This window comes from Meriones unguiculatus (genome assembly GCF_030254825.1).
Source record: "Meriones unguiculatus strain TT.TT164.6M chromosome 13 unlocalized genomic scaffold, Bangor_MerUng_6.1 Chr13_unordered_Scaffold_28, whole genome shotgun sequence".
NCBI classification, from domain to species: Eukaryota; Metazoa; Chordata; class Mammalia; order Rodentia; family Muridae; genus Meriones; species Meriones unguiculatus.
Genome location: NW_026843644.1, coordinates 16,521,362 through 16,593,450, shown reverse-complemented (window position 1 = coordinate 16,593,450; position 72,089 = coordinate 16,521,362). Strand labels below are relative to the sequence as shown.

Below are 72,089 nucleotides of genomic sequence, written 5' to 3'. Positions count from 1 at the left end.
CTGATGAATTCTCAGTGAAGTCGCAAAACCAATTAACAGTAACCATTTATCACATTCAGAAAATTTACTCACAGTGGGGACTACTACCAAATCAATTGTTCTTGGAGAAAGACAGGGACACTGCTTCTTTCAATAACCCTATGCTCATGTGTCTTAGAATCATTTTGACATATGATATACTAGTTTAATTTACAAAAATAATAAAGATTACCACATTGAATTAACACAGTTTGTTTTTGTTCATCATAAACATGTCATATAGGGATTAAGGTTTCTCCACAACAATATTCTTGATTCTCATAAGCTGCTCCTTTCACTAAACTTTACAATGTTACTGCACAAAAATTAGTAACACTGGTTCTACTATGTAATTTTTGCTTATTAGAAGGTTTTGGACCCATACTGATCACCAATTCAGTGTGTATACCTCTTACAATATCTGAGTAGATAGAATGAGACTAAACAGATTGGCAGTTCAAGTCAGTAGCTGTAATGTCCATATGATTCAAATGGTATTTTTGTTACAATATTATTTTATTTTCTTCTATCTTAGGGGAGTGCCTTGTAAACACAAATCAGATACCTGACATTGAAGTACATGGAATTATGAGATTTTAATTATCATCAGTACACTTAAAGCAGTGCTCTTTTTACACTGTTGCTTTTCTTTAAAACTTCCAGGACACAGCCATGTGTGCTAGTACATGCCTTCAATTCCAGCACTTGTGGAGGCAGAAGCAGACAGATCTGTGTGATTTTGAGGTCAGGCTGGTCTAACAAGCAAGTCTAAGAAAGTCACAGATACCCAGAAAAAAATCTATTTGAAAAACAGAAAATAAAAAGCAGCCAATAAACAAACAAACAAACAAACAAACAAAAAACACCAGACTTCCAGGACACATCAACATGCACATAAAGTTACCTTTTATTAGTTGTAGAACTTTGAAAATGTTCTTCAATATTATGGTCATCCCAATTGTAGCCTAAAATATAGTACGAGAAAATATATATTATTGGAAACATCATGTTATTATTAAGGCAAAACTTAAATCACTATCTTCTGTGACCCTTAGAACCATGCCTGATTTATTTACCTCATTCCTCCTCATTCTCAATTGGAATTACAGAAGAGGATCAATAACAAAGTAAAAGTTGTCTCTTTATTCTAAAAGTGAAAGAAAAATTGCAGTCTTACCTATAGCAGTGAGGTTTTCACAGGTCTCTAGCATCACATCTTTGTAGAGTTGCTTCTGGGAAGGTTCCAGCAAGGCCCACTCTTCTTGGCTGAATTTCACATGCACATCATTGAAGGTCACCAAATTCTAAAATATGCCATACATTTGTACAACAGAAACAGTGGCAACAATATAATTTATATGTCTTTGTCAATATAATCATATAAATCTACTGCTTCTTCAATTTATTTTCTGACACAGAAGTGCGAATGTTATACAGTTGGGTGCTGTGTGTGATGTGAAGTAGGGGAGATGAAAAAGCCTAAAGGTTAGATTGAAAAAAAAAAACAAAGGCGTGCTTCAAAAACTTGTGTTTCATCAGATTGTAAGACATGAATATAAAGTAGCCATTAGTTGGGTTCTTGAGCAATCTATGAATCATCTTCAGTTACTTGGGTGAGTAGGTCAGCACCCTGTCATGAGACAGGTGGAAGGACAAAACACAGTCATGATATTTTATATAGCAACAAATGAGATGTGTTGATCAGGGGACACTGAACAGATGGGTAACATCAGTCAAAAGACAACATGGTACTGAATATTATGTTTTGACCAGGGCTTAGGGATATGGCATATCAGTATGTGAAGAGGGGGGGCTCATATATTTGTGGAAGGGAAAGTGGACTACAGTGAATACATGGATAAAAATAATGTGAGTAGCAAGCAACAACAATCATAGCCAATAACATCATATTTCTGAGTGACCAGACAAAAGAAAAGGAATATAACACATGATTATTCTCTGATCATTGTTTTGTATATCCTCCTCACTAAATAATGTAGTCTATAGATTAAAAATAAAGATTAAAACTTTTCTATTAAAAAAGAAATGTTAATGTTATCACTAAGTCATTTTAGAAGAAAACGGAATAACAAGTTTTAACTGTATCATATCTGAATTTTTTGAAGATGATATCGCTTTGGAATAGACATGGAAATTAATGTGGACAAAGACAAACAGAGAGAAGAGTGTGAAATAGAGAGACAGAGACATAGAGACAGAGACACACACAGAGAGAAATTAACAGATGAACAATACTAAGTACAAATCAGAGAAATTTATTAAAAGTTACTAACTACAAAAAATGGTGGACAAGCTGGGTGTATTCTGTCATGCCTTCAATTCCATCACTCAGGAGGAAGATGCAGGTGTATCTTATTGAACTGGATGTCAGCATTATGTATTCAAAGAGTTCTAGGACAGCCAGACGTATATAGTAAGACAGAGCCTCCCCTAGAAGTCAATCAAACAAACACAAAATATTGAAAAAACTCAGAGGTCTTTACTGAAGCTTCTACAAGGAATTATACATTCACTCCTGTTGTATATTTATTTTCCAGAAATCTGCACTGCCCCAGCTTAAATTGTAACTTCAATGATATCTTACTAAAAGGGAATGCATGTTTAAACAGGTAAAAATAGAAGACAAAAATATTAGCAGTGTAAATGCTGATCATAAAGCAACATAAGATAGGAGAGATGGCTCAGCAGTGAGGAGCTCTTACTGCTCTTGCAAATAATTGGGCTCAATTGTTAGTGTTTACCTGGGACCTGCTACTTTCAATTGCTATATGTTCATCAGTTCTGAAGACATCTTCAGACTACTGTGAGGATTAGGCACACAAGAGGTGCATATTCATGCATACAATCAAAATTCAGTAAAAACTAAAAATAGATCCCAGATGGCTGGGCTGATTGTACACTGTGTCTGATAAGCTGGGTAGCAGAGACTGCAAAGTGACCAATAGTTGGATCAGTGGGCCCCCAAACACCACTGACTGTGTTTCCAAGGTAAGAAGAAAACCAATGTGTAGGGAAACAATTGGGTCCAACCTCAGAGCACCCTGCTAATCTCTGGGAAAATTCCTTGGATGTTGCAACAGGAATAAGGTTTTCAAGCAAATGGATCCAGGAAACAAGCAGGAGTAGCTATTCTAATATCTAATAAAACAGACTTTCAACCAAAATTAATTGAAAGGGATGAGGAAGAGGGAATCCAAGATGGCATTGCCAGGAGGACCAGGACAGGAACAGGACAGCAATGTTGGTACAGCAACTAAAAGACTGAACTCTGGGCCCTAAAACAACAGCAATCGTGTTTCCCAGGTGAGAGGAAACTCCGTGGTGTGGGGATCACTCAGTTCCACTCTCAGGTTACTCAGTGAGAACCTGGAAAATATCCCAGGTGCAGGATACACCTGTGTGTCCTGATCACCTTTCCAGGCCAAACCGTGTGCTCTAGGGCACAAGAGACTGGGATCTCCAGTCTCAAAAACAAACAAAAAAAAAACAGGGAATAAGAAAGTGGGACTGACCTCAGGTCACCCAGTCTATCCCTGGAAAAGGTCCTGCAGACCTCCAGTCGCTAGACCTGCATGCCCTACTCTCCATCACAGACAGAACTGTGTGCCCCAGGACACTAGAGGCTGGGTTTCCTTGTCTGGAGAAAACCCCACAGGCAGGAAAAGGGCAGGTCCCAGCTTAGAACACTCAGCCAACTCCACACACACACACTACCACCAGCACACATGGGAACATTCTTGGAAATGCTCTCAGGTTCTTTCCCAGTCACCAGCTTGGTAGCCATCTGGCAAGTGCCTACCCATTCTACACACCATGTCAAACACCACAGACTAGGTCTTCATGTTGGGAGAAAACCCAAAGGTGGGGAAAACATCTGGCCCTACCTCAGAACACCTAACTCTGGAAAAGTTTCTGGTTATTCACAGGCTCCAGACTCTAGCCTCCTGCTGCACATGTGAGAGCAGTGCTCAGCTGCCACGATTACTGCTTGGGTACTGGGGCACAGAGCTCTAACCTCAGACCTATAGAAGCCTGGGATTCCCGAGATCAACCCCTAGAAACTGCTCCAAGGGAGAACAAGTTATCCCTAACTAAACTGACCAAATCATGGGGTACCCAGGTTACATCTGCAACTTACTAAATTTACAGCAAGAAAGCCAGAAGCAGGACAACTGTCTCCAGGACTTCTCTGGGTGAGAGGAGAGCCCCATTGACTAACAAACACCACAGTTACCGCTCAAGTCTCTATGCCTGTGGTGATTTTTGACAATTCCTGAAAAATACCTGCTATTCAGTGACTGTACCCCAAAAGCTTAGGAGGCCTCCTTCAGGAAAAATCATCTTCCTGTCGAGGGGATTATCCCCACCATAGGATTCCAGGAAGCACCAGAAACTAACACCCAACAACTAAGATAGCCAAATGGGTAGAGGCAAGTGTAAAAGCTCAAAAAGACAGAGCAATATGGCATCTCCAGAACCCAGTTATCCAGGAGCAAGCAGCCCTGTACACACCAGGATAAATGAAATTCAAGAAGATGACCTTACATCTGTGCTTATGAACAGGATAATAGAGGAAAAAAATAAACTGCATAAAGACCTAGATGAAGATAAAGTCAAACAGATTATTGCCATTTGCAAATAAATGGAGGAAGATAAAGTCAAACAGATTATGGCCATCCTTAAAGAAATACAGGAAGTTGCAGCCAAACAATTTTTGGCCTTTAGAGAGGAAATACTTAAATCACTGAAAGATATTAAAGAAACAGAGGATTGTTCAAACAAACACCTGAAGGAATTGAAGGAAAATACAGTCAGAGAAGTGAAGAAAAGCAATAAAATGGCTCAAGATCTGATAAGAGAATTGGAAAAAATTAAAGAAAACACAAGTGGAGGAAACTGTGGAAAGAAAGAACTTAGGGAGGAAAAGAGGAACTACAGAGGTAAGCATAAGCAATAGAGTACGAGAGATGGAAGAAAGAATCTTAGGTGTGGAAGACACAATGGAAGAAATAGTTGTAGCTATCAAAGAAAATGTTGAATCTAAAAAATTCCTGACACAGACCATCCAAGAAATCCAAGACAACATGAAAAGCAAAACCTAAAAATAATAGGAATAGAGGAAAAAGAAGATTCCCTCCTCCAAGGCCCAGAAATTATTTTCAACAAAATCATAGAAGAAAATTTCCCCAACTTAAAAGAGTGGTCTATAAGAATACAAGAGGCCTACAAAACACCCAATAAATTAGACCAGAATAGAAAATCCTCCCACCACATAATAAACAGTAAGTATACAGAACAAAGAAAAAATACTAAAAGCTTCAAGGGAAAAAAGGCCTAGTAAGACATAATGTCAAACCAATCAGAATCACACCTGACTTCTCAACAGAGACTATGAAAGCCAGAAGTATCTGAACAGTTATCATGCAGACCCTAAGAGAACACAGATGTCCGCCCAGGCTACTATACCCAGCAAAAGTCTCAGTCATCGTAATGGAGCAAACAAGATATTTAATAACAAAAACAAATTTAAACAATACCTACCCACAGAGGTACAGAAGCTCCTAGAAAGAAAACTATAACCCAGGAAAGCTAACTACATTCAGGAAAAGACAGGGAATAAATAATGTCATTACAGGAAAACTAAAAGTAACCAAGCACACAAACACAGTACCACAACCAATATCAAAATAAAAGGAACTAACAGCCACTGCTCGTTAATTTCCCTCAACATCAAATCACTTAACTCTCCAATAAAGACACAGACTATCAGAATGGATACGTAAACAAGACCCAACAATCTGTTGGATACAAGAAACACATCTAAGTCACAAAGGTAGATACTACATAAGAGTAAAGAGCTGGAAGGGTCCAAGAAAATGGACCTAAGAAACAAGCAGGAGTAGCCATTCTAATATCAAATAAAATATATTTTCAACCAAAATTAATCAAAAGACATGAGGAAGGTCATTTCATACTCATCAAAGGAAAATTCTGCCAAGAAGAAATCACAGTTCTGAACATCTATGCCTCAAATACAAAGGTACCCACGATTGTAAAAGAAACATTAGTAAAACCTATACCACACATAGATCCCCATACATTACTAGTGGGAGGCTTCAACACCCCACTCTCAACAAAGTACAGGTCAACAAAACAGAAATTAAAAAATATATATATCTCTAACAGAGGTTATGAATCAAATGGACCTAACAGATATCTACAAAACCTTACACCCAAACACAAAAGAATTTACTTCTCAGCACCTCATGGAACCTTCTCCAAAATAGACCATATTGTTGGTCACAAAGTGAGCCTCAGCAGATACAAGAAGATTGAAATGATCCCTTGTATCCTATCTAATTACCATGGACTAAAGCTGGACCTCAACAACAACAGAAATAGTAAAAAGCCTACACACACATGGAAACTGAACAACTCACTACTAAACGACAGCTGGGTAAGGGAAGAAATAAAGAAAAATCAAAGTCTTTCTAGAATTCAATGAAAATGAAGACACAACATACACAAACATATGGGACATGATGAAAACAGTACTAAGAGGAAAGTTCATAGCACGAAGTGTCTTCAAGAAGAAATTTGTAACATCTCATATAATCAACTTAATGGCTCACCTAAAAGCCCTAGAAAAAAAGAAGCAGACACAGCAAAAATGAATAGACACCTGGAAATAATCAAACTCAGGAGTGAAATCAGTAAATTAGAAACAAATAAAACATTTCAAAGAATCAATATAGCCAAGAGCTGGTTCTTTGAGAAAATCAAGAAAATAGACAAACCCTTAGCCAAACTAACGAAATGGCAGAGAGACACTATCCAAATTAACAAAATCAGAAATGAAAACAGGGACAAAACAAAAGACACTGAGGAAATCCAAACAATCGTTAGGATTTACTTCAAAAGTCTTTATGCCACACAATTTGAAAATCTATGAAATGGACAATTTTCTTGGTTGATTCAACTTACCAAGGCTGAATCAAGACCAGGTAAATCAATAAAATATTTCTGTAGCCACTAAGGAAATAGAAACATTCATCCAATGTTTCCAATCCACAAAAAGGTCAGGGCCAGATGGTTTCAGTGAAGAATTCTACCAGACCTTCAAATAAGAGGTAACTCCAGCTCTTTTCAATATATTCCACAAAATAGAAACAAAAGGAACACTACCAAACTCATTCACTGAAGCCACAGTCACCTTGTAACCTAAACCTCACAAAGACACAACCATGAAAGATGATTTCAGGCCAATCTCCCTTATAAACTTTGATGCAAAAATACTCAACAAAATACTTTGAAAACCCAATACAAGAACACATCAAATATATCATCCACTATGACCATATAGGCTTCATGCCAGGTATGCCGGGGTGGTTCACTATACAAAAATCCAACAATGTAATCTACCATATTAAAAAATTGAAAGAAAAAAAAACACATGATAATCTCCTTAGATGCTGAAAAAGCATTTGAAAAAATCCAGCATCCATTCATGTTTAAAGTCTTGGAGAGATCAGGGATACAAGGCACATACCTAAACATAGTAAAGGCAATATACAGCAAGCCTATAGCCAATATCAAGCTAAATGGAGAGAAACTTAAATCAATCCCACTGAAATCAGGGACAAGACAAGGCTGCCCACTCTCTCCATATCTCTTCAACATAGTTCTGGAAGTCCTTGCTAGAGCAATAAGACAGTTGAAGGAGATCAAGGGGATACGAATTGGAAAGGAAGAAGTAAAATTATCACTATTTGCAGATGCTATGATAGTATACCCAAGTAATTCCAAAAATTCTACCAGAGAACTCCTACCGGTGATAAACACCTTTGGCAAAGGGGCTGGATAAAAAATTAACTCAAAAAAAATCAGTAGCCCTCCTGTATACAAAAGACAAAAGAGCTGAGAAAGAATTTAGGGAACCAACACCCTTCACAATAGCCCCAAAGGACATAAAGTATCTTGGTGTGGCCATAACCAAGCAAGTCAAAGACTTGTATGAAAAAAATTCAAGTCTCTGAAGAAAGAATTAGAAGATTTCAGAAGATGGAACTATCTTCCATGTTCATAGTTTGGCAGGATTAACATAGTAAAATTGGACATCTTACCAAAAGCAATCAACAGATTCAATGCAATTTCCATCAAAATACCAACAGAATACTTTGCAGACCTTGATAGAAGATTTCTCAACTTCATATGGGATGCAATGAAAGCAGTCCTTAGAGGAGTTTTAACAGCACTAAAGGCCTTCATAAGCTATTGGAGACATCCCATACAAGCAACTTAATGGCACACCTAAAAGTCCTAGGAAAAAAGAAGCAGGCACACCCAACAGGAGTAGACCACTAGGAAAAACCAAACTCAGGACTGAAATCAATAAATTAGAAACAAAGATAATAATTCAAAGAATCGAAGAAACCAAGAGGTAGTTCTTTGAGAAAATCAAAAACACAGACAAACTCTTAGCCAAACTAAGTAAATGGCAGAAAGATACTATCCAAATCCACAAAGTCTGAAAGAAAGATCTAACAGACACTGAGAAAACTCAAAGAACCATTAACTCTTATGCCAAAAGCCTATATGACACAAAATTTGAAAATCTACAATTCTCTTTAGATTCCACTTACCAAAGTTGAATCAATTCAGGTAAAGATATTAAATTGTCTTATAGTACTTAAGACAATAGAGGCAGCCACCAAAATACTCCCAACCAAAAAATTCGAAGGGCCAGATCATTTCAGAGCAGAATTCTACAAGACCTTCAAAGAAGACCAAATACTGATATTCTCCAAATTATTCCACAAAATAGAAATGTATGCAACATGAACAAATTCCTTTTGTAAGACCACAGTCACCTTGATGAATCCTCAAAGCTCCCCAAAAAGAAAGAGAATTTCAGACCAATCTCTTTTATGAACAATGATGTAAAAATACTCAATAAAATACTCGCAAATCAAATCCAAGAACATATCAAAGATATCATCCACCATAACCAAGTAATCTTCATCCCAGGCATGCAGGGGTGGTTAAGTCTATGGAATCCATCAATGGAATCCACATATAAACAAATTGAAAAAAAAAACCCACAACAACACAGGACCAGTTTCTTAGATGCTGAAAAAGCATTTGACAACATACAACAGTTATTCTTTTTAACAGTCCTGGAGAGACCAGGGACAAAGGCACATATCTAAAAATAGTAAAGACAGTATACAGAAATCCTATAGCTAACATCAAACTAAATGAAAAGAAGGTTAAATCAATTCTAGTGGACTCAAAGACAAGACAAGGTTACACACTCTCTCCAAATCTCTTCAATATAGTACTCAAAGTCCTATCTAGGGCAATAAGACAACTAACAGAGATCAAGGGGACACAAATTGATAAGGAAGAAGTCAAATATCACTATTCACAGATGATATGACAGTATACAAAAATGACCCCAAAATTCTACTGTAGGAAATGCCTACAGTTGAAAAACACTTCAGCAAAGTAGCTGGATATAAATTTAACTACAAAATAAAAATCAGTATCACTCTTGTATACAAAAGACAAATGGACTGAGAAAGAATTAGGAAAATAACACAGTTTACAATAGCCAGGAAAAAAAAAACAATATAATGTATCTTGATGTTATCCTCACAAGCCAGTGAAAACCTATATGAAAAAAAAAAAAAACTTTAAGTCTCTGAAGAAAGAAATTGAAAAAGATACCAGAAGATAGAAATATCTCTCATGCTCATGGATCAGTAGGATCAACATAGCAAAAATTGCCATGGTACCAAAAAAATATACAGATTCAATGATATTCCCATCAAAATATCAAAACAATTCCTTAAGGAACTCGAGAAAAACAATTCTCAGTTTTATATGGAAAAATAAAAAAGCCAGAATAGCTAAAACAATCCTGTACAATAGCAGGTCTTCAGTAGGTATCACCATTCTTCATCTCAAGCTCTACTATAAATCAATAGTAATAAAAACTGCACAGTACTGGAATAAAGACAGAATGGTGGATCAATGGAATTGAAGTGAAGATCCATAAATAAACCCACACACCATCTTCAACAAATGGTGCTGGTCTAACTGGAAGTCCACATGTGGAAAAATAAAAGTAGATCCGTATTTATCACCCTGCAGTAAACTAAAGTTCAAGTTGATCAAAGACTTTCAACATAAAACCAGATATGCCAAATCTGTTAGAAGAAAAAGTGGGAAAGAGCCTTGATGTCATTGGCATAGAGGATAACTTCCTATACAGAATACCAAGAACACTGGCTCTAAAATCAACAATTAATAAATAGGATCTCATGAAATGAAAAGATTCTATGAAGCAAAGAACTTTGCCAATAGAACAAAATGACAATCTACAGCCTGAGAAAGACATTCTCCAACCCTACAAACAACAGAGAGCCCTCTAAAGAGCTCTATAAATAACAAACAAAATACATAAAGAGCTCTATAAATTAAACTCCAACAAACCAAATAATGCACTTTCAAACTGGGGTATAGAACTAAACAGAGAATTCTCTAGAGAGGAATATCAAATGGTGGAAAACACTTAAATAAATGCTCAATATCCATAGTCATCATGGAAATGCAAATCAAAACTACACTGACATTCCATCTTAAACCCATCATGGCTAAGAAAAAAACCTGAAATGACAGCATGTGCTAGTTAGAATGTGAAGAAAGAGGAACACTCCTCCATTGCTGGTGGGAGTGCAACTTATACAACCAGTTTAGGAATCAATCTGATACTTTCTCAGACAATTGGAAATAGTAATACTTCAAGACCCAGCTATACCATTCCTGGGCATATAACAAAAAGATGCTCCACCATTTAACAAAGACATTTGTTCAACTATGTTCATAGCATCTATATTCATAATAGCCAGAATTGTGAAACAACCTACATGTCTCTCAACTGAACAATGGTGACAGAAATTGTGGTATATTTACATAATGCTCATGTATTTAAAATAGGAAACCATGAAATTTTCAGGCAAGTGGATAGAACTACAAATGATCATCCTAACTGAGGTAACCCTGAAGCAGAAAGACATGCATGGTATATAATCTTTTGTAAGTGGATAATAGCCAGAATACAGGATAAATGTACTACAATCCACAGACGTAAAGGAGCTAAATAAAAAGGAGGACCCTATGAAGGATGCTCAATTCTCATTCAAAAGGGCAAATAGAATACACACCAGAAGTGACTAAAGAGAGAAAACAGAGTGAGAGCTTAACATACATGTCCTCTGAAAGTCTCTACCCAGCAGGGGATCAAAGCAAATGCTAAGACTCACAGCCAAACTTTGAGCAGAGCACAGGGGGGTCATAGGAAAGTCTTGGGGGATAGAAAGACCCATAGCTGACAGGACCTCCATAAGAAGACCAACAAGGACAACAAATCTGGGGCCGTTGGGACTTGCAGAGATTGATGGACCCACCAAAGACCATTCATGAAGAGGAACCAGACCTCTGCTCAGATGTAGCTGATAGGCAGCTTAGTATCCATGTTCAATCCATAGTAAGGGGAGAAGGTGCTGGCTTTGACATGGACTCTGTTGTCTGCTATTTGATCATTTCCCCTTGGTGGAGGGGGCATTGCTATGACACAGAGGAAGAGGATGCAGGAAGTCCTAGTGAGACTTGATAGGCTGGGTTCAGATGGTAGGAGAGGAGGGTTCCCTGTATCTGAGATATAGGAAGTGGGATAAGGAGGGAAGAAGAATGGAGGGTGAGACAAGGAAGAGTCAAGGGAGAAGATTAAAATTGGGATGTTAAGTGGATAAATTATTTTTTAATTTAATTAATTTATTTATTACAATGTGTTCACTTTGTATCCTTGCCATAGCTCCCTCCCTCATCTCCTCCCAGTCCCACCCACCCTCCTTCTTCTGCCCCTATGCCCTTTCTCTAGTCTCCTAATTGGGGAGGAATTCCTCCCCTTCTAACTTATCAGGTCTCATCAAGGATGGCTGCATCATCTTCCTCTGTGGCCTTGCAAAGCTGCATCACCAAGGAGGAGGTGATCAAACACTTGAGTTCATGTCAGAGACTAAATAAAAAAAACAAATTTAAATTAAAAATAAATTAAATGTGAATAAACCAAAGAAATAAAATTAAAAAAACAAATACAACAGGTAAGAAGAGCATCACACACACTTACAATTCAATGACTCAGAAAGCTCAGATAGTGTTAGTGTCATGAACAAATGGCATTCTAAGAAATTAAATATACACTCTGCCAAATTTCAAATGCAAGATGTTGATGAAGATCAACACAAAAACCTATGCTTACATATACAAAACAAAAGAAAATAAATACCTAAAACTCTATATTCCATGCTCAGCACTCAATGATGGTGATGTTGATGACAGGCATGTTGGCCTAGATTTAAACCCAACACTCGACTGGAGTTAGAGCTGTAAGTTCAAAACCAGCCTGGTCTACATACAAACTTTCAGGAAACATCCAGGAACTCTGGGACATTATGACAACACAAAACTTGCTGATAATCAGATTAGAAGAAGAAGGATGAGATCAAAGGTCCAGAAGATATTTTCAACAAAATCATACAAGAAAAATTTCTTAACCTAAAGAAGATGTCTATGAAGGCACAAGAAGCATACAAAATACCAAAGAGACTGGACCAGAAAAGAAAGTCCACTTAGCACAAAATAATCAAAATACAAAACATGCAGAACAAAGAAAGAATATGAAAAGCTGCAACTGAAAACAAAAAACAAAAAAACAAAGCAAACTAACTAACCAATCAGACAAACAAACAAAAAAAAACAAACAAAAAAATAAACAACCAAAAAACAAAAAAGGCAGATCTATTGGAATTAATCCTGTATTCTCAGTAAAAATTCTAGAAGTTGAACGGCTTAGACAGAGTGCTTCTCACTCTAAAAAACTACAGAATCCAACACAATTTACTAACCATGCCCAAAGTTTCAATCAGCAAAAGAAGAAAATAAGATGTTTCATGATAAGGTCAAATTTAAACAATATGTATCTATAAATATAGCCCAACACAGGGTGCTAAAACCACCACCACCACCATCACCACCAAAATACCAGGATTTACAATCACTGTTTGTTGATATCTCTTAATACCATTGGCCCAAATTCACCAATAAAAAGACACAGGCTCACAAAAGTGGATGATACAACAAAATCCACCCTTCTTCTAAATACATCAAACACAGCTTCACATCAAGATAGACATTATCTCAAGGTAAAGGGTTGGAGAAGATATTCCAAATAAATGAATTAGAGTATCAAGCTTGTAAAGCAATGTTAATATCTAACAAAACAGACTTCAAAAACAACTAATGAAAAGATGGCAAAAGACATGACATAAAAAAAAAAACATCCAACAATATAACATTTCAATACTTAACATCTCTGTCCCAAACATAAGAGCACCCAAGTTATAAAAGGAACCCTTCTGCAGGTTACATCACTTCCTGGCCCTCATAAACTGATAGCGGAAGACTTCAATATATTACTCTCAGCAATGGACAGGTCCTCCTGACCAAACTGAACAGAGAAATGCTCCAGTTAACTAACATCAAAAAACTAAATATACCCAAATGATGTTTACAGAACATCCACCCAAGCACAAAAGATTGTTCCCTCTTCTCAGCAACACATATATTGTTCTCCAAAATTGATGATATACTTGAACAGTGGAAGTCTCAAAAGATATAAGAAACTTTCAATAACCTCCTGCATCTTATCAGACCACTAAGGTTTAAAGCAGCACATCACAAATAACAAAAACAATAGAAAGTTACAAACACATAGAAATTGAACAACTCTCTACCGAATAAAATATGGATCAAAACTGAAATAAAGAAATTAAGACTATCTAAAAGTCAATGAAATGAATACACAACATATCAAAAGTCATAGTACACAATGGAATTGTTGACCAGAAGACAGTTCATACCACTAAGTACATTCAGAAAAAAATAATCAGAAAGATCTCTTAGTAGCAACTTAACAGCACTCCTACATACTCTAGAACAAAAAGAAGTAAACAAAACTAAAAAGAGTAGACAGTGAGAAATTACTGAACTGTGTCTTCACTGGTAAAACCGAATGTTTCCACAGGAAAAAAAAGGTGGATCCTATCAAAATTGATAATGATTAAATTTGAATAGTAGAGATCTTCTGAATAAACAGACGTGACAGTTCATCAGACAGTGTGGTCGTTCAGTGCAAACTACCTTAATAAACACTAAAGTTTTCTTCTTAAATAAAAAAGGATACTTTTGTTGTTTCATATTAAAAAACAGTTAAGAGGTTTAAAATGTTTTAAGTAAATTCAAAGGAATAAACTTGTTTGAGTTGGAATAATTTGGACTGAATATAAAATATTTGAACAGCGTGGTGATAGACCATGCATTTAATCCCAGCAGAGACAAGCAGTTCCCTATTAATTAGTTGTTTTCTAAATAAAGGCGTAACACTGACAGGGTGTTGGTTCATAGCCTTAATCCCAGCATTTGGGAGGCACGTGACTTTTACATACCACCTGGGAGGCAGAAGCAGGCACATAGGATATACAGTGATTTTATTTAAAAGCTGCTTGTAATAGGCAGGCTGAAAATCAAAGTGAATGCCCTTTTTTATCTAGAAATAAATACACTTTAAGGTATATTTGTAAACTTTCAAAGATTTTTTTTTAACTTTAATTAAGATAATATACTTTTTCTATTTTCAAAAAATCATTTGCCCTATAAAAGATATAATGTGCCTAAAAAGGTACAACCCTCATCCCCGTATTAGGGATGGGGTAGGGTTTTGATTTAATCTTTTCAGGAGAATAAAATCATCCAACTAAAGAATATGGAGACCACTGGACACATGAAACTTCTGAAGAAAATGACAGATCACCAAAAGAAAATGTCAAAAGTGAAGGAGTAAACTGGCCAACTGGTATCACTCACCTTCATGTTGTCTCTTCTGTCTTCTACAGACATAAGTGCAAATTGTCTTTATGTGATTGCTAAAGAACATTCCAAAATCTCTATCTCATATCAGAAAAGCCACCTGGTAAGAAACAGAGGAAAACAGAAAAATAAGGGATGATTCTATTGTCATGAATCTCATAATCTTCTGGCATGATGTGACTTCTGCACTTACCACAAAGTTCAATAATCAAGAATGTGTACAGTGTTTATGAAAGAATGAGAGGGTAAGAGAAAAAGTCAAAAACATAAGCCTAAAATAGAGACAAGTTTACATGAAAAGACCTAAGGAAACTCTAACATGAAAAATGTGCACAACTGCTACAAGACAAACACAAAGTGACACCTAAACCATTATATTTCTGACCTTCCAGCTACTACTAACCTCCTTTACAGAGAGTCATTTTGCTCTGGAAGTCTCTTAGAAAATGGAGGTGATCATAAGCTGGGCTATGGCTTGCAGTCCCTCATGTCCCCTTGTGGGTTCAGGCACAGCCCAGCCCTTGCCAACAATCATACACAAAAAATGATGGAGAATAATTTAGTTTCTGTTTCCTGCTGCATGATTTATGTCACAATATGTGGTATCTTTCCTATCCACTTATTTAAAACCAGGCACACCTGACAAAATTCTGCATCTCAGAAATTCCTTTTGTACCCTGGAATTGAATTTCCCTAAATCATGCCATTGTGACTGGTGGTAGTTGAAAGGTTAAAAAAAAAAAACATAATCAAATATTGCTGAAAGATGAACACCACCACCTCTTTTCTTCCAGTTTCAATATGAGTTGTAAAATTTGTAATGCAAAGCTCTATGTGAAATACAACATTCATCATTTCTAGAAATGAGACCTTCAGTTTTCCAATCTGTCCACTGCAAAACCAATACCTGTGTGTGCACACTAGATAAGTGATATTATAAGCACCATGACTTTCTACTGCCCAGGATGCAAAGTCCTCACTTCTTTGGGCAATCAACTCTCAGGAAGGGTTGGAGGCCAAGGGTCTCTGCTGAGATTCACATGGAGACCAACAGAAACACAGCCTGATCCATAGTGTGAACAACCATCCATCTCATTCAAAGCAGATCAGGCTGTGATAGCTCAGAAGCCTGCTCTTCCAGGCCTGGGGACAATGGCCCCACACTCAGCATGACATGGCCTCTGGTCTCACTCACAGCTCTTTAGAGCTACATCAGAAGAAAATCCCAGAACAAACCCATAAACTACCTCCCACTGTTGCTCCTGACTTCTAGGCCCGCCCAGAGTCCCTCATTAGCTTGAACAATAGAGCTGAGTCTCAGGACAGTAGTAACTCCTCTACCAGTGCATCAAAGATCAAATGATGCAGATAGCAGAGGCATTCTAACTTTGCCCTAACCCCTATGGGCACACAGAACCCTAGTTTTGTGCTAAAAGAATGAAAATCCCAATTATTCGATTTTGAAACCTGCTAGCGCAGAGAGGCAAAGAAAGCACCCATCTGACCCTGCTACTCACCTCTACTCCAAGAGGAAAAATCCCCAAAAGCTCACCAGTTCAGATAACAGCTCAGGGGGGATAGGCCAAAGGAACCCAAGGCTAAAGCCTTCTAGCTCAAAGTTAAAAAATCCCAAAATTTACCAAGCTAAAACTCCTTCCACTTTTACACTCTGTCTTAAATTCATTTCAGCTGAAACTTCCACTTACTCTTTAATCCCTGTCAGCTGGTTTCTTGCTTTGCCTCTTGACCTAGGGTTAACATTATTTCATCCTGTGCACAGAGAGCTTTTGAATTAAAGGTATGTTCCAGGGCTGACAGAATCATCCCATAATCACCTTTTTAGAATAAACAGAAAATTCTTGGAAATAAGGTTTGTGTTAGGGCCCAATCATACCAAACAAAGCACAGGTTTTTACAGTTCACAATCTAAGGGATCACCCTGGGATCAAATATCCTGCAACACCCTCATCTTGGAAATGATTTAAAATTCAATCTTCCACTCTCCCAGGGCACTTGTTCATTTTCCAAGATACAGGTAATTTATGTTACACACTCAGTGTCCAGTGAATTCATCTCCACCTCATAGTTAGGAAGTCCTTCAGCCAAACTTCGGTCAAAGCCAAACAGTAACAACCATTAAAGAAACAAATGGCCATGAATTTGAAAGCAAGGAGTAGTTAAGCTCATTGAAAATGAGATATAAAACAAAAAGGATGTGGCTGTTCCTAGGTATGTTGGACTAGAAAGTTTATTATAGATAGAAGAGAGAACATAGACACAGGGAAATGTGGGACAGTCTAGAGTTGACATGACCCTGAACTATGTGAGAAGAGAGGACAGAGGGAAGTAGAGAGCCAGAACAAAGGGCCAGGAGGATAAATGATAAATGAAAAATTTATCATTTTAGATTTAAATAAAAATTTAAATTTAATTTAAATTTAAATATCATTTAATTTATTATTTAAATTAAGTGATAAATTTAAATGAAAAATTTATCATAAAGGAAAAATGATAAATGAAAAAGACCAGGTAACCAAAACGGTTAGAATACATAAGGAAGGACAGCTGGGAGGAGGGCAGCTCAACTCCTGGGCTAGAGAACTGTGTTTGACACCCATACCTTGTAACAGGTAAGGAATGAGGGATGCTGGGAGAACCTGACAGTCACGTTTATTTGATTTTTAAGTAGCCACCATAACCATTCATCTGAGCATTTGAGACATAAGTGTAGAGAGGAATGAGAAGTTTGAAACAATATCATTATAATCTCAAAAATTATTTTTAAAACTTGAAAATTGCTTTATGGTCCAATATTCTTCAGGGAATCCAAGCATATATTAGAGACCACAAAGTATTACTCATACCTTTTCTCTCAGGTTGTGCATTTTCAAATGGGGGGAGGGGAAAGCATTCCTGTTAGGCACTACCACACCACTTTGTCCAGATTTTCTGTGTGTTTGAACTAGTGTAAGTGTAGAAATTAGCTTTCCAGAAACAGGTTCAGCAACTAATCAATATTCTTGATTCTCTTTGTGTATGACTCCCAGCTCTAAGTGTACACCTTTCACTTTTACTGACAATCTAAAATTGATTACCTGACTCAGTGCCATCTTCACTCCTCCCCCTCCCTTTCTGTGTTGTGACAACACCAGCTTCAAAGTAGGTCAATGAACTCAATTCTTACACAGGTCCCTCTTTATTTGTAATCACCAACCTCCAAACAAACAAACAAACAAACAAACAAAACCCGGGGAGGTCAGTGGACACTCATTCACTGATCTGTTTTACTTCACACTGACCAGTCAGGGCCCACCTGAAAAGAATTGCAGGATTATGTTTAGGCATTGGGCAGTAGAGTTAGCATTCTGTATTTAAATAAAGTGTAAACTACATAACATGTGAAAGACTGATCTATAGGAGACATTCATTTAAACAAAAACAAAAATCAAAGTACTAGAGAAAAAGGAATGAAATTATTAAAGAATGGGATTATCAGAGAATATTAACTAATAAGAGACTAGAGCAGTGATGCATCAACAAAGTAAAATTTAATAATACCAACAACTGACTTATTTACTATTTGTTTATTTATTTATTATGTATACAGTATTCGGCATGCATGTACACTTGCACACCAGAAGAGAGCACCAGATCTCATTATAGATGTTGTGAGCCACCATGTGGTTGGTGGTAATTGAACTCCTGACCTCTGAAAGAGCATCCAGTGCTCTTAACCTCAGAGTTGAAAAAGAAAACACACAGGCATACTGAATTTGAAAAACACAGGCCATTCTCTTGTAGAGAGAAAGCCATTAATAAGATACTGTTTGATGTTGTCCCTGTGTACAGTATTAGCTGCTGAGACCTGTAACCTGACAGACACAGCTTTAGCCAATAGCCTGTGTCTCATATTTGAACTGACAGAACTGTGTCAATGAGGATTGTACATATGGGCCCAGGACAGTCCCTTAATTCAAAATTCAATATTCACTGGATCAAGCTACCTGACCCAAATTGAACACCCACCAATCTGGTCTTTTTTCATTCACATTCATGAATTAATAAATACATGTTTGAAAATTATAAATTAAAAAATCCTCATCCTGCCACATTTCTAGATAATCCTGGTGAGCAAACATGTGTATCCCCAGATCCTAATCTCTAACAGGCCTGGCTGACAACCATCTATAATGAAATCTGGCACCCTCTTCAGCATGTAGGTATAAATGCAAATACAACATTGTATACATAATAAATATTAAAACAAAACAAAACATTCTGTGCTTTTTTTTTTTTTTTTTTTGCAGACTTCCTAGCATGTCCATGGTGGTTGACAATCTTCTGTAGCTCCTGTTTCGGGAAATTTGATACTATATGACCTCGTGGGATATAATGCACACATGTGGTATCCATATATATATATATATATATATATATATATATATATATGCAAGTAAAATACTCTTATCAGTCATCTATGCAAAAGATTAAAATACCCCCTCAAAAAAAGAAAAGGTGAGTGGGCATAGTGGCACACACTGGATCTCTGTGATTTTCAGGTCATCCAGTCTGCAGAGCTAGTCCAGTCCAGGCAAAGCTACACAGGGAAACCATATCTTGAAAAGCAAAACAAAAACAATAACAAAACAAATACAAACAAACAAACAAACAAACAAAAAAGATCATAAAGCAAGTGTGTTGAAACATGCCTGTAAATGGAGCATTAGGAAAGTCAGGAAGGAAGGTCAACCTGGACTATATTAAACTATGTCTCAAAAATAAAACAGCAGCAACAACAACAAAACTGCACAAGACTCTGAGTGACTGGGATGCTTTGGGACATTGACATTTTTTATCTTAATTCCTGGCTACATAGGAAGCTATTGAGGAGTGTATTTGTTTGAATGAAAATGACACCTATAGTCTCATATGTTTGAAAATATGGTACCCTGTTGTTGGAACTGTTTTGGAAAAAATATGAACTGTGATCTTGTTGAAGAGGTGTGTTACTGTGGGTGGGCTTTGAGGTTTTAAAATCCCATATTATTCTCAGTTAGCCCTTTGCCTCATACTTGTAGATTAGGATATAAGCTCTTAACCACTGTTCTCTCTGGTGCTCTGCCTGCCATACCTGTCTGCCTCCATGGTCCCTTCCATAATGGTCATGGACTTACCCTTTGAAACTCTAGATACCCAAACAACTGTTTCTTCTATAAGCAGCCTTGGTCATGATATCTTAGAACATTGATAGAAAAGTAGCTAAGACAAGGGGTTTGAAAACAGGAGAGAAATGCTTTGAGGTACACTTATCTCAAAGATCCTTTTGTCCTGTCAAATTAATAGTAAGATTTCAGAAATTTCAGGTCTCACAGCGCCCTAACCCAGAAGGCTGAGCCCTCTCGGGTGGGGCTGGGGAAGAGCTTTCGAGAGCCTCCATTGTCAAGTGTGATGGAAGCGCCGGTGCTATGGCTACAGACGCTGAAGGGAAATCGCTGAGCTCGTCCAGGGCCTGTTGGGCAGTGGTGGCTAGGGCGGCGATGGGAACTCTCTTCCTGGGCGCAGTGGCAGCGGTCATGGTTTGGCTACCGGAGTACTTCATAGTGGTAGGTTGAGACCAGGAGAAGCCAGGTAAGGGTGTGGGGCAGTCGCCGCCTGAGCTCTGCCTCCGTCCCCAGGCTCCACCTCCGCCCCTGGGCTCTGCTTCCCCCTGCCCCCTGGCTCTGCCTCCGCCCCGGGCTCCGCCTCCTCCTCAGGCTCCGCCTCTGCCTGTGTTCCTCCTCTGCCCTGGGCTCCTGCCTCTGCCCCAGGGCTCTGCCTCCGCCTGGCTCCGGGTTCTTCTTCCCTGTCCCGGGAGATAATTCAGCCCATCCAGTTGAAATTTCAAACTTTTCTGGAATAACTTCAACCATCACAACAGAAACATCAACCATGGCAGGTGAAATTTCAGCCACCTCAAAGTTCAGTCTTTGTAGGCAAAAATTCAACCATTGGAGATCAAATTTCATTGCAGGTAACATTTCAACCATCGCAAGAGAGACATCAAACATCACAGGTGACATTTCAGTCACCTCCCAGGAAAGTTCAACCATCACAGGAGATAATTCACCCAGCGTAGGTGAAATTGGAAATTTGCTGGAAATACTGCAACCATCTCAATGGAAACGTCAACCATCGTAGGTGAAATTTCAGCCACCTCAAAGGAAACTTCAACTATCAAGTGTGTAAATTTTATCTTTACAAGAAAAACATCAACAATCCTGGGTGAAAATTCAAACATTACAGGGGTTATTTCAGCGATGGCACAGGAAAGTTCAGTCTTTGCAGGTAAAAATTTAACAATCTCAGGTGAAACTTCAATCTTCACAGGAAAACCTCAACCACTGGTAGTGACAAGTGAACCATCACAAGAGAGACTTCAAACATCACAGGTGACATTTCAGTCACATCACAGGAAAATCCAAATATCACAGGCGATAAGCCAGGCAAGCCAGGTGAAATTTCAAATGTTGCAGGAAAGGTATCAACCATCACAAAGGAAACTTCAACCATCACAGGTGAAGTTTCAGCCACCTCTTGGAAACTAACTATCAAGGGTTCAAATTTTATTTTAAGAAAAAAAATGTCAACAATCCTAGGTGAAACTTCAACCATCACAATTGAATTTTCAGCCACCTCAAGGGAAACTTCAACTATCGAAGGTGCAATTTTAAACTTTGCAGGAAAAAATAGTCAACCATCCTAAGTGAAATATCAACCATTACAGGCAAAATTTCAGCGATGGCTCAGGAAAGTTCATGCTTTGCAGGCAAAATTTCAACCATATCAGGCAAAACTTCACCTTTCACAGGTAAGAGGTCAACCACCGCAGGTGACATTTCACCCATCGCAAGAGAGACCTCAAACATCACAGGCGACATTTCAGTCACCTCCCTAGAAAGTTCAACCATCACAGGCGATTATTCACCCTACATAGGTGTACTTTCAAACTTAGAGGAAAAACTTCAAACATCACAATGGAAACTTCTACCATCGCAGGTGAAATTTCAGCCACCTAAAGGTAACTTCAAATATCAAGGGTGCAAAATTTACCTTTACAGGAAATCTTTAACTATCCAAGGTGAAACTTCAGCCATTACAGGGAAAATTTCACCGATGGCACAAGAAAGTTCAGTCTTTGCAGGCGAAAATTCAACAATCTGAGGTCAAAGTTGAATCTTTACATGAAAAAGGTCATCCATTGCAGGTGAAATTTCAACCATCCCAAGAGAGACTTCAAAGATCACAGGCAACATTTCAGTCACATCACAAGAAAATAGAAATAGCACAGGTGGTAAGACAGGCAAGCCACAATTGAATAATTTTGAGCTTCATAGAGAATTATGACATTACAATTGACTTGTGACATCACAACGGTACTATTGGTATATCACAAACACATTGTGACATCACAATGCTACTATTGTGATATCGCAAGGGAATTATGACATCACAATTCTACCAGTAGGACATTACAATCTCATTGTAACACCACACTGGTTTTACTGTGACATCCCTGGAGAATTATAACATTACAATTGAATGGTTACATCACAATAGTAACTATGATATCATAATTGTATTATGATATTTCAGTGTACTATTCTCTATTCACAATGGCATTCTGATATGAGAAAGGTATTATTAGGACCACAATGGAGTGATTGTGACTTTTCAATTGACTTGTGACATGAAAATATTAGTATTCTGACATCACAATAATACTTTGATATCACATTGGTACTATCCCCTAGTCATAATGGAATTATGACATCACAATGGTGCTATTGGGATAACAGAAACACACTGTGACAACACAATGCTAAAATTGTGATATCAAAAGAGTATTATGTCATCACAATGGTACTAGTAGGACATCAGAATGGTTTGACATCACAATAGTTCGAATGTGACTTCACTAGAAAATTATGACTTTACAATTGAATTGCGATATCACAATGGTATGATTGTGACATCACAATTGTACTGTAAAAATCAAAATGGTACTATTCTGTAGTCAGAATGGCATTATGACTTCAAATGGTGCAATTATGTTATCACAAAAATATTGTGACATCACAATGCTACTATTGTGACATCGCAAGGTAATTAGGACATCACAAAGGTACTAGTAGAATTTCAGAATTGTATTGTGAAAATAGTACAAGTAGGACATCACGATCTATCGTGAAAGCATAATTTTGTGTTTGTGACAATACTAGAGCATTTTGACATTACCATTGACTTGAGACATCACCATGGTACTATTATGACATCAAAATGCTACTATTGTAACATCTGAAGGGTGTTATGACATAACAATGGTACCCTTAATACTCTTGTGATATTATGACATAACAATGGTACTAGTAGGACTTCACGTTCCTATTGTGACATCATAATGGTGTGATTGTGACAGCCCTAGAAAATTATGACATTACAATCTTATTGTGCAATCCCAATGGTACTATTGTGACATTAAAATTGTACTATGACATAACAATTATAATATTCTCTAGTCACAATGGTATTATGACATCACAATATTACTATTAGCATAAAACAAAGTCTTTGTGACATCACAATGTTACTATTGTGATATCACAGGAGTATTATGACACAACAATGCTACTAGTAGGATATCATAATCGTATTGTGACATCACAATGGTTCGATATTGACAGCAATAGAGAATAATGATATTACAGTTGACTGGTGACACCACAATGGCAGTATTGTAACATCACAAGTGTACCATGACATCACAATGGTTTGACTGTGACTTCACTAGAAAATTATGACTTTACAATTGAATTGTGATATCACAATGGTATGATTGTGACATCACAATTGTACTATGACATCACAATGGTACTCTTCTATACTCAGAATTGCATTATGACTTCAAGTGGTACAATTAGTTGTGACATCACAATGCTACTATTGTGACATCTCAATGTAATTATGACATCACAAAGGTACTAGTAGAATATCAGAATCGTATTGTGAACTCACCATTGGGCAGTTTTGAGCTTTGCAGAGAATTATGACTTTACAATTGACTTGACTTGTGACATCACAACAGTACAATTGGTATATCACAAACACATTGTGACATCACAATGCTACTATTGTGACATTGCAAGGTAATTATGACATCACAACTCTACCCGAAGGACATCACAATATGATTGTGACATCACACTGGTTTTATTGTGACATCCCTGGAGAATTATAACATTACAATTGAATGGTTACATCACAATAATAACCATGACATCATGATTGTATTATAATATTACAATGTACGATTCTCTATTCACAATGGCATTCTGATAGGAGAAAGATAGTATTGGGACCACAATGGTGTGATTGTGACATTCCTAGGGAATTATGACATTACAGTTGACTTGTGACATGAAAATGGTAGTATTGTGACATCACAAGGTTATTATGTCATAACAATGATACTAGTAGGACATCACATTCGTATTGTGACATCATAATTGGGTGATTGTGAAATCCCTAGAGAATTATGACATTACAATCTTACTGTGACATTCCAATGGTACTATTGTGACTTCAAAATTGTACTATGTCATAACAATTGTACTATTCTCTAGTCATGATGACATTATGACATCACAGTGGTACTATTAGTATAAAACAAAGTCGTAGTGACATCGCAATGTTACTATTGCGATATTGCAAGGGTATTATGACATAGCAATGCGACTAGTAGGACATCACAATTGTATTGTGACATCACAATGGTTCGATTTTGACAATAATGGAGAATTATGACATTACAATTGAATGGTGACATCACCATGGTAGTATTGTGACATCACAAGTGTACTATGACATAACAATGGTACTATTCTCTAGTCACAATTCATTATGACATCACAGTGTTACAATGAGGATATCACAAAGACATTGAATTGTGATATCACAATGATATGATTGTGACATCACAATTGTATTATGACCTCACAATGATACTATTCTGTAGTCAGAATGGCATTATGACTTCACAATGGTACAATTCAGACATCACAAAGACATTGTGACTTCACAAAGCTACTATTGTGACATCTCAATGTTATTATGACATCACAATGGCACTATTAGGACATCACAATCATATTGTGACATCACAATGGTTCGATTATGACGATAGGGATTTATGACATCATAATTGACCTGTGATATCACACTATGACATCACAATGGTAACATTCGCTGGTCATAATGGCATTATGACAAGACAATGCTACTATTGTGATATCCAATGGTGCTGGAAGGACTTCACAATCTCAGTGTGACATCACACTGGTTTTACTGTGACATCGATGGAGAATTATGACATTACAATTGAATGGTTACATCATAGTAGGACTGTTGTGACATCAAAATTGTATTATGATATCACAATGTACAACTGCCTAGTCATAATGGCATTATGATATCATGATGATACTATTAGGATGTTACAACACTATTGTGACATTACAATGCTATTATTGTGAAATCAGAAGGGAATTATGACATCACAATTGTTCCACCAGTATTTCACAATCATTGTGACATCACAATGGTACTAATGTGACATCGATAGAGAATTATGAACAATAGACTTGTGACATTACAATGGTAGACTTGTGACATCACAATTGTACTATGACAACACAATGGTACTATTCTCTAGTCATAATAGCATTATAACATCACAGTGGTACTATTAGGATATCACAAAGACATTGTGACATCACAATGATACTATTGTGACATTACAAGATGTCACATAATGGTACTAGTAGGACCTCACAAACGTATTGTGACATCACAATTGTTCAATTCTTATATCACTCTAGAACTATGACATTACAATTGAATTGTGACATCACAATGGTACTATACTCTAGTCACAATGGCATTATAACATCTTAATGCTAATATTAGGACATCACAAAGACAATGTGACTTCAGAAAGCTACTATTGTGAAATCACTAAGCTATTATGACATACTATCACTAGGAGGATAACACGATCATATTCTGACATCACCATTTAGTGATTTTGACATTACTAGAGAATTATGATATAACAAATGACTTGTGACATCACAATGGTACACTTGTGGCACCAAGAGTGTACAATGACATCACAATGGTATTAGTAGGATATCACAAAGACTTTGTGACTTCATAGAGCTACTATTGTGACATCTCAATTATACTATGACATCACAATTGTATTAGCAGGACATCACAATCATAGATTTATATCATAGTCATAATTTTATATCACTAGAGAATTATGATATTTCAATTGAATGGTGACATCACAATTGTACTGTGACATCACAATGGTACTATTCTGTAGTCACAATGGCATGATGACATCCCAATGGTACTAGTAGGATATCACAAAGACATTGTGACATAACAATTTTACGATTGTGGCATTGCAAATGTATTATTACATGAAAATGGTACTAGTAGGACATCACAATCCTATTGGTATGTCACAACGGCATGATTTTGACATGATTAGAGAATTATGACATTACAATTGACTTGTGATATTAGAATGCTACAATTATGACTTCAAAATTGTACTATGACATCTCAATGGAACTATTGTCTAATCACAGTGGCATTTTGACATCACAATGGTACTATTGTGATATCATAATTGTACTATGACATAACAATGGTAGTAGTAGGACATCACAAGCTAATTATGACATCAACATGGTTCAATTGTGACATCACTAGAAAAATATAACATCACTATTGAATTGTGACATCACTATGGTACAATTTTGACATCATAATTGTACTATGAAATCACAATGTTACTGTGCTCTAGTTACAATGGCAGTATGACTTCACAATGATACAATTAGAACATCAGAAAGACATGTGACATTACAAAGCTAGTATTGTGACATCACAAGTATATTATGATATAACAATGATACTAGTATTACATCAAAATTGTATTGTGATGTCACAATTTTGTGATTGTGAAATTACGAGAATACTATGATATTACCATTGTACTATTGTGATATCACAATTGAGCTATGACCTCACAATGTTACTCTTATCTAGTCAAAGTGGCATTATGCCATCACAATGGTACTATTAGGACATCACAAATTCATTGTGACTACACTAAGCTACTATTGTGACATCACAAGGATATTATGACATCACAATGGTACTAGCAGGACATCACAATCATATTGTGACATCACTAGGAAATTATGACATTTCAATTGAACTGTGACATCACAATGGTACTCTTGTGAAATCATAATTGTAGTATAACATCACAATGGTACAATTCTCTAGTCATAATGCCATTATGACATCTCAATGGTACTAGTAGGATATCTCAAAGATATTGTGACATCATAATGTTACTATCATGGCGTCGCAAGTGCATTATGACATGAAAATGGTACTAGCAGGAGATCAGAATTATATTGTGACATCACAATGTTTCAATTGTGATGTCTCAAGTCAATGGTAATGTCATAATATTCTAGTGCAATGTCACAATAGTAGCTTTGTGATGTCACAATGTCTTTGTGATATCCCACTAGTACCATTCTTATGTCATAATGCCATTGTGACTAGAGAATAGTATCATTGTGATTCATTGGATGTTACAAGAGTACCATTGTGATGTCACAAGTCAATTGTTATATTATAATTCTCTAGTAATGTCAAAATCACTAAATTGTGATGTCACAATAAGATTGTGATGTTCTCCTAGTACCATTGTTATGTAATAATAGCATTGTGGTTTCACAATAGTAGCTTTCTGAAATCACATTGTCTTTGTGATGTCATAATATTACCATTGGGGTGTCATAATACCATTTTGACAAAACAATAGTACCATTGTGATGTCTAAAGTCAATGGTAATGTCATAATTCTCTAGTGATGTCATTATCGAACCATTTAGATGTCCCAGTAAGATTGCAATGTCCCACTAGTACCATTGTTATGTCATGATACCCTAGTGATGTCACAATAGTAGCATTGTGATGTCATAATGCCATTGTAACTAGAGAATAGTTCCTTAGAGAAATCATAGTACAATTTTGATGTCACAATAGTACCATTGTGATGGGACAATTCAATTGTAATGAAATAATTCTCTAGTGACGTCACAAACGAACCATTGTGGTGTCACAATGTGATTGGGACCTCCTGTTAGAACCATTATCATGTCATACTACATATGTGATGCCACAATAGAAACATTTTGATGTTACAATGTATTTGTGATATCATACTAGTACCATTGAGATGTCATAATGCCATTGTGACTAGAGAATAGTACCATTTTACGATGACATCACAATGGTAATATTCTGTAGTCACAAAGGAATTATGACATCAAATGATACTATAAGTATATCACAAAGACATTGTGACATCACAATGCTATTATTGTGATATCACAAGTGTATTACGCCATCACAATGGTACTCATAGGACATCACAATCGTATTGTGACATCACAATGGTAGTACTGTGAAATGACAGTTGAAACATGATATCACAATGACACTATTTCTTTGTCACAATGGCATTATGGCATCATAATGGTACTATTAGGATATCACAAAGGAATATTCTGACACCACAATAGTACTAGTAGGACATCACAGTTGTATTGTGACAATACAATGGTAGCATTGTGACCTTATGACATCACATTGTTACAATTGTGACATCACAATTTTTTATGACCTCACAATGGTACTACTAGGATATCACAATCATACTGCGAAATCACAGTGGTATTAATAGGATATCATAATCGTATTTTGACATCATAATGGTTCAACTGTGACATCACTAGTGAATTATGGCATTACAATTGAATTGTGACATCAAATGTTTACTATTGTGACATCACAATTGTCCTATGATGTAACAATGGAATTATGATATTAGTAAGGTATTAATGTATCACAAAGATATTTTGACATCACAATGCTACTTTTGTGACATCAAAGGGAATTATGATATCACAGTGTACTAGTAGGACATAACAATTTTATTGTGAAATCACTATGGTCTGATTGTAACATCACAATTGTACTATGAACTCACAATGGTACATTTCTCTAGTCAAAATGGCATTCTGATATCACAATTATGATATCACAGAGACTATTGTAACATCATAAGGGAATTATGACATCACAATTGTAAACTAGTAGGACATCACATTTGTATTTTAAAATCAGAATGGTACGATTGTGACATCACAATATTATATTACAATTCTACCAAGACATCATAATGGTATTGAGACATCACAATGTTACTAGTAACACATCACAATTGTAATATCACATTGCAATGTGTCTGTTGGGCCATCACTACAGAATCATGACATTAAAATTGAATTGTGACTTCACAATGGTTCTATTAGGATATCACAAAGCAATTTTGACATCTCAATGCTATTATTTTCACATTGCAAGGGATTCATGACATCACAGTAGAATTTTGGACTCATTTTTTTATACTGTCATATCACCTGTGAATAGAGATACTTTGACTTCTTCCTTATCAATTTGTATCCCCTTAATCTCCTTTAGTTGTCTTATTGTCCTAGATAGGACTTCGAGTACTGTATTGAAGAGATTTGGAGAGAGTGTGTAGCCTTGTCCCCAAGTCCAGTGGAATTGACTTAACATTCTCTTCATTTAGTTTGATGTTAGCTATATACTATTCTGTATATATTCTGTATACTATCTTTACTATTTTTAGATATGTGCCTTTGTCCCTGCTCTCTCCAAGACTTTAAACAAGAATAACTGTTGGATATTGTCAAATGCTTTTCCAGCATCTAAGGAAATGGTCCTGTTTTTTTTTTTCAATTTGTTTATATGGTGGATTACATTGATGGATTCCATATACTTAACCGTCCCTGTATGCCTGGGATGAAGCCTACTTGGTCATGGTGGATAATATCTTTGATATGTTCTTGGATTTGATTTGCAAGTATTTAATTGAGTATTTTTACATCATTGTTCATAAAAGAGACTGATCTGAAGTTCTCTATCTTTTGGGGGATCTTTGTGGATTTATCAATGTGACTGTGGTCTTACAAAAGGAATTTGGTCATGTTGCATCCATTTCTATTTTGTGAAATAATTTGGAGAATATCATTATTTGCTCTTTGAAGGTCTTGTAGAATTCTGCTCTGAAATCATCTGGCCCTTGGCCTTTTGTTTTGGTTGGGAGTATTTTGATGGCTGCCTCTATTGCCTTAGGCATTATAAGACTATTTAATATCTTTACCTGATGTTGATTCAACTTTGGTATGAGGAATCTAAAGAGAATTGTATATTTCATTTAGATTTTCAAATTTTGGGGCATATAGGCCTTTGACATAAGAGTTAATGGTTATTTGGATTTTCTTAGTGACTGTTATATCTTTTTCTTTCAGACATTGTTGATTTGGATAGTGTCTTTCTGCCATTTACTTAGTTTGGCTAAAAATTTGTCTGTGTTTTTTATTTCCTCAAAGAACTAGCTCTTGGTTTATTTGATTCTTTGAATTATTATCTGTTTCTAATTTATTGATATCAGCCCTGAGTTTGGTTTTTCCTAGTGGTCTACTCTTGCTGGGTGTGTCTGCTTCTTTTTTCCTAGGTCTTTCAGGTATGCCATTAAGTTGCTTGTATGGGATGTCTCCAATAGCTTATGATGGCCTTTGTTGCTATTCAAACTCCTCTTCGGACTGCTTTCATTGCATCCCATATGAAGTTGAGAAATCTATCAAGGTTTGTAAAGTATTCTGTTGGTATATTGATGGAAATTTCATTGAATCTGTAGATTGCTTTTGGTAAGATGTCCATTTTTACTATGTTAACCCAGCCAAGCCATGAGTATTGGAGATAGTTCCATATTCTGATATCTTCTTCTAATTCTTTCTTCAGACTTCAGAAACTTGAAGTTTTTTTCATACAAGTCTTTGACTTGCTTGGATATGGTCACACCAAGGTACTTTATGTCCTTTGTGGCTATTGTGAAGGGTGTTGTTTCCCTAATTTCTTTCTCAGCCCTTTTATCTTTTGTATAAAGGAGGGCTACTGAGTTTTTTGAGTTAATTTTTTATCCAGCCACTTTGCTGATGGTGTTTATCATCTGTAGGAGTTCCCTGGTAGAAGGTTTGGAGTTATTCAGGTATACTATCATATCATCTGCAAATAGTGATACTTTGACTTCTTCCTTTCCAATTTGTATCCTTTTAATCTCCTTTAATTTTCTTCTTGTTCTAGCAAGGACTTCCAGAACTATGTTGAAGAGATATGGAGAGAGTGGGCAGCCTTGCCTTTTCCCTGAATTCAGTGGGATTGTTTTAAGTTTCTCTCCATTTAGCTTGATGTTGGCTACAGGCTTGCTGTATATTGCCTTTACTATGTTTAGGTATGTGCCTTGTATCCCTGAACTCTCCAATAGTTTAAACATGAATGGATGCTGGAATTTTTCAAATGCTTTTTCAGCATCTAAGGAGATTATCATGTGTTTTTTTTCTTTCAATTTTCTTTTAATATTGTGGATCACATTGATGGATCACCCCTGCATACCTGGCATGAAGCCTACATGGTTATAGTGGATGAGATATTTGATGTGTTCTTGTATTGGGTTTGCAAAGTATTTTGTTGAGTATTTTTGCATCAATGTTCATAAGAGAGATTGGCCTGAAATTCTCTTTCTTTGTTGGGTCTTTGTGAGGTTTAGGTTACAAGGTGACTGTGGCTTCAATGAATGAGTTTTGTACTGTTCTTAATGTTCCTATTTTATGGAATAAATTGAAGATAGCTGTAGTTACCTCTTCTTTGAAGGTGTGGTGGAATTCTGCACTGAAACCATCTGGTCCTGAACTTTTTGTGGATTGGAGTCTTTTGATGAATGTGATTTCCTTAGTGGATAAAGGACTATTTTGTTGATTTACCTGCTCTTGATTCAGCTTTTGTGGCATATAGACTTTTGAAGTAAGTCCTAAGGATTGTTTGGATTTCCTTAGTGTCTTTTGTTTTATCCCCATTTTCATTTCTGATTTTGTTAATTTGGATAATCTCTCTCTGCCTTTTAGTTAGTTTGGCTAAGGGTTTGTCTATCTTGTTGATTTTCTCAAAGAACCAGCTCTTGGTTTCATTGATTCTTTTAAATGTTTTATTTGTTTCTAATTTATTGATTTCAGCCCTGAGTTTGATTATTCTACTCCTTTTTGGTGTGTCTGCTTCTTTTTTCTAGGGATTTTAGGTGAGCCATTAAGTTGATTGTATGAGGTGTTATAAATTTCTTTTTGAAGGCACTTAGTGCTATGAACTTTCGTATTAGCACTGCTTTATTTGTGTCCCAGAAGTTTTGTTATGTTGTGTCTTCATTTCCATTGAATTCTAGGAAGACTTTAATTTCTTTATGTATTTCTTCCCTGACCCAGCTGTCATTTAGTAGTGAGTTCTTCACTTTCCATGTGTATGTAGGCTTTTTGTTATTTCTGTTGTTGTTGAAGTCCAGGTTTAGACCACGGTAATTAGATAGTATAGAACGGATTATTTCAATCTTCTTGTATAGGTTGAGGCTCACTTTGTGACCAATGATATGGTCTATTTTGGAGAAGGTTCCATGAGGTGCAGAGGAGGTAAATTCTTTTGTGTTTGGGTGTAAGGTTCTGTAGATGTTTGTTAGGTACATTTGATTCATGACCTCTATTAGAGATATTGTTTCTTTTTTTTAATTTCTGTTCTCTTGACCTGTCTTTTGTTGAGAGTGCGGTGTTGACAGCTCCCACTAGTAATGTATGGGGATCTGTGTGTGGTTTAGGTTTTATTAATGTTTCTTTTACAAATGTGGGTACCTTGTATATGGGGCATAGATGTTTAGAATTGCAATTTTTTCCTGGCACAATTTTCCTTTGATGAGCTTAAAATGACCTTCTTCATGTCTTTTGATTGATTTTGGTTGAAAATATATTTTATTAGATATTAGAATGGCTACTCCTGCATGTTTCTTAGGGTCCATTTGCTTGGACCCTTCCAGCTCTTTACTCTCAGGTAATGTCTATCTCTGTGACTTAGATGTGTTTCTTGTATGCAACAGATAGTTGGGTCTTGTTTATGTATCCATTCTGTTAGTCTGTGTCTTTATTGGAGAGTTAAGTCCATTGATGTTGAGGGAAATTAGTGACAAGTGGCTGTTAGTTCCTTTTATTTTAATGTTGCTTGTGGTAGTGTGTTTGTGTGCTTGGTTACATTTAGTTTTGCGGTAGTGACATTATTTATTTTATTTATTTTCTGTGTTTTCCTGAATGTAGTTAACTTTCCTGGGTTGTAGTTTTCCTTCTAGGAGCTTCTGTACCTCTGGATTTATGGTTGGGTATTGTTTAAATTTGCTTTTGTCATTAAATATCTTGTTTGCTCCATCTATGATGACTGAGATTTTTGCTGGGTATTGTAGCCTGGGCAGACATCTATGTTCTCTTAGGGTCTGCATGATATCTGTTCAGGCCCTTCTGGCTTTCATAGTCTCTGTTGATAAGTTAGGTGTGATTCTGATAGGTTTGCCATTATATGTTACTTGGCCTTTTTCCCTTGCAGTTTTTAGTAGATTTTCTTTGTTCTGTATACTTACTGTTTATTATATGGTGGGAGAATTTTCTTTTCTGGTCTAATTTATTTGGTATTCTGTAGGCGTCTTGTATTCTTATACACCTCTCTTTTTAGTTGGGGAAATTTTCTTCTATGATTTTTTCGTATTTTTTAATTGTTTGTTATTATTAGTTACATTTTATTAATGCAGTATCCCAGCTGTATTCCACTACCTTATTCCCTCCCAATCCCACTCTTCCTCCCTCAACTTCTCCCTGCGCCTTTCCAAGTCCATGGATTGGGGAGGACCTCCTCCCGTTTCATCTGGCCCTGTTTTTTCTGGTATCTTCAGGGCTGGCTGTAAAGTCCTCCTCTGTGGCCTAGCAGAACTGCTGCTCCCTTGTGGGGTGGAGAGTCAAAGAGCCAGTCATTGAGTTCCTGTCAGAGATAGTCCCTGTTCCTCTCACTATGGCAAACCAATTGGTTATTGAGCTACCACGAGCTTCGTCTGAGTAAAGGTTCTAGGTTATATCCATACATGGTCCTTGGTTGGAGAAACAGTTTCAGAAAAAAAACCCTGTGCCCAGATATATTTGGTCCTTGTGGGGCTCCTATCCTTTCCCTGTCATACTAACTCTCCTTCTGCTGAAGGTTTGGTTATGAGTCTTAGTATCTGTTTTGAAATGCTGCTTGGTAGGGTCTTTCAGATGCCTTCTGCAGTAGACTCCTGCCATATGTCCAATGCACATCTCAGTTGTCTTTCTAAGTGAGGATTGATATCTTACCTCGTGTCTGCTTTCTTGTTTATCTCCTTTAGTTGTATAGACATCATTATGTTTATTATATCTTGTAGGTCTATATAAGCGAGTATATACCATGTTTGTCTTTCTCCTTCTAGGGTACTTCACTCAGAATGATCTTTTCTAGATCCCACCATTTGCCTGCAAATTTCATAATTTCCTCATTTTTTATTGCTGAGTAGTATTCCATTGTGTAAAAATACCACAATTTCTGTATCCATTCCTTCGATAATGGACATCTGGGTTGTTTTCAGGTTCTGGCTATTACAAATGAAGCTGCTACAAACATGGTTGAGCAAATATCCTTATTGTGTACTTGAGCAAAGTTTGGGTATATACATAGCAGTGGTATAGCTGTGTCTTGAGGAAGCGTTATTTCTAATTGTCTGAGTAAGCGCCAGATTGACTTCCAAAGTGGTTGTACCAGTTCACATTCCTACCAGCAGTGGAGGAGGGTTCCCCTTTCTCCAAAACCTCTCCAGCATGTGTTGTCAATTGAGTTTTTCATCTTGGCCATTCTGATGGGTGTAAGGTGATATCTCAGGGTAGTTTTGATTTGCATTTCCCTGATGGCTAATGAGGATGAGCATTTCTTTAAGTGTTTTTCTGCCATTCGGTATTCCTCTACAGAGAATTCTCTGTTTAGCTCTGTTCCCCATTTTTCAATTGGATTATATGTTTTGTTGCTTTTCAGCTTTACTTCTTTATATATACTGGATATTAGCCCTCTGTCAGATATAGGGTTGGTGATGATCCTTTCCAACCTGTAGGCAGTTGTTTTGTTTGGATGATGGTGTCCTTTGCTTTACAGAAGCTTTTCAGCTTCATGAGGTCCCATTTATTGATTGTTACTCTTAGAGCCTGTGCTGTTGGTGTTCTGTTCAGGAAGTTGTCTCCTGTATCAATGAGTTCTAGGCTGTTCCCCACTTTTTTTTCTAACCAATTTAGAGTATCTTGTTTAATGTTGAGGTCTTTGATCCACTTGGACCTTAGTTTTGTGCACAATGATAAATATGAATCCATTTTCATTTTCCTGCATGTAGACATCCAGTTGGACCAGCACCATTTGTTGAAGATGCTGTCTTTTTTCCATTGACTGGATTTGGCTGCTTTGTCAAAAATCAAGTATTCATAGGTGTGTGGGTTTATTTCTGGATCTTCTATTCAGTTACATTGATCCTCCTTTCTGTTTCTATGCCAATACCATGCAGTTTTTATTACTATTGCTCTGTAGTACAACTTGAGATCGGGGATGGAGATACCTCCAGATGATCTGTTGTTGGACAGGATTGTTTTGGAGATTCTGGGTTTTTTGTTTCTCCATATGAAGCTGAGAATCTTTTTTTCAAGGTCTGTAAAGAATTGAGTTGGTATTTTGATGGGAATTGCATTGAATCTGTAGATTGCTTTTGGCAGGATGGCCATTTTCACAATGTTTATCCTACCAATCCATGAACACAGGAGATCTTTCCATATTCTGATATCTTCTTCAATTTCTTTCTCCAGAGACTTGAAGTTTTTCTCAAACAGGTATTTCACTTGCTTGGTTAGTGTAACCCCAAGGTATTTTATGTGGTTAGTAGCTATTGTCAAGGGTGTTGTTTCCCTTATTTCTTTATCAGCCCTTTTGTCTTTGGTATACAGGAGGTCTTCTGATTTTTTGAGGTGATTTTGCAACCTACCACTTTGCTGAAGGTGTTTATCAGCTGGAAGAGTTCTCTGGTTGTTCTTCTATGATTTTACTGAAAATATTTTCTGGCCCTTGGAGGAGGAAATCTTCTTTTTTCTCTATTCCTATTATTCTTAGGTTTTGCCTTTTCATGTTGTCTTGGATTTCTTGGATGGTCTGTGTCAGGAATTTTTTTAGATTTAACATTTTCTTTGATGGATACGTCGATTTCTTCCATTGTGTCTTCCACACCTGAGATTCTTTCTTCCATCTCTCATAGTCTATTAGTTATGCTTACCTCTGTAGTTCCTGTTTTCTTCCCTAAGTTCTTTCTCTCCACAGTTTACTCCATTTGTGTTTTCTTTAATTTTTCCAATTGTATCTTCAGATCTTGAGCTGTTTTGTTGATTTCCTTCACCTGTCTGACTGTATTTTCCTTCAGTTCCTTCAGCTGTTTGTTTGAACACTCTTCTGTTTCTTTAATTTCTTTCTCTGATTTAAGTATTTCTTCTGTAAAGGCCACAAATTGTTTAGATGCAACTTCCTGTATTTCTTTACGTTTGGCTGTAATTTGTTTGTCTTTATCTTCTTCCATTTCTTTGCAGATGGCCATAATCTGTTTGACTTTATCTTCCTCTAGTTCTTTACACATTTTATTTGTTTCCTCTATTATCCTCTTCTTAAGCAGCGATATAAGGTCATCTTCTTGAATTTCATTTATGCTGGGGTATCCAGGGCTACTTCCCCATGGATAACTGGGTTCTGGAGATGCCATATTGCTCTGTCTTTTTTGAATTGAACTTTTAAACTTGCATCTACCCATTTGGCTATCTTAGATGTTGACTGTTAGTTTCTGGTGCTTCCTCGAATCTTGTGGTGGGGAGAATCCCCTTGACAGGAAGATGATTTTTCCCAAAGAAGCCCTTCTCAGATTTTTAGGTATGGTCACTGAATGGCAGGTATTTTTCGGGAATTGCCACAGCTCATCTCAGGCATACACACCTGAGTAGTAATTGTGGCCTTTGTTAGTAAAGGGGGCTATCCTCTCACCCAGAGAAGTTCTGGAGACAGCTGCCCTGCTGCTGGGTTTCTTGATGTAAATTTAGTGAGTTGCTGTTGTAACCTGAGTGCCCCAGTTTATTTAGGGATAACTGATTGTCCCTTGGAGCAGTATCTGGGGGTTGATCGCAGGGAACCCAGGCTTCTGGAGGTCTGATATTGGGGCTATCTGCCCCAGTATCCAAGTGGTAATCAGTGGCACATGAGCACTACTCTCATGTGTGCAGTAGGAGGCTAGAGTCTGGAGCCTGTGGATAACCAGAAACTTTTCTGGAGCTAGGTGTCCTGAGGTAGGGCCAGATATTTCCCCAACTTTGGGTTTTCTCCCAACAGGAAAACTCAGTCTGTGGTGTTTGATGTGGCATGTAGAATGCGTAGGGACTTGCCAATGGTGGTCCAAGCAGGTGACTGGGAAAGGAGCTGAGAACTTTTCCAAGAATGTTTCTGTGTATGGTATTTGTAGTGTGTGGTGGGGGAGTTGGCTGAGTTCTCTAATCTGGGATCTGCTGTTTCCCTGCCTGTGGGGTTTTCTCCAGACAGGGAAACCCAGCCTCTAGTGTCCTGGGGCACACAGTTCTGTGATGGAGAGTAGGGCATGCAGGGCTAGCAGCTGGAGGCACACTTAGGCCTGACAGCTGTGCACCCACCGGTCTGCAGGACCTTTCAGGGATAGACTGGGTGACCTGAGGTCAGTCCTGCTTTCTTCTTCCCTTTTTCTTTTCTAGACTGGGGCTCCCAGTCTCTAGTGCCCTGGAGAACATAATTTAGTCTGGAAAGGTTATCAGGACACAAAGGTGTATCCTGCAACCCGGGATATCTTCCGGGTTCTTGCTGAGTGACCTGAGAGTGGACCTGACTGACTCCCACACCGTGGAGTTTCCTCTCACCTGGGAAAAAGGATCTTTGTTGTTTTAGGGCCCAGGGTTCAGTCTTTTAGTTGCTGTACCAACATTGCTGTCCTACTCGTTAGACCCAATGTCTTCTTGGCACCGCCATCTTGGATTCCCCCCTTCCTCATCCCTTTCAAATAATTTTGGTTGAAAGTCTATTTTATTAGATATTAGAATAGCTACTCCTGCTTGCTTCTTGGGTCCATTTGCTTGAAAACCTTATTCCTGCTGCAACATCCCAGGAACTTTCCCAGAGATTAGCTGGGTGCTCTGAGGTTGGACCCGATTGTTTCCCTCATCATTGGGTTTCTTCTTACATTAGAAATACAGTCAGTTGTGACCCACAGATCCAACTATTGGACGCCATGCAGTCTCTGCTACCCAGCTTATCAGACACAGTATGCAATCAGCCCAACCATCGGGGATCTATTTTTAATTTTTACTGAATATGAGTATTTTGATTGTATGCATGAATATGCACCTCTTGTGTGCCTAATCCTCACAGTAGTCTGAAGATGTCTTCAGAACTCATGAACTTATAGCAATTGATAGTAGTGGGTTCCAGGTAATCACTGACAATTGAGCCCAATTATTTGAAAGAGCAGCAAGAGCTCTTCACTGCTGAGCCATCTGTCCGGTTTTATGTTGCTTATTTATGATCAGCATTTACATTGTTAATATTTTCATCTTTCTATTTTTTGCTGTTTAAGCATGCATTGCCTTTTAGTAAGATGTCATTGAAGTTACAGTTTAAGCTGGGGCAGTGCAGATTTCTGGAGAATAAATATACAACAGGAGTGAATGTATAATTCCTTGTAGAAGCTTCAGTAAAGACCTCTGAGTTCTTTCAATATTTTGTGTTTGTTTAATTGACTTTTAGAGGAGGCTCTGTCTTATTATATAGGTCTGGCTGTCCTAGAACTCTTTGAATAGATAATGCTGACATCCAGTTCAATAAGATACACCTGCATCTGCCTTCTGAGTGATGGAATTGAAGGCATGACAGAATACACCCAGCTTGTCCACCATTCTTTGTAGTTAGTAACTGTTAATAAATTTCTCTGATCTGTACTTAGTATTGTTCATCTGTTAATTTCTCTCTCTCTGTGTCTCTGTCTCTATGTCTCTGTCTCTCTATTTCACACTCTTCTCTCTGTTTGTCTTTGTCCACATTAATTGCCATGTCTATTCCAAAGCTATATCCTCTTCAAAAAGTTCAGATATGATACAGTTAAAACTTGTTATTCCGTTTTCTTCTAAAATGACTTAGTGATAACATTAACACTTCTTTTTTAATAGAAAAGTTTTGATCTTTATTTTTAATCTATAGACTACATTATTTAGTAAGGAGGATATACAAAACAATGATCAAAGAATAATCATGTGTTCTATTCCTTTTCTTTTGTCTGGTCACTCAGAAATATGGTGTTATTGGCTATGATTGTTGTTGCTTGCCACTCACATTATTTTATCCATGTATTCACTGTAGTCCACTTTCCCTTACACAAATATATGAGCCCCCCTCTTCACATACTGATATGCCACATCCCTGAGCCCTGGTCAAAACATAATATTCAGTACTATGTTGCCTTTTGATTGATGTTACCCATCTGTTCAGTGTCCCCTGATCAAAACATCTCATTTGTTGCTATATAAAATATCATGACTGTGTTTTGTCCTTCCACCTGTCTCATGACAGGGTCCTGACCTACTCACCCAAGTAACTGAAGATGATTCATAGATTGCTCAAGAACTAATGGCTACTTTATATTCATGTCTTACAAACTGATGAAACACAGGTTTTTGAAGCACGCCTTTGTTTTTTTTTTCAATCTAACCTTTAGGCTTTTTTATCTCCCCTACTTCACATCAGACACAGCACCCAACTGTATAACATTCGCACTTCTGTGTCAGAAAATAAATTGAAGAAGCAGTAGAATTATATGATTATATTGACAATGACGTATAAATTATATTGTTGCCACTGTTTCTGTTGTACAAATGTATGGCATATTTTAGAATTCGGTGACCTTCAATGATGTGCATGTGAAATTCAGCCAAGAAGAGTGGGCCTTGCTGGAACCTTCCCAGAAGCAACTCTACAAAGATGTGATGCTAGAGACCTGTGAAAACCTCACTGCTATAGGTAAGACTGCAATTTTTCTTTCACTTTTAAAATAAAGAGACAACTTTTACTTTGTTATTGATCCTCTTCTGTAATTCCAATTGAGAATGAAGAGGAATGAGGTAAATAAATCAGGCATGGTTCTCAGGGTCACAGAAGATAGTGAGTTAAGTTTTGCCTTAATAATAACATGATATTTCCAATAATATATATTTTCTCGTACTATATTTTAGACTACAATTGGGATGACCATAATATTGAAGAATAATTTCAAAGTTCTACAAGTAATGAAAGGTAACTTTATGTGCATATTGATACAGATATAAATCTTAAATTTTAATGTGTCCTGGAAGTCTGGTGTTTTTTGTTTGTTTGTTTGTTGTTTATTGGCTGCTTTTTATTTACTGTTTTTGAAATAGATTTTTTTTTCTGGGTATCTGTGACTTTCTTAGACTTGCTTGTTAGACCAGCCTGACCTCAAAATCACACAGATCTGCCTGCTTCTGCCTCCACAAGTGCTGGAATTGAAGGCATGTACCAGCACACATGGATGTGTCCTGGAAGTTTTAAAGAAAAGCAACAGTGTAAAAACAGCACTGCTTTAAGTGTACTGATGATCATTAAAATCTCATAATTCCATGTACTTCAATGTCAGGTATCTGATTTGTGTTTACAAGGCACTCCCCTAAGATAGAAGAAAATAAAATAATATTGTAACTAAAATACCATTTGAATCATATGGACATTACAGCTACTGACTTGAACTGCCAATCTGTTTAGTCTCATTCTATCTACTCAGATATTGTAAGAGGTGTACACACTGAATTGGTGATCAGTATGTGATCAAAACCTTCTAATAAGCAAAAATTACATAGTAGAACCAGTGTTACTAATTTTCCTGCAGTAACATTGTAAAGTTTAGTGAAAGGAGCAGCTTATGAGAATCAAGAATATTGTTGTGGAGAAACCTTAATCCCTATATGACATGTCTATGATGGACAAAAACAAACTGTGTTAATTCAATGTGGGAATCTTTATTATTTTTGTAAATTAAACTGGTATATCATATGTCAAAATGATTCTAAGACACATGAGCATAGGGTTATTGAAAGAAGCAGTGTACATGTCTTTCTCCAAGAACAATTGATTTGGTAGTAGTCCCCCTGTGAGTAAATTTTCTGAATGTGATAAATGGTTACTGTTAATTGGTTTTGCAACTTCACTGAGAATTCATCAGCAAACTCATATTGCTGAAAATACCAATGAATACTAGGAATTTGGAACTTCTGCTTGTCTTGGCTCACTTTGTAAATGAAGTATCATTCATACAGTACAAAAATTTGTGAATGGGATTGCTGTGGTAAAACTCTGAGTTCTTACAATACTCTTCATATATAGGAGAAAACCTCTTATAGAAAAATGATGCTATAAAAGTGATCCACATAACAAATGCTCTTACCATCACAGGGATCTTCAAATATACCCATAATGAAGGGGAATACCGTGAATGTGAATAAAGTGATAAAACTTTAAAATTTGATTCTTCTTTACAATTAGACCAAATTATGAAATTAATTCATATAGATAAATATATTTATTAGTGTAATGAAATGACTGTGGTAAATCTTTGCAGGCATGAAAGCAGTCATAGTGGAGAGAAACCCTTTAAATGCACTCTATGTGGTAAAGCCTTCCCCTATATCACTGTTCTCCTATGGCATAAAAGAACACACACTGGAGAGAAGCCTTACAAATGTAATCAATGTGGTAAAGCCTTTGCAAAAAGCAGTCAGCTCATACGGCATTAAAGAACACATACTGGAGAGAAATCTTATGAACGTAACCAGTGTGGTAAAGTCTTTGCACAAAACAGTACTCTCTTAAGACATAACAGAACACACACTGGAGAGAAACCTTATGAATGTAATGAGTCTGGTAAAGCCTTTGCAGAAAACAGTACTCTCTTAAGCCATAAAAGAACACACACTGCAGAGAAACCTTATGAATGTAATGAGTGTGGTAAAGCCTTTGCACAAAACAGTCATCTCATAAGACATAAAAGAACACACATTGAAGAGAAACGTTATGAATGTAATGAGTGTGGCAAAGCCTTTGCAGAAAACAGTACTCTCTTAAGACATCAAAGAACACACACTGGAGAGAAACCTTATGAATGTAATGAGTGTGGCAAAGCCTTTGCAGAAAACACTACTCTCTTAAGCCATAAAAGAACACACACTGGAGAGAAACCTTATGAATGTCACCAGTGTGGTAAAGCCTTTGCACAAAACAGTGCTCTCTTAAGCCATAAAAGAAGAGACACTAGAGAGAAACGTTATGAATGTAACCAGTGTGGTAAAGCCTTTGCACGAAACAGTCATCTCATAAGACATAAAAAAACACACACTAGAGAGAAACCTTATGAATGTAACCATTGTGGTAAAACCTTTGCAGAAAACAGTACTCTCTTAAGCCATAAAAGAACACACACTGGAGAGAAACCTTATAAATGTAATGAGTGTGGTAAAGCCTTTGCACAAAACAGTCATCTCATAAGCCATAAAAGAACACATACTGGAAAGAAACCTTATGAATATACCCAACGGGATAAAGCCTTTGCACAGCAGAGTAGTCTCCGAAAACAGGAAAAGACACACAGTGGAGAGAAGCCTTGTGAGGGTAATTAGTGTGATAAATCCTTTGCATGTAACAATCATTTCCTAAGACAACAATACATTCTGGATGGAAACCATATGAATATAACTATGTGGCAAAGCCTTTGCACAAAACATCTCCTAATACATAAAATAACACATACTGGAAAGATGTCTGACTATAACCAATGTGAAAAAACTTTTGGACTTCAGAATAATCTCCACACTCATGAAAGAAATCCTAATGGACAGAAAGCCTGTGAGTGTTTTTAACATGGTGAAACCATTCCACATTTGTATAATCTTCATCATCATGAAAGGATTCATAATAGAGGAAAAACTTATGAATGTGTTAAAATGGTGAGGCCTTGCACAAATCCAGAGTCATCATCAACATAAAAGTATCCTTAGTGGAGAGGAATTCTGTGAGTATAAGCAAGGTGGAAAGGCCGTTGTGTACTTTGGTCCACTGAGATGCAACAAAACTGTAAACTAGCTCAATGGAAATGACCTCCATTTTCTGAAGGGGAAAGGGGATAGGGGCAATAGGAATGGAGGGTAGTCATGGGCAGAGAAGGGAGGGGGATTACTATTGGAATTTAAAGTAAATAAACTTATTTTTAAAAAGAATACAATGAATGGTGAATATCAATTACATGCAACAGTATTATATAATGTGTTTACGGAAGACTTATTGATAATCCTGATTCTCAACATTTACTATTTTCAGTTGCCTCACTTTACACAAGAAACTTTTAGTCCAGTGGATGAATATGTAGGGAATGGTGAACTAACACCAGCCAGGAAGTTCTCTGAGAGTAACACAACAGTGGTAGCCTGTAGAATTTTCTTTGTGTACACATACCTATTGTTCCAGGGGTACTATTGAAAAACATCACAACCCACACTGAATTTTGAGATATGAGGGAGAAGGCTTTCTTTTCCATGTATGAACCTGCTTCTGGAGTAGATGTGTAACCATATCAAGGGTGAGTTTTCTCTGCCTGACTTCATCTGGAGAGTGTCTTTAGACATCGACACCACCAATCAAATTTGATAGATGGCCTTTGACACAGATCCCTGATAACTCTCCCCTCCCTTCAAATATAGGATAATTTGGTTCTGTGTTCTTGTTCTTCTTATTCATATAATAAGCATGTGCTGTTTAATGCAAATCAAGCATCCTTGAATTGCCTAGTATTAAACAATTATCTACACCTATGCTTGGAGCATCCCACAGACTCCCCAAGGGATATAAGCCTCTGTTTTCTGTTTTCTGGAATTAAAGTTGAACTTACTTTCTGAGGTGGTTCGGAGAGTGGCTGACCACTGTTATGTTTGCGGGCTTTCCAAGCTTTATACTACTCATCTTCTGCCCCTCATGACTTCCTGGGCTGGTGGGAAACAGCCCCCAGGCAGCAAGAGAATCACATTCTCTTAAATGCCTGTGATAAAATGTTTTAGACTTCATAGCATTTCAAATTTCACATGTTTCTGGATGTGAGATGGTCAATCAAACAGTGTCTTGGAGTGGGACTCTTTAAAAAGAGTTATACTTAGTGTCTAGTTCAAAGTAAGGTTGCAGGTAAGCTTCATGGTATGAAATCTTCTGAGGTGAGTACAGTGGCCCATGGAAAAGAAATAAGAGCAGAAATTTTATGTCTCTATTTTAATAGCTGAGTACTGTTCTGATAATGTATGGGTGGATGGCAGAGGAGAGGAACTCCCCTTTTGAGTGGTCTAGGGAAAGGGGATGGGTAAAGATGGAGGGAGGGTGGTACTAGTAAATGTTGAGGGAGTGACCTTCAATCAGCATATATAATGAATAAATTGTGAAAAATAAAAACAATTAATAAAATAAAATATAGTAAGAAAAACAAAAAGCAAAAATTTGAGTCTACTTTCGGTAACTGCCCTCCCTCACTTGATAATAATTATCCAATGGAAAAAATGCTACTCTCTCTGAAGTTTATGTTACGATAGAAGTAGGATTCAAACCTGAAACTAATGGCAGAGGTTCCTAGTTAAAATATCAAATCAAATCTACCTGCCATTTTCTCTTAGCAATCCTTCACTCCTTCCATGTTATCTGGTCTTCCAGGCTAGTACAACCCATGCAAAACCATGATTTCTCCTTCCCAGGGCCTGAGCTAACCTCACCCCCCTCTTACCCATCTATAGGCAAACTATTTTGGCTACCTGTCCCTGTCAAGAGCCATGCAGGAGCAACAGCAAAACAGCTGTAGAACTAATGGAATGTGTCTGCCCTGTTAGCATAGTCACAATGAGTTTGTCTTGGAGAAGCATAATCCCAAGAACTGATTTTCCTGAGGACTTTGTGCTCTTATGTAGCATATCTCTGCTTGTTTCCCTTATGATGTCCACATACCTCATGACATGAGTTGTATGAAAACTCTAAGAAGACTTCTAGGTCATCACTGGGCAATATCACTGCCATTTAAAATTAACAATGCTTGATCTCTTTTCACATGTTTACTGGAGCAGATTAATGAATTAACCACTGCCCTTGAAAGGAGCCATAGATGTAGATTGTTAGCAATGACCATTATACTTAGAAACAATTCGGTAAAATAGATTGTTTAACAAGGTCAGGGAAGATGTTTTTGCTAATGGCTCTGATGTAAAATATCTTAAAGAACAATTTAAAGTTAAGAAAAGTACACCGTTAATAAAAAAGCCAGGGATGATTTAAGGTTGATGAGCCGAAACAATAGCCCAAGGTAGCATTGGCTGTCTGGACTCCCTCAAACTGGGTCTAAAACTGAGACAGCAGTTGATTCCTGTATATTTGTTTTTCCCCTCAGCTTCTTGATATGATTTAATAAAAATGATTAATGAGTAGATGCACACCCCTTTAAGATTTAAAGTACAGGTGCCAGTACCATGCCATTTTTATTACTGTTGCACTATAGTACTACTTGAGATCTCAGATGAAGATACCTCCAGAAAATCTTTTATTGTACAGGCATTTTTTTTTCAATGCAGTTTATTCAGGAACATTGAACAATCCTCGGACCCCGGGGAAAGCCAGCCCACAGCTTAAATAGCCTCTGGGTAGCCAACCCAGGCGTGCCACGGGGGCAATGCAGATAGGTCCACATACATGGAAGCAAGCCAGATCCTTGGTCTTAGCCAAATGTGGAGTTTTTCGTGACAGAGAGCACTCACCATCGGGAAGGTGGAAGGCGGAAACCAGCTCCATCTTTAAGGCATAGCATTCCGCAGCTCTCTACAGTTCCCCCTTTTTGTTTTAGACGCATCAGGCAAGAGTAGAGGTCTGATCTCTGATATTAGAAATAAATTGGGACTTTGTACAGATGTTCATTTAGGTGTCATCCACCCGAAGAGCATCAGACCCGTCTGATACCTTTTTCTCAGAGGCGGGACCTGGGGCATCAACCCGCATGCAATCAGACATGCTCTTCTCTGGGTCCAAAGCGGCTGACCCTGAGTGCAGTGCTTAGCCTCGCATCCTGAGCGTATCATTTTAGCTTTTTATGGTATCCAACCATGCTTGGGGAGAATGTCCTGCTTCAATGGCTGTAAAGGCCTGAATGATCATGGCTGCATCACAGTGTTGTGAGACTCTAATCTTGCATATATACCACAGGCAAACCAAGGAGACCAACACCAGAAGGCCTGCTAACACTCCCATGCCCGCCCATTCCTTCAGATGATTCATGGCTGCAGCAATCCATGTTGATAATCCTGTCAAAATGCCTAATTTTAAAAAAGAATCAGACATAATTTTTCTGTAGAAAAAAAAAACAGAAATTAAATCATAGTGAAGAAAGTCCAATGTAATGCAACACACAAACACACACACACAAACAAAAAAAAAACAACAACAGAAGTTAGAGATAGAAGAACAATGATTGTAACAATCTGCACAGCTTTGCTGGAATAGCACCAAGCAACTGTGTTTCATGACTCTCAGCAATTTCAATGAAAATGGCTGTGTCATTCTCCCTTTCTGATTTAACATTTTTATAGATTTATGGTATTTATGACATGTAGGTTATTTTTTTAGTCTTTAGAATATTACTGGAAGAACAAGAGTGTAAATTATAACAATTCCCAGGATTATCCTGGAATTAATAATGAGAGAGAAAGAGTCCTGGTCTGAGTCAAAGGATGTCAAAGACTATAGAAATTTATTTCCAACTTCCACAGCTGAGATAGGTAATAATTTTGGTCTGAGCTTATAGCTGGAGTTTGTTGATGCAAGGGCTGTATATTTACCACCAAATCAGAATTGTTCCATAGGTCATGGAGGTGAGACCTAATTTATTCCCATGTTACCTTAGAAAAATTATAGGAGTGGGATAACAAATATCCACTGAAACAGTGAGTAACAAGAAAAATGAGAAGAACCCATGATGATGGAAACAAGGAATATTTTTATATATTTAATATATATAAAATATTTAATATACATAAAAATAATATTTTTATACATTGATGTCACCAAAATACAATGTACACATACTTAGAAACTCAAAGTGTAAAAAAAGATTTGAAGGCTCACTTGACAGTATTACTTTATCTGAATACGAGTAAAATAGATTTCACTGTCCTTGAGAAACAGTGATAAGCTGCTGAGAAGAAAGCTTATTTTTAATTTAACAAGATAAACAGTACAAATGCAAATTCTAAAGAGTTCATGTACTTGGCAGAAACAGGAAGCAGAATATACCAGAATACACACATCACTGGAAAGCAGTCTAAATGTGCAACAAATATATATATATATATATATATATATATATATATATATGGTGAAATGTTGATCCAATTTCTCCATACAGATCAGCAGATGTGCATCCTTTGCCCAAGTCAAGAGTACCCAAACCCTGAGAGAAACCAGTGCCTGCCCAAAGCAGTGACCTTCCTTTCCTTTGAGGATCCTCTGGGCATAGCTCTGGCATGCACAGCTCTTTGCTTCTCTGTCAGCACAATTGCAGTTCTGGGGATCTTTCTCAAACACCGAGAATCAGGCATTGTTAAGGCCAATAACCAGACTCTCAGCTACATACTGCTCATCTCCATCCTACTCTGCTTCCTCTGCTCCTTTCTCTTCATTGGCCACCCAAACACAGCCTCCTGCATACTTCAACAGATAGCATTTGCACTTGTCTTCACCTTGGCTATTTCCACTGTTTTGTCAAAAACTATAACTGTAATTCTGGACTTTAGGGTCAAGAAACCAGGAAGAACAATGAGAAGGTTGTTTGTCTCTGGTATCTATAATGCTGTCATCCCTATCTGTGTCCTGATCCAACTCATTCTCTCTGGAGTCTGGCTGGGAACCTCGCCTCCCTATACTGACAGAGATGCATACTCTGAATATGATCATATCATCATTTTATGCAACAAGGGCTCAGTTACGGCTTTCTACTGTGTGCTGTTTTATTTAGGGACCCTGGCCCTAGGCAGCTTCACTGTGGCTTTTCTGGTGAGGAACCTGCCTGACACATTCAATGAGGCCAAGTTCCTGACATTTAGCATGCTGGTGTTTTGCAGTGTCTGGGTCACCTTCATCCCAGTCTACCTGTGCACCAAGGGCAAAGCCATGGTGGCTGTGGAGGTCTTCTCCATCTTGGCCTCCAGTGCAGGGCTACTGGGGTGCATCTTTTTCCCAAAGTGCTACATTATTCTCTTAAAACTTGAAAAAAACTCATTGAGATGTTTGAAAAACAAAAAAATAGAATACAAAAACTGATCATTTTCATGCATTGGTTTCTCTAATAAAACTCATTAGTATACTAAAAATAAAGTATTTCCCTACTTTTCAGAAACTTTTTTCTGAAATGTATATTTAAACAAAAATAAGAGCCCCTCACTTTGTCTCATAATCACAGACATTTTATTTCAGAAGAAAAGCTGCGGCTAAAATTTTAGTATGTTATGCATGTTACTTATGAATTTAATTTATAAACAAAATAAATATTCCAAATGTAATTACATGACAGTAACTGAGATAAATAGTACAAGAACTAAATATGTCTTCTCTTTGTTATTTTGGGGAGTCTAACAGGGCATTGGGTGGCATTTGTGATTCTCTATATAACAGGCAAAAAAGTCAATCTCTTCAAAGGGTCAGACTTTTAAACAGGTTGAGCCATTCCAGATATTAGTATAGAGAATTTTGTAAAAGATAAAAATAAATCTACTGCATGACCCTGTTCTCTTTTCCTTTACATATGTAAAAATGACTAGATATCCCACTTAGAAATACTTGCTCAGCCATGTTCATTATTATTCTATTCACAATAGGTAAGAAATGTAAACCCATCAATATCTTTAACAAGATAAATTGTTAAGAAAAATATCATGCATAAATATATGTAAGAGAAAAAGTATAATTAAGGTAACCCATATTCAGAAGACAAATATCTCCCATTCTATACTTTGGGGCATCTAGCTCCAAATATTCCGATATGAGTATTCACCACGGAATAACTGTAGAAACAAGAAAACATACAATGGCAGGGTATAATTGATCTGACTGGAATAATGTGGGGGAAGAACTCTAAATATGAAGATGGATAAATATATAAAAGCAGGAAGTCAGTGAAATAATAGTAAATATTTGTGAGTTTTAAGCAACCATTCTCTGAATTATCTACATAAAATCCCTATAATACATGTAAGTCCATTCATGAATATAAACATCATAACCTAAATATTTTTAATAATTCACACAGATAAGTAAAGTTCACAGATAATTAAAGTTTCATCAGTTCGTGACTGATGAAAGAAGCCTTTCTTTACACCAACAATCATAACTGAAAAGCACAACCAATCATAAGGCAGAATTCTGGAGAACACTCACACATATCTACAAAACAATTCCCAGATCTAAGGCTCAGAGCTCATGCAGCACAGCTGATGAAAATGTATATAAGGCAGAGGATCAGAGTAGGTTCTGGTAGTGTGTCTCCTAATAATACCAGAAGCCACTGCCATAAGACTTACCAATATAACAAATAAAGAAAACAAAAGACTTACCAATATACCTGCATAAACATGGACTGAAAGTTGAAAAATATAAGACATATGAATGTGCTCCAGAAAGAAACCACTGCCTCAATCATATGCAAAAATTTACAGGGAACTGATAAAGGCTGAGAGTGGGATAAATATTCTTCCCAGGAAAGAGCGAACAATCAGTTATCCAACACCAAACAATCAGCCCTGAAAACATCCATGGAAGTCACATTATTAAACTGAGCAACTAATGTTAAGAGTATAATACCAATTAACGAAAAAAATACGATGAATTTAAGAGAGAAGCAGGAGAGGTATGTGGGAAGGTTTGGAGGGAAGAAAAGAGAAGGCACAAAATGGTATAATTATATTATAACCTGGAAAATAACTAAATATTACCTCTTTAGCTCATGATTTTAAAATGAATTGCTGTTGAGTAGTATAAAAATTTTGCAGGTAAAGAGATGGAACTAGAAAAAAAATCAGGTTGTATGAGGTAATCCAAACACAGAAAGAAAAGCTTCACATATTCTCTCCTCTAAGGTTCCTAGCTCTAAACTGAGTATGTATGTACTCAGATGTGAGTCCATATCTGGCAGTAATTGCAATAACAAAGAGTGAAAAAGGGAGCATTTCCAAAATGAAAATGCCTTTTTGTGGGAGCAATAGGAAGTAGAAGGGTTTTAGTGATTCGAAAGAGGAAATGGGAAAAACATTGGGGGGGTAATAATAATCAGGAGGTGAGACTGAGAGAAATACAAAAAAGGAGGAAGGTAAAATAACAGTAAGGATGTCTGAAAAAGTAACACGAAATCATATTAGTGACAATCTACCTAAGATATGTATAATACATGTAAGTTGTATAAAACGAAAATTTAGTTTAAATGAAACTTTGCCCCTGTGATGACAATGGTCCCTCCATCTAACAAGAACTCCAACACCAGGCGTGAGACGTCCGCTTTTGAGTTATTGGTAAGGGTTTTCTAAGAGAATACTCAAAAATTATATGCTATTACCTATCTGCCCTGAAAACTACATTCCATTTCCAGCCCGAAAAGATGCTGTGTGTTCAGTTTGAAATACCTGAAAATAACAGGATATAGAAAGAGGAACTAGGAAAATCAACAGGTGCTATGCTAACTCTTGAACTTTGAATTTCTACCGTCAGGTTCTTGGAACATAACCTTATAGTTTTCCTCAAGTGCCTGCTTTTTCAACAGTATATAAGACATTGAAGACATGGCATGCATACTTGTGGGTGCTCGCGTTCCACTCAACATTCACCATAGTCCTGTCTATCCCGCTCCGCCCCCCCCCCCCCGTATCCACCCTCTTAGGAGCTATCCAGGCTCTAAACTATCTACCGCATTTCAGCCCCACATCTGGCCACTTACGTTGTATAATAGGCAACAATTATCTGTTTTATCTAGTACGACTGTGAACATCCTTACGACAAAGCACTGAACTCATGGTGAAATGTCCCAGACACGGATGTGAACCACAACCTGGAGGATTCCTAAAGCCCAGCATTCCTTAGCCAGGGAACTACAAACAATCCCAGAGTGCATTGTGCTGGCTGCAAGCCTCTGTGGAAACTACAAATATGGCGGGTCTCGGAGCAAGGACTTCTGGGATTGCTTGTAGTCACATAGCCTGGTCTCACCATATCCTCTGCATTACCGAGTCGCGGACGCGGAAATACATTTCCCAGGAGGCTGTGTGCACTGCTCCCACCCTCCCAATGCCAACCTCCGTCTTCTTCCTTCGCTGCCTGCAGCTTTGCCGGGACCCAGAAGTGTCCCTTGAAGCTCTTTTCTGTCGTCACAGCGCACACTGCGTTTTCCCCGGTACCCGGTGTCCTATTAATGTCCCGGCCCTGCGCCCCTCGCTGTCTTCAGGATCCCGAGCCTTTCGGAGCCGATTTGTGACGTCTCGCCCCGCCTCCTGGTACCGGAAGTAAACCCAACTGACTGCTGGAAGTCCCTTGTGTGCAGGACAAAAGTGCACTTTGAATTTCCCTGATCAGAAGCAGTCCAGCGGGTCCGTGGAGAAGGGATCCTGGGGTGCCTACCCCCTTTTAAAAAGTAATTTCGAGTCTCCGAGTCAAAGCGGGACTATTCTCGGGAAGGCAGAAACGCGCTCACACGGATAATAAATCGTTTTTAAAGATTAAAAACAAAAAAAAAAAAAAAAACAAAAAACAAAACCGGAGGCTGCAGAGATGACTTAGAGGTTAACAACGCTGGCTTCTCTTCTAGAGGTCCTGAGTTCAACTCCCAGCAACCACATGGTGGTTCACAGCCATCTGTAATGAGATCCGTTGCCCTCTTCTCATGCACAGACAGAATGCTGTACAATGAATGAATGAATGAAAGGATGGATGGATGGATGGATGGATGGACGACTAAGATCAGAAGGAAGGAGAGGGGGACCTTCCCTATCAGTGGACTTGGGGAAAAGGCATTCGTGAAGAAGGAGGAGGGAGGGTAGGATTGGGAGAAAAAGAGGGAGGGGTTTATGGGGGAAACAAAGTGAATAAAGTGCATTTAATAAAAGTTAAGAAAAAAGAAAAAAAAAAAAAAAAAAACAAGCCAACCTTTGTCGTCCCAACAGCCAGGGCTCTTACACAAAGAATCCCTCTTTTACCGATGTGCTGGGTTCCATCCCCAGTGACACGGTGGTGCTCGACCCATCTGTCAAGGGATCCAGTGCTCTCTGGTGGTGCTCATGTGTCACTTACTAACTAGCTTCATATAGATGATGTGCTTAATTTAATATTATGTATTTATTTCAATTTAATAAGAACACATAAAGGAGTGTCTCGAGAGCCGGCCTCCTCCCTGAGTCCTGTGGGGTCAGAACGTAGGAAGACTCTGTACTAGATCAAAGCAGGGCATGGGGCCACCGAACCTGTGTCCGTCCTCTCGTGCTCTCCTCAACCTGATGGTAAGACTCTGTTGCTGAGGACAACACCTCCTCAAGACATTGGACATAGAGAATCCCAGTTGGCGCCTATCTAGAACCTTCACCACCTATGGGCTACAGTTCATGATACTGGAACATACTGTACTTGCCACCAGAAGAGAAAAGTACACACCAACCCAGCCATATGCCCTGCACTCTCCAACGATGACCTGACTAAAAGATTTGTTGATGCGCTTGTGGCACAAACGTCATGGAAATGACCAAATAATACCTGGTTGGGTTTCAGGAGGCCCACTTCATGAGAAGGAACCTGATCCAATACTTCTTGGGTGACCAGGATCCTGAGTCTACACAGGCCAGGTATTTTGAGAGAAAATCTAAATGCTACAGTTGTGCTAAAGTAGCACAGCCATACTCACAGATTGGTGCCTTGCTCAGCCATCATTGGAAACTTCTTCCTGCAGCAGATGGGAACAAATCCAGAGACACACATCCAGTCAATACACAGACAGTGAGAGGCCTTGGAACATTCCACCCTAAATGAGATGTCTCAAGCAAACTCTTACCCCTAAGAGCTCAAGGTACTCTGTGTGCAGAGTGTAAGCGTCAGAGGGGATGAAGGACACAAGGGTAACAAGGCCTTGTAAACACAGCAGGACCAACACACATATGAATGCATCCTGACCCAACAGCTAGCTTTACTCATTTTCCCATGTCTTGGATGCCTTCCCAGGCCAGAGGGGAAGAGGATGCACTTAGTCCTGATAGTACTTGATATGTTGGCATTGGTTGGTGGGCACAAGGGAGGGGGTGTGATCCTCTTCTCTAAGGAGCCAGGTGAGGGGTGATAGGGGAAAGAGGGATGGTAGGACCAGGAGGAGAGGAGGGACGGGTCTATGACAGGGATGTAAAGTGAATAAATAAAAATTTAAAAAAAAACATAAATAAGGAGGGTGGAGAGACAGTACAGAGCTTAAGAGCACTTGCTGCTCTTCCAGAAGTCCTGAGTCCAATTCCCAGCACCCACACAAGGGCTCACGACCATCTATAGTGAGATCTGGTGCCCTCTTCTGACATGCAGGTGTATAGAATTCTGTGCATATAATAAATCTCCCCCCCCCCGAAAATAACTACACCATGGATCATCAATACAGTTCTCCTACTCCTTAAAAGAACACTCACTAAATCATTAAATAATAATTAATTAAAAATTTAGTTTTCTCCAAGGGAGTCTAATTGGGGCAACAAACCAGACTAATGGGTGGGTCCCATGAACAGCAACAGATGACAACAGAAAAACTCAAGGGCATATTTGTGGGTTGACAATGGTTTATATGTGTGTGTGTGTACACACACACCTTTAGCACAACAATAGCATTTAATATATATATATATATATATATAGTTTCTTTGTATGCATTATGGCTTCTGTGTTCATGCTTTTATGGTATTTCTGTGTGAGCAAATATCTGTATCTCTGTACCCACATGTATTACTCATGTTTTTCTTCCCTCTTTTTATTAATAATGATAGAAATGTCAATCATTATATTGACCACGCTAGGCATTTCTGGAAAACTGGAACCTGACAATTTCTTCTCTATGAAATATGAAAGTTTGTGCTCCTGAGCTAAACCCACTTCCCCAAATAAGTTATCTGCCACACCTTTTAGGATCCTCTGATCATGGCTTTGGCATAGCTCTGTGCTTCTCTGTTTTCACTGCTGTGGTTTTGGGTCTTTTCCTGAAGTACTAGGCCTTGCCCCATTGTCAAGGGAAATCCCAGTATTCTAAGCCATCTCTTGTTCATCTGATGCTTCCTCTGCTCTTTATTCTTCATTGGTCACCACAGCACAGTCATCTGTGTCTCCCAACTAGCTACTCTGAGACTCTGTTCATGATTCATTTGGAAGGTGTATGTTTGAGAGTGAGAGAAAGAGAGACAGACAGATAAATAGAGACATAAACACAGAGAGAATATTGCTCTGTGTGTGTGTGTGTGTGTGTGTGTGTGTGTGTGTGTGAATATTACTCTAATTCAGGAACACTGAGGTGGTTGCTGGTATCAGTCTCCTGTCTGTCTTCTTCACCTGCTCTTGGATTCAATTTGTTGTCTGTGGAGTTTGATGGAAGTGTCTCCTCTGTGTTGACAGAGTTGCACACCCTGAACCTGACTGTCCACCTCATCATGGGAATGAGAATTTCCACAGAGGAGCCGTGTCTACACAGTCTGACTGACCGACCAGAACTGGAGTGATGTGGAGACATTGGTGTATCCAGAGTCTGATAACAATTTGTCTTGGGCCATCTTTAGACCCTGTTGGCCATTCCTTGCCAGCCATTTTTTTCTTGGACCTAGTGTCCTAGAATTGATGAATACCTCTATGATCGTGCTAACTACAACACAAGCTTCTGCCAAACCTGATGTTAAGAATTTCACCTGATGGCATTGGAGGCCCATATCTGAGTTTTCTATGCTTTGCCATAACCTGTGTTTCTATGATCTAACTGAAGAACATTTATTGCTGTTCTGCTAGTAGAAATACTTGACAGGACTGCCTCCACATTGGAACGTGGAATTTGGTGTGACCTGAATCTATGTTCCCAGGCCATGGCAATTGTCATATTCAACAAGGATACAACTCCTGCTTTCTACTGTGTCTTGGGATACCCAGCCATCCCATCACTTAGGAGTGTCTACTGTGAATTTTCTGGCTAGAGATTTCCTAACTGATTTACAGAAGCCAGCCTCCCAACACCCAGCATGCTGGTGTTTTGCAGTATATTGGCCACTTTCTTGACTGACCCCCATAGCACCAGGGCAAGGTCACAGGAGCTGCAGAGCATCACTGGAACCCAGAAATTTCAGTGACTACCTTCTAGACTTAGGGTCAATATCATGAGAGGATTTCAACCAATATGCCCCAAAACTGAGGACCAGATCATGGATGCCTTTTATAGTTCAGGGCTACAGAGATGTCTTGGGGGTTAAGAACACTTGTTCTTTCAAAGGACCAAGTCTGTTCACACCTGGTAGCTCACCCTATCTGTAACTCCAATTCCAGGGGATTCAGCTCCTTCTTCTGGCCTCTTCAGGCACCAGGCATCCACATGGTACACAGGTACAGCTATTCATGTAGGCAAAACACTCATCACATAAACATAAACAAATAGATGAGTTTTACACTACTTAGGAGAGGGGGAAAGAGCACAACCATCTGTAAGTAAAGCTAGTTTATTGCCCCACAGCCCCAGCTAAATTTACATAATCCCAGTTTAAATGTGTCCAGTATAAATTCTCCTGTTCAGCCAGAGCTCAGCCAGTCCCTGCTCACTGACAAAGGAATCCTGGGGTTCCTGGCCCCCTTTCTTTTAGTGAGTGCCAACTCTCCCAGTCAAAACAGGCCTGGTCTCGGGAAGGTAAACAGAGATTATAAATCATTTTTAAGGATTATAACAAAAAGCCAGCTGTGGTGTCACATGCCTGTGATCCTCAGTGGGGCAAGAAGAGGTGTGAGTCCCAGGTCATCTGGGTTTACAAAGTGAGTCCAGGATATACAAGGCCACAGAGAGAAACCCTGTCTCCAAAAACAAGAGCTTGTGACCCCTCCCAGCTCTTCACACTCACAACTCTGTGTTCTAAGTCACACAGTGTGATTTCACCCAGGCTATAGAAAAGTTCTGCCAAACACGTTGGCACACACTTTTAATCCTAGCACTTAGGAGGCTGTGACTTTGAGGCCAGCCAGGTCTACAGAGAAAGTCCAAGACAGCCAATGTTACACAGAGAAACCCTGTCTCAAAAACCCATAATAATAATAATAATAATATTGAAATAAAAAAATTCAAAGCCAGGCCTGCTGGCATATTGCCAGGTAGGTTCCTTTCACAAGGAAGGCACACAGTAGAGTTTATAGAAAAAAAAAGCAGATGGAAGAAAGATTTGAACCTTCATTTTATCTCATTTTTTAATCTCCATTTCAAGAAATTCTTAGTGTGTTTAAAAGCCCAAAGACTTGAAAATCAGTGGGTATTGTTTTAAAGTTTAAAGCAAAAGCGTGAAGGAAGGCTAGGTAGCTGGAGACGCGTCCAGCCACCTTCAGGGAAGAATTAGCCTTAATGACCTGAGGGCACAAATTAGCCTTACTGCATTCTTTCCTGCCCACTAATTATACAGTTGCTAGGAAACTGGCCCATAGGACCAGGCCAGAACAGTTTGTAGTCTTGGTGCCTAAAGTGGACCAATCATTTCAAAAGTCAATTCTCCTTACCCAATCATGTAATGCCAAACCATGTAAGTCCCTGCTTTCAGTTTTGCCCCATAAAAACCTTGCTTTCCTATATCTCAGGGCTACATTCCTCTCCTGAGTCCACAGGAAGTTTGTGTCCAATGTCTGAACACGTATACAATTTTAAAAACCTCATATATTTACAGCAGAGTGTATCCCTGGTCTTTTGGGGTTCCCAAACTGGGCATAAAAGTTTCACTCTGAATAAGGCCATTAGTAATTTATAAACATCTCCCAATGACAATAAATACTTGTAGCCACAGGGGAAAAACAAACAAACAAACGAAAACCTACCCAATCCCCCTTAAGGAAAATAGGACATCATTCTCATTGATTTCTTCTAGATGACATTTTGGACATGCAGAAATCCTGTTGGGGGCCCAAAGAAAATTGGAAAAAATGTTTAATTAAGCAAGCAATATTTGTGATCCAGTCTTTAAATGAACATAATAAGAGTTAATAAAAGTCCTGTTTAAAACAGTCTAAAATGTGGGACCAATTAAGATTTGCAGCTTTCTTCAAAGCTCTCTTGGGAACAGGTCATGATGAGAAACAGTAATTGAAGGAGTTGAGGCAGGAACAAGCAGAATTCTGGAACATGCAAGATACTGAAACAGATGTGTTAATGTCTCAGCATGCTGGAAGGAGGATTCTGTCAGGTTTGGTACAGCATCTCCAGTATTCACTCCTTTTGTTCTGAAAACATATAATTTCTCACAAGCATTACACAGTAATAAAATTATAAATATATGAGATGTTCAGATTAAAATTAAACTGTGAACCAATTTCATCAATGTCAATTAAAAGAATGGCATAATCAATTTTGAGGATATCATAGCCAAGGATTTATTGGCCATGTACTGCTGAAGTTCTGGTTAGAGACTTTTTTTTTATGTCTCAGTCAGTTTTAGAGATGTTCCCATGTGGTAATATAATATCAAATTATATTACCTGTTCTGTTTGGTCTTCTTGATTTCTCTCTTCTTGTGTGTGGCCAAGGTCTTCAGGTGGTCATCCTCTGTGATATCTGATTTTTATTAGTTTTGAAGGAACCTATAATTTATCTTCTCCTGTATGAACATATGCAAAACCTCTTCCCCAGTGTAACACATTCCCTACTGTCCATTGTGAAGTTAGGGTATCTTTAAAATATATAGGCTGAAATAATTCAGTAGTTTTTTCTATAACCCAGTGTCTCTGTGCAGCTGCTGATTGCTGTTCATTAACATTTAATATATTAAAGGTCAATAAATCATTATGTAATCTATCTCTGGGGGTGGGTAATAACCTTCTCTGTTAAGCATGTCCCTTAAAGTATGATTCAATTTTTCAGTGACTGCTTGACTGGCAGAATTGTGAGGTATACCTGTAACATGTTTTATCTTAAAATATGTAAAAAAAATCTTTCCATTTTATTAGAGACATATAATGTAGTATTATCAGTCTTAATTTGTGTAGGAATAACCATAACTTCCATCACCTCTAATAAATACATAATAACTGAATCAGCCTTCTCAGAACTTATGGCTTTTGCTCATTAGAACCCTGAACATGTGTCTATAGTATGGTGCACATATTTCAGCTTACCAAACTCTATAAAATAAAACACATGATTTACCAAATTTCATTTCTTTAAATAAAGATAGGGTTACTTCCTGCAGTTAGTGAAGTTTAGTTATATAATGAACAAGTGGGACATTTTCACACAATTTCTTTGGCTTGTTGCCAAGTGATAGAAAACTCTGTTTTGAAACCTTTGCTGTTAACATGGTGTTTTCATGAAATTCTGAGGCCTCTAACACGCTTCCTATCAATAGTTGATCAATTTCATCATTGTCTTGTGCGAGAGGGCCTTGTGGACCCATATCAGATCTGATCTACATTATATACAGTGTATTATTTCTATTTCTGATTACTCGTTTTAATTGAAGAAACAGTGACGTTAAATCCAAATTATCCTGAATTAGTTCAGCAGTTTCTATGTGCAGAAAAACTCTTTCTGCATATTGTGAGTCAGTGACTATATTAAGAGATTCTTGAAAATTTGATAACACCAAGAGAATTGTATATAATTTTGATTTTTGAACTGAATCATAAGGATTCAGTTTTTAAGTTTTTATTTTGTTTGTGTGACAAAAATATCCATTCTAATGAGTGAAAAGCAAGATAACCAAAATACAGGCCCTCTTTGGATCAATATGGTCTATATATGCATCTGTAATTTCCTTTCTACCAGAGCCAATTCATTTTCATCTTCAGTTGATAACTTTCTTGGACTTCTAAAATCCTTATCATCCTGTAAGGTTTGAAATAAGTTACTTAGCTCTTGAGTAGCTAAACCGAAGGTAGGCTATAGCCAGTTAATATCTCACAGCAATTTTTGAAAATCATTAAGAGTTTTTAATTGGGTTCTTCTAATTTGTACTTTTTTGTGGTCAAGTTTTCTGTAGACCTATTTTGTATCCTAGGTAATAGAATCTCTTCTTTGTAATCTTTCAGAAGCAATCTCTAAACCCCAACAAGACAAAGTTCTGTTTATATCATCAAAAATATTTTCTAATGTTTTTGTATCTGAATCAGCTAATAAGATAGCATCTATATACTGATAAATTATGGATTGAGGAAACTGCTTACGAATTACCGCCAACGGTTGTTGTACAAAATATTGGCACAAAGTAGGACTGTTCAACATCCCCTGTGGTAAGACCCGAGTGATATCTCTTTATTGGACAGCTTCTATTCAAAGTGGGTCCTGAGAAAGCAAACCTTTCCCTATCATGCTCCTGTAAAGGAATTGTGAAAAAGCAATCCTTTAAATCAATCACTATAACAGGCCATTCCTTAGGTAACAAGGAAGGCAATGGGATTCTGGATTGTAACGATCTCATTGGCTGAATAATTTTGTTAACGGCTCTGAGATCTGTTAACATCCTCCATTGGCCAGATTTCTTTTTGATGACAAATACAGGAGAATTCCAAGGGCTGTTGGACTCCTCTATATGCTGAGCCTCCAGCTGTTCCAGGACTAACTGTTCTAGTGCCAGTAATTTTTCTTTACTCATAGACCATTGTTCAATCCAAATAGGTTGGTCAGCCAACTACCTTGATAAGGTTCTGGGGGTTTTATTAGCAGTGGCTTCCCAACAGGCAGTTGAAAAGAATGCCTCTGTTGTATATTGTTTATGGACAGCCTGGACAGTCTGAAACTGTTTTTGATGACATTTAAAAAAAATTAGCTTCTTTTTCAGTAGTATTACCTGTTTTTTTGGCTTGTCTCAGAACTTGGGGGGATGTTAATCTGGGTCTTCCATTGTTGTAACATATCTCTTCTCCATAAGCTTATGGCTATCTCAGCCACATATAGTCTTAGTTTTCTTATTTGACCTTCTGGTCCTGTACACTTAAGGCATCTAACACTTTGTATCACTTTAGATAAAGTTTCAGCTCTTTGGAATTGAATATCCACCTCAGGTGTAGCACTTCCACAGGGTGCCATTCAACCTCATGGTAATCCTATGAGTGATCATCTTCTGCTGGTCTCTGTTGTACACTGACTAAATAAGCTAACATTTGTTTTCTAACCACCTTTGTTGGGCTTTCTTTTTTATTATGTTTTGCGTCTGCCTGAGTATTTTCTTTACTTAGTATTCTAAACTCTTCTTTTAAGGTCAGTACACATATTTCACACCTATCTCTCTGTTGTTTGTTTTGTTCAATAATCTCTTGAATGTCTTCTTTTATGCCTTGCTTCTAACTTTTAATTTTTTCTTTATATTGTTCTAGTTGTTCTTTGTGTTTTCCAGTATCTTTTCTAAAACCTATGCCCTCTTTTCTTGTTGTTTATCATATTCTGTAAGTTTTTGTATCTCATTTTATGTCCTGTTTCCAAACTTCATTTTTTCTTCATATTGTTCTACTTGTTCTTTGTGTTGTTCCACTATCTCTTCTAAAGGCTTTGCCTTTGAGAAGACATAAAAGGCTAAGTCAATTATAAAAGTTAAATTGAGGACTATGAATGTAACCATAGTCATAATTTCTAAACTTTCCTTTATTTCTGTCTTAAAACCATAGAAGAGATTATCAGCCAAGCTCTGAGAAGTCTTTTTTAATGTTTCTCTCATCCTGTTAGAATGTAGTGGCAGCCAGTTTTGTTCAGTCTCAGTTCTGCCCAAAGTAGGCTGTCTTTTGTTCTGAGGCATGTTTAAGAGTCTCTTTTAAAGAGCCAGTAATTTATCTGGGACCTTTTAGGTTTAAAGTTTGGGTTGTATCGCTGAGAGCTTATTCCTCTTCCCCACCAAATTAAATTAAAGTAGGATTTAAAGGGTGTGGATACTTAGATTAGTTGAGTGCCATTTGTTGTAGATTATTAATATTTACTGTTGATTAATCTTTTAGTTAAGCAGTGGTTATTCCTAAACAGCTGTATAGCCAAATCACCACACAGAGACTAGGATTCATTTAATTAACCTAGAGCACAATGCTGGCCAGCAGTTACTCCATCTTTAACCTCTAAGCCCACACTTTCCTACCAATCAGATTCACCCATCATATGGCTTTTAGTGATATCTTAGTTCCAGTTCATTTCTACATGTGGTGCCAAGACCTCTCCTTCAGATTCTCCTCTTCTCCTCTCCTGCCTCCTTCCTCTTCCTCCTAATCTGGACCAGGATGTCTCACCCTATCTTCTCTATTGCTCATTATTTGGCTGGTTGTTTTAACTGACAATATAGAGAACAAATGGTGGCATGTTTATGCAAACTTGACACAGGTGATGCTTGTAAAAGTATCACAATGCAGTATCTGGATTGAAACCAGACAATGGAGGAGAGAAATCAGCATTTGAATAAACAAGGTTAAATTGTATACATTCCAAATAAAAGAACATTATACCAATATAATCTCTTGTATCATAATAGAACAACATGGTATAAAACTAGTCCTCAATAATAACAAAAAAATAGTAATCAGCCTACATAAAAATGGAAACTGAACTCTACTCAATGACAGCTGGATTATGGAAGAAATAAACTAATAGACTTTATAGAATTTAACAAAAATGAAGGCACAACTTACCCAAACTAATGAGACATAATGAAAGTAATTCTAAGAGGAAAGTTCATAGAACTAAGTGCCTTCATAAAGAATTCTGAGGCATCTCAAATCACCATAACAACACAAATGAAAGACCTAGTCAAAATGAAGCAGACATATACAAGAGGAGTATATGGCTAGAAATAATCAAACTTAAGGCAGAAATCAATAAATTAGAAAGAAAGAAAACAATTCAAAGAATAAACAAAAGCAAGAGCTGGTTCTTGGAGAAAATGACAAAGATAGACAAACCTTTAGCATAACTAACTAAAACACAGGGAGATACTATACAAATCAGCAAAATTAGAAAATAAAAGGTGGTATAATTACAGACACTGAGGAAATTCAAAGAATCATTAGGTTTTACCTTAAAAGTCTATATGCCACAAAATTTGAAAACCTAAATGAAATGGAATATTTTCTTGCAAGATTACACTTATCAAAGTTGAATCTGGATCAGGTAACTAAATTAATAGACCTATATACCCTAATGAAATATAAGCAGTCATCAAATTCTTACTGCCAAACAAAGCCCAGAGCCTGATGGTTTCAGCACAGAATTCTACCAGATCTTCAAAGGAGAGGTAATGTCAATACTCTTCAAACTATTTCACGAAACAGAAGAAGAAGGAGCATTACCAAACTCATTCGATGAGGCCACATTCACCTTGATACCTAAACCTCACAAAAGCTAACTAATGTCAGGGATACACCAAGAAAGATAATTTCATACCATTCTCTCTTATGAATATTGAAACAAAAACACTCAATAAAATTCTCGCAGAATGAATCCAAGAAAACATCAAAGATCTCATCTACCATGACAAAGTAGGCTTCAATCCTAGGCATGCAGGGGAGCTACAATATACAGAAATCTATAAACAAACTGAAAAAGAAAAAAAAACACATGATCATCTCAATAGATGCTGAAACAATTTCATATATCCAAGCTCAGTTGGATTTATGACTTTATAACCATAACCAAGACTTGATGGTTAAAGTCTTGGAGATATCAGAGATAAAAGGCACATACCTAAACACAGTAAAGATAATATACAGCAAGCCTATAGCAAACATCAAACTAAATGGAAAGCAATTTAAATCAGTCCCACTGAAATCAGAGACAAGTCAAGTTTGCTCACTCTCTCCTTTCTCTTCAACATAGTACTGGAAGTTCTAGCTAGAGGAGTAAAACAACTAAAGGAAATGAAGGGGATACAAAGCAGAAAGGAAGAAGTCAAAGTATCACTATTCACAGATGATATGATAAGTATACATGAGTGACCCTAAAAATTCTACCAGATAATTACTACAGCTGATAAACACCTTCAGCAAAGTGGCTGGATACATTTTAAAGTTACTAAAAAATATCTGAAACCCTCTTGTATATAAAAGACAAGAGGGCTGAGAAAGAAATTAGGAAAAAAACAACAACAACCTTGCAATAGCCACAAATAACATAAAGTGCACTGGTGTGACTCTAACCAAGCAAGTGAGAAATCTGTATAAAAAAACTTCAAGTCTTTGAAGAAAGAAATTGAAGAAGATAGCATAAAATGGAATGATCCCCCATACTCATGGATCAGTAGGAATAACAGCAAAATGGCCATCTTATCAAAAGAAATGTAGAGATTCAATGCAATTCCCATCAAAATACCAACACAATTGTTTACAGACCTTGAAAGAACAATTGTCAACATCACATAAAACACAAAAAAGCCAGAATAGTTAAAAGAATCCAGTACAACAAAAAACTTCTGGAGGTATCTCCATCCTGGATCTCAAGCTGTGCTACAGAGAAACAGTAAAAACGATGTGGTACTTTCATAGAAACATATTGGTGGATCAGTGGAATTGAATCAAACACCCAGAAATAAACCCACATACCTACAACACCCGATTTTTGACAAAGAAGCCAAAACCATTCAATGGAAAAAAGAACATCTTCAACCAATGGTGCTTGTCTAACTGGATGTCCACATATAGAAAGATAGAAATAGATCCATACTTATCACCCTGCACAAAAGTAAAGTCTTTGTGGATCAAATACCTCAACATAAAACTAACACTCTTAATCTGTTATTTAAAAAAAGTGAGGAAGAGGCTTGATCACATTGGAACAGAAGACAAGTTCAAGCACAGGCTCTAAGATCAACAATCAATAAATGGGATTTCATGAAGCTTAAAAGCTTCTCTAAAGCAAAGGACACTGTCAGCAGAACAAAATGATGGCTTACAGACTGGGAAAGGATCTTCACCAACTCTACATCTGACAGAAGGCTAATATCCAAAATATATAAATAACCCATGAAATCAAATAATCCAATTAAAAATTGGGTACAGAGCTAAAGAGAAATTCTCAACAGAGGAATATTGAACGGTGTAGAAACACTTTAAAAATGCTCAACGTCCTTAAAAATCTGAAAAGGACTCTGAGATTCCACCTCACACCCATCAAAATGGCTAAGATCAAAAACTCAAGGGACAATACATGCTGGAGTAGATGTGCAGAAGGGAGAACCCTGCTCCATTGCTGGTGAGAATCCAAACTTGTACAGCTGCTTTAGAAATCAGTTTGGCACTTTCTCAGAGAACTGGGAATACTGCTACCCCAAGACTCAGCTAAACAACTCCTAGGCATATATCAGAAAGATGCTCAACCATACAACAAGGGCATGTGCTTAAATATGACAATAACAGCTTTATTCATAATAGCCAGAATCTGGAATCAAACTAGATGTCCCTCAATGGGGGAATGGATACAGAAATTGTGGTACATTTACACAAGGAAATACTACTCAGGTATTAAAAACAAGAAAATCATGAAATTTGAAGACAAATGAATGGAACTAAAAAAAGATCACCCTGAGTGATGTATTCCAGAAGCAGAAATACATGTATGGTATATATTCACTTACAAGTGGATATTAACCATACAATATAGATTGGACATGCTAAAATCTACAGACTTTTAAAAGCTAAAGTACAAAGAGGAACATAGGGAAGATGCTTAATTCTCATTCAGAAAAGAAAACAGGATAGACACCAGAACCCATAGAAGAGAGAGAACATGGATGGATAGGAGCCTTCCATGGATGAACACTAAGTGACTCCACTCAACAGGTGATTGAAGCAGATGGAGAGACCCACAGAAAAATTTTGTATAGAGCACAAAATGTCTTATTGAAAAAGTAGGAGATAGAAGGACCTAAAGGTGTCAGGAGTCACACAAGAAGATCAACAAAGCAAAAAAAAAAATCTGAGTCCTGGGGCCCTGCAGAGACTGATGCATCAACCAAAGAGCATGAGAGTACTTAGACCCCCTGCTCAGATGTAGCCCATAGACAGCTCTGTCTCCATATGGGAATCCTAGTAAGGGGAGAAGAGACGGTCTCTGAACTCATTTGCCTGCTTCCTGATCACTTCTCACTGGTGGGGACAACTAGTAAGCCCACAGGTGAAGAGGAAACAGGGAGTCTTAATGGAAACTGATAGGCTAGGGACTGACAGGACCTTCCCTATCAGAGGACTACAGGAGAAGGATAGGGTCTAAGAGGGGGGAGGAATAGTGGGACATAGAGTAGATGAGGGAGGGGGCTACAATTGGGATACAAGGTGAATATATTGTAAAAATTAATGATAAACATGGGTGACAGAATGAAGCATAAATAAGACACAATTTACTGAGAAATACACAAAAAATACTCACCATCTTTGATCATAGATCTAGCTAGAAAAAAAAAAAAAACTTCAGCAACCAATACCTCAAATGACAAATAATGTATGTTTAGTGTCCTTCTTGGCACTATAATAAAAGAGAATGTGATAGCATGTATACAATATTATTGGAAATCTTTCTTCATGGACTGAACATGGAGTGACTTGTAGGAGATGAGATGTTGATTTACTTTATCCCCACAGATTAGCAGGAATGTATCCCTTGCTGAATTCAAGAGTACCCAAACCTAGAGAGAAAGCAGTACCTGCCCATGGCAGTGACCTTCCTGTCTTTGAGGATCCTCTGTGCTCAGCCCTGGCCTGCATGGCTCTGTGCTTATCTTTCAGCACAGCTAAAGTTTTGGGGATCTTTCTCAAGCACCCTGACTCACCCATCATTAAGTCCAATAACCAGACTACAATAAAATACCTTAGTGTCTTCAAATGAAATTATTTATCCCTACTTTTAGTAAGTTTATATAAAGTGTATATCTATATCAAAATTGTACATCCACAGTGGAAATCAGTGTGCAGAATTCTCAAAATGATGAAAATAAATCTACCATATGAACCACTTATAACTTTCTTTGACATATGCACAATGGACTCAACATCCTCCTTCAAAAATATTTTCTCAACTATACTCATTGCTAATCTGTTCACAATAGGTACCAAAAGAGAACACCTAAATATCCTTCAACTGATATAGATAAGTGAAATGGTACACACATAAGTAGATAGAAATATAAATGACGATGTTGATTTAGGTAACTCAAATCCAGAAAACAGATTTCACATGTCCTATCTACTCTGAAGCATATAGCCCTAGATCTTCAGTTGTGAGTATTCACCCTAGTGTGAAAGAAAAGAAAGAGTGTGGCGAAAGACTGGGGACCAGCCCCAGCAATTGATAGTATCCAGAGAGGAGGGAAGGATAAGGTAGGGCAGAAATGAGTCACACATGGTTGTCCAAAGAAACTGAGAGTCTTGTCTGACTGGCAGTCAGAGTGCTTCTTTATTTAGACAGAACTTAATAATAAAAGATAGCTTCAGATTGTTCTAAAACATAGATCATATCTTTTTTTTTTGTTCCCAAACAAGTGTTTTAACTGTCTCTTGGTCATACATTTAGTCATCACTGATAAATCTTATCTTTTGCTATCATTTTTCCTCATCAACCCCTAATCTGACATTTTTTGAGAATCTGGAGGCATATTTGCCACAGCCTGGAAGCCCATTCTCAGGTTGGAAGCATTCTCAGATTCAATGGCAATAGATAGAAAATCTTTAAGCAGGCTTGGACATATTGCTTTGTCCCAAGAAGTATATTATCAAATTTTAATGGACAGCCTCAAGAAAAACAATTTAGGCTAAAGCAGCAACAGTTACTATTCAGTTCCTGGCATAATGCAATGTCTATACCTCATATCTTTGTATAATTTATTTATGTGCTAAATCTAAATATTCTTTCATTATTTTGGTCATACAACACCACAGTGATACTGTGAAAGCTGATATTTCTAGGAAAAGGAGGTCATAATACCTCACTTTTAAAATCATTTTTACAAAACATTCTTTGTCCTTCATTATAGATCCTAGTTTCAGGTGAAGATGTCTCCAGCCATTCATTTACAGCTCCATAAAGTCATTGAGGGGCATACCATATGTAGCTCCTAATCTTATATGCCAAGTAATCACCTGAGAATACAGCAGTACTAGGTATTTAATCTCAAATACTATCAACTCTCCTAGCACTACAAACTTTGTTTGCCTTTTTAAGAGTATGTTCTGATTATTTTCTTCTTGAGGAAGCACAGGGGTAGATTTTGCAAGACTATCTTGGAGCTGAAGTCTCATAAGTAGTTATCTGCCATTTTTATGTGAGTTACAACTTCCACATTCATGCAGGGCCAGATTATTGATATTCATCCATAAAGACATTCATGTAGGGCCAGATAATTGATATTTCCCCTAAAAATGAGAGGGGCAGTATGCTCAGGATTTTTGTGGTGAAGCTTAGAAGCAGTACAACAGAGTGAAGACATAAATGATTCATTAAAAATTTTTCCATTTTTTTCCCCAGGTTGTACAAGTACTGAAAGCCCTCCAAGCATGAGGCAAGTGGAGATCAAGAGCAAGCCTGAAAGATAGCATGAGCTGCATATTGTAACATGCAGCTCAGCTGTTCTGGATCTTTGTCAAATAGCTGTGCTGACTTCATGGCTTTAACTGTATATGAACTTTGGTGAGGTTTTAATCCATTTGAGGTGACTTTATGTGAAAATAAGCTCCTATTTCTATGTTTCTACATATATACATCTAGTTTGGTCAGTACCATTTATGAAGATTTTATCTGTTTTTCCAGTGTGTATTTCTAGCTTTCCAGTGTGTATTTCTATTTTTTGTTATAGTACTAGTGCATTTACGTAATCAACTATTACTCACATATTTAAAAAATCAAATCATGGAACATGAAAGTAAATGCACATTTTCAGGTAACTGAGAGTGAGAGAACCTAGACCCCAAAAGAGAAATAGGGTATGTATTTGTTTTACATATATATTAGTTGCAAGATGTATGATAAGCAAGCAACTGAACATAATACTGTAGGGGATACATACAGATTAAGAACTGGAGCTTAGGGGAGGCAGAGATTTCTCCATAGGAAAGGAAATAAAATACTTGGTACAAGTGGAAGGTGGGCTAAAAAGATAGAATTGAGGGGGATTGGGAAAGGAAGAGGGCAATGAAAAGGTAACATGAGAAAAGAAAAGTAAAATTAAGGGTCATTTGTTTGGCACAGTGGAAACCTAATGCAATAGAAACTTTCTAAAATATATACATATAAGAAGCCAATATAAATGAAATCACCACACAAGAACAAAGTACCAACTGGAAATCTCTTGTCATTAAATTACGCATCCAGTACTGGTAATGGTTTATATTTAACTGAGGTATTGGCCAAAGTAGTGTGATTGTAATGCCAAAATAATACAGGCTTTTGCCAAGACTATAGGGAGCTTTCCACAATTGACTGCAATGCCCTATTGCTGGAGACAACACTTACAGTTACATGAAACATAGATAAATAGAGCTTGTGCCTACATAGAATCTTCACACTTACATTCTATCAACTTTGATATGGGAAGTACTCTGCAACTACAAGAGGATAAACATAAACACTCACCCAGCTACCAAACTTTTGAACTATAACAATTTTCTACGTGTAAGACATATTAGTGCAAGAGTTGTAGGAGTAAAAACCAATCTATAGTTTGACTTAAGGCCCACTTCACATGATGGAGTCCACACCTGACACTGGTTTATTGATCAAGAAATAGAAATTACACAGCCCATGGTTCTGGGGGAAAAGCAAATACTGCATTCTACTAAAAGTAATAAAATGACCATTGACACCATTCTGCTATACTCATAGACCAGTATCTTGTTCAGCCATCATCAAAAAAATGTCATCCTGCATCTGATGGAGACAAAATCAGAGACCCATAGAGAAAATAGACAGTCAGTGAGAGACCTCAGAATATGCCCATCAGGCTCTTAAGTAATTCAGCCAGAAGAGTGTAAGAGCCAGAAAAGAAAGAGGATATCAAAGAACAAAGCACTATAAATTAAGAAGACTGAAGAATAGATAAACTGTGAGAGACTGAGGCAGCATGCACTAGGCCTTTAGTGTTCTGTCCCTAGCCCTATCTCTAATTGATAAGTGCTTGCAAATGAAAATGTAGTTTTCTCCAAGGGACACTCATTTTATCCAAGGGACTACTCTTAATTGTATTTTTAAGAGTACATTCCAGTAGGTAGATGGCCAAAAATTTCCCTCACTGGCAAGTTTGGATTACCATGTCCTAGAATTCTGGCATGCATTTAAATTTTTTTATCATAGTTCTCATTTTAATTTGCTGAAGATTTTTTTTTCTATTTGTAAAGCTACATGTCCTCTGTGTGTATACCATTGCTTCAAGTTTAATATTCTATGAGATTCCTGCATGTATGAACAAGTCTGCATCATTTCCCAACTTGGGCTCTTTTTCTTTTTCTTTTCCTACTCGGATGTGCTTACTTTTATCTTTTTGCTATTTTATTTTCTTATTATACATTATAGCCCTCCCTTTTTAATATGAGGGAGAATTTAGACAGGATAGAAGAGGAGATAGGAAAGAGTTTCCAGGATTATAGGAAGGGAAAACTTTAATTCGGATGAATATGTAAGTAAAGTGACTATTTTTAAAAGAAAAAAAAGGAGAAGGAGGAGGATGAAGAGAAAGAATAAAGAAGGAGGAGTTGGAGAAAGAAAAGAGAAGCAGTAAGAGGAGAAGGATGAGAAGATGATGAAGAAGAAGAAGTAAAAGAAGAACAACAATTGTGTCAAAAGAAATGTTAAATAGCCATGCACAAAAGAACCAGAAAATCTGAAAAGTGCGAAAAAGTAATTTATGAATAATAGAAATAGAAAAAGAAGAAAAAACTCACGTCAAAATCCTAGAAAATATTTTCAGCCAAATAATAGAAGAATGTATCCTTAACCTAATGAAGAAAGGGTAGCCTATAAAAAGTATATAGAACAACAATTAAAGTGTACCAGAAAAGAAATTGTGTTCAGCACATAAAATTAAAGCATTAAATGTAAAGAAATTATATTAAACAAAGCAGGGATATTAAAAGTTTCAAGTTGATAATACTAGGTTGCATATAAATTCAGGCTCTTTAGAATAACTCCTGATCTCTCAAGAGAGAAAGAATGAATAATCTCAAGCATCAAATTAGGAGGCAAAAACCCCACACCATAACTACAAAATAAAGGGAAATAATAAACATTGCTCATTGAAATCTCTCAACTTGGATGTTCAATTCTCCAATAGAAAGACAGGAACTAACAGAATGGACTAGACAACAATATCCATTCTTCTGCTGCGTCTACTGAACACTCTTTATCATCCAGGTTGGACAGCATCTCTGTGTAGATGATGGAAGGAGACAGTAGAAGAAAGTGGACCAAAAAAGTTTAGGGGAACTTTATCTTATACAGTTCACATAAATACCTAAAATTCTTGAGTCAATTTAAAAGAGTATGTACTGTACACACTGAATGAAGAGTTGCACTGATATCCATAAGAAACAGGTGACTTGGGCTGGTTCAGCATACATCTAGACTCATGTTTACTGAAGCACAGCTTACCATGTGCTAAGATAGAATGGACTTGATTGTCCTGAATCACATGAGTGCAAAATATAATATTATTCATTTTTTTATATTCATGGAAACATGTACTTTGGTTTTTTGAGTTTTTTTTTTTGAAAGTTTGGACAGTTTATTGTTGGTGAAGTTCCAAGGGAAATGCTACAATGATCTGTTATAAATGCTACAAAAATTGAACTATAATTTCTGAGGGTGTTATGAGCATTACTTCCTTTGGATGTCCAATGGATTTGAGAAGTTGCATGCTTCAAGTTGACATGATGATATGGTTCTTTTAGCTATGTGCTCCAACAACAGCCCTTACTATAATCCTTATATATCCTAAAAATTGTTATCTTTTATTTTCATTAGTGAATGGGGAGTTACTCTAAGACTTTCCATCTTTCTTTATAATTGAAATCCCTTTTTAACATAATCACATTATTTCTTGTTTCTGTCTTCCCTACAAAATCTCTCATATAGCCCTCTTTTGGCTCTTTCAATTTCAAGTCTTTTGTTGCCAATAACTGCTATTACATGTATCATGTGTGTGTGTGTGTGTGTGTGTGCAAGAGCAAGAGAAAACATTTAACATTTCAAGAAAGGCAATCATTTTACTTTGAATTTGTGGATGAACTAAAAATGTATCATCAAAAGTTATGACCTGAGCTAGAAACAGAAATCAAACATTGTTTGACTTCAGTCCTAATTGGGCTAAAAGCAGTCAGTGCTCTGAAATAAGAATTGAATAGTTAGTATTAGAGCCTGAACATCAGGGTGTAGTGGCATGACTTGTCAAAGAACACATTTCAGTGACAAGAGGAATAATATAAAGAAATACCTCAGGGTGCATGCATAACAGCTATTAATAATAGCTTACATTGTTTACTTGAGAAATATTCTGTGTATGTTTTTTTAAATCTCAATAACCTAAATGTTATAATTACTGTGT

The 72,089-nt window shown here is 37.3% G+C and overlaps 1 long non-coding RNA gene across 1 annotated transcript; it reads left to right on the top strand.

Annotated features, from left to right (window-relative positions):
* The first annotated feature begins 40,139 nt into the window (after positions 1–40,139).
* LOC132650633 (uncharacterized) lies at positions 40,140–55,189 on the top strand. Its single transcript, XR_009588879.1, has 3 exons — positions 40,140–40,275; positions 40,488–40,548; positions 54,997–55,189. It is a non-coding gene; the product is annotated as an uncharacterized LOC132650633 (long non-coding RNA).
* The last annotated feature ends 16,900 nt before the right edge of the window (positions 55,190–72,089 follow it).